The following is a 72089-nucleotide window of genomic DNA, read 5'->3' on the forward strand; positions in this document are numbered from 1 at the left end:
GGTATTTTCAAGCATATATATTACTGTAAAAAATTATTTCTAAGAAACTTTAAATTTCTAAAAAAAAAATCTTTTTTTTTTTTTTTTGCACAGTCATTTTGAAGTCTGAACTATGCCTAATATATCACAAAGTATGTACAACTTTATCTGGTTTGTATTTCAGGAAAAGGTTTTCATGCTTGGAAGATTGCCATCATCTGCATGTCAGTTTTTGTCATTATGTTAACAGTCTTCACAGCTTACATCTTGAAAGGTAATTTTTATTAAGAATTTTCAGGAATAAATTATTAAAAAAAAACATTTTCCATATGAACTGTCTGCATGTGCAGAAAAGATGATGTTGTGCAATGTCATGACTTCTGGGAGACTGTATGCTTTAGCATGATCACACTCAGAAAACTGAACTCCTTGTCAGGTTATTTAGTGCTAAAAATCATCAGTAAATATTTATAATTAATTTCTGTGCTCCTCACTTCCTCTTGTGTGTTAATATGGACCGCGTTCACTCTTTAACTTGTTGATTTTCTAAAATCACATTTTAGTACTTGTTTTAGAGCATCAGGAGGTTGCCAGAACTGGCAAAGTTACATTTCAGTAGTACAATGAAAAATGGTGCTTTACTTACTCAAATTGAAATAATATTTAATAGGTCAAGTGGTTCCAAATTCATAAAATGTATTACATCAACATAATTACCAAAACAGATGAACTGAGAAACTGATTGTGCTGATGTAACATTTTATTCATCCTATTTCATTACAACAATATAGTCCACACACTTTTTATTTTATTCCATTCAGTCATTTAAATCATTAACCATTTTTTTTTTAAGTTTTGAGATGCATGTGTACGATGTAAAATACATAACCGGTTGTAGTTCCCAACAGTGCAGCCACTTTGGTTCTTTCTGGCTTACTTACTTCAAGATTAAGGAAGATTGATCAACCTTTTTGATTAAATGATGAAGTTCGCTGCTAGGTGCCTCTGTGGTCAGAAGCATTCATGCACAACAGGACTAACACAACAGCATATGAGTTTTTTGTGAGTTTAACCTACAAAGAAACAATATATTCTCTGTATATATATACACAATTTTAAGAACAGAAAAAAAATGTTTTTTAGTGGTCCTGATTGTAGTATGTTATAAAGCACACTATACTGGACAATGTTTAGATTACATTATATGTGTGTAGACTGTATTCTATGATGAACCACAACCATTACAAAACCATTTACATGGACAGTCCACAGTAAAATACAGAGAGCCACCTATGAATGCAAGGGCAGTGCAGGATTTGCCTTAATGCAACCATAATTTGCACCCACAATGCACCTGCAATTATCATTCGATTAACTAAGACTGCAGTTTATCACATAAACTGCGCGCAGCCCTGGCCAAGAACCATGCAGGGTTTAAAAGAGGCAGTGAAATCATGGAACCATCACCAAGCTCAAGACAAAAAAGAAACTGAAAGTTCTGTAATTATGAGATGGCAGTCTTAGTAAGTAATTTCCCACCAAAGCATTCTACAATGATGTAATTCAACTCCAGTGACAGAAATCGAGTTTGTATAACACAGACTGTGGCCACATCACTGGATGTGTCGCACCCCATCTTCTTACATATGTGCATCTGGGGGCTGTTTTATGAATTATTCTGTCAAAGGGTCAATAACAGAAACACACATATTATGCATGTTAGTCAAATACTTTAAGGTAAATGTATTCAGATTTGAACTAGTCATAGCACTGCACTTATTAGATATGTTAAGTTATATTTGTCCTTTTTCACAGAAAATAGGATTAATAACATTTGATAACATAAATGGACAAAAAGCCATTTTGAATGGTGCAGCTTAAAAATAACTGTGTGATAGAATTATGGGGATACTGCATAAAAACATAGTTGTAAATAAATAAATAAATGTTGCAATAATAATATCTGTTGACCTATTAAATGTCACAGATGAAATTAAATTGGTTTTCATTAACCTATATGTTTCATATTGGTGCATCCCTAAATTTCAGTCTAACTTACCATTTCATTACTTGCTATATAGAATGAAGTGTTGTTATGCATAAGAATTTCATTTTCAAAAGATTTAACTTTTATTCATTTTATATTTTCTTCAGAGTCAGTTTACAAAGCACTTTGATCAACCAGGTTTGTCAGAAACCTCATGTTAGTAAGGTTAAAATCTGAGTGCAAGTTGACACTCAAAAGCTTCATGCATGAACTGATCAGTCTTTATATTTAAACTGATATTGCTGTCTACAGTGTCTTACTAGACATACCTACATTATAATTAAATAAAGTGTAATGGCACTTCTAGAGAAATGTATTTTACTAAAAGAATCTGATTTTAGACATCGCTGTAGGGCAGTAATCTTTGAACTGGTGCTATAGAGTAGTGTTTTCTAACCTTGGTGTTTGGCTACCTCTGCTCTTCACAAAATATTTATTAAACTCACTAGTTAAGTGTGATGGAATGCATCTGTGCTTAATCTGTAATAATAAAAAGTAAATAAAAAACAGCTAACGGACAAAAAGAAAAAACTAAAAATCTTCACAAATAAATTATTTGGTAAAATAGTAAAATGAAATAAAACAGTGAAAGAATTAAGATCAAATGAAAGAGTTGCAGACTGAGTTGAAGTGGTTGAAAATTTTAAATGGTTGAGTAACATCAGCGAGCAGAGCTTTGAGTTTCCTGTAATGTATTCCAGTTCACTGGTGCACTGTGGCTAAAAACAGATTTTACCAATCCAATAAAAACTCTAGTAATCTGGCAGGTGATCCAGTCACTAGAGTGAGTCTAAGAGATACCATTATGTACAGATAGCATAGATATTACATAAGATGGCATATGACTGGACAGTTCCCTATAAATAAAAACAAACCAGTGATTTTCTGGCTGCATGGCAGAGGGTGAACTTTTTCATGCAGGCTGCAGTGATGAGTGCTGTAAAGGTCTCCAGTAAAGAATCTCAGAGCAGAGTGATGTATTGAATCTAATTGTTTAGGGCTACTGGTAGATGCATGGCTATAGATTACATCATGGTAGTCTAGGATCGATAGTAAAGTTGTCTACAAAATCTTTTTTTCTAGTATGCTTTGGCAAACTCATCTTATTTTTGTACAAGTATCCAAGCATTTGCCTATATTTACTGACTAGCTTATTAATGTGAGTTTATTGTCCAGCCATATGCCAAGGTATTTATATTTGGTGACTCTCCCAATACTAGATCTTGTTAGGGTGTTGATATTCACAGTGTTAAAATCAATTTTAGGGATTGTGGAAAACAGCATGAATGTAATTTTCTTGGTATTTAAACTAGCTTATACTTATATAGAACAATTTGTAAGGCATTGAAGGAGGCACTGAAGTTTTTCTACTGCTGCATGAACAGAGTCAGCTGACATCTGCATTGGTGCAGAGACAGCAAGGTTAATAATATATAAATCAAATAAGACTGGACCAAGGATTGAAATTTGCAGGACTCCTTTGTGACAGGCACTGAATCTGATTTGAAGTTACCCAGTGCAACACAGTTTTGCTTATCTGAGAGGTAGCTTTGGGCCCAGTCTGTTGCATGTTTATTGAAACCAACTTAAAAGTAAGCGAGCAATCAACGGTATCAAAAGCTTTGGTCAGATCAATAAAAAGGGCAGCACAGTGCCTCTTTCTGTCTATGGCTGTAAAAAGATCATTTAAAACAAATGTGGTGGCAAGATGGAGGAAAGGGGTCCAGTTTATCCTCTCCTGTGTGTAAGGACGTTAGCCACTATGTATAGAAAGAAGTATTAAGTATATGACCGGCTGCATGAAAAGATTGACAGAGCTGTTTTTCAGATAATACATTGTCAGCTAGTACAATATGGGTCGGAACAGGGAAGAAGTTTTTGAGAGAGTTTATGGCATTCCAAAATTTTTGAGTATTAGAGGAAGAAAAACTATTGATTAGACAAAGACGATAATCTGACTTGGCTCTTTTAATGGCAGAAGTACATTTCTTCCTCAACTGCTTAAATGATAGCTGATAGTCTCTATGCCCACTGGCAATCACCCATGCTTTATTTCTTGCTTTAAACAATGAAAATTTCAGTAGTGAGCCTGGGAATTCTCATAATTTACTTTTTTGTAGGGAGCATGTTATTTACCACTGCTAAGTTTTACTAAAATGGTCTGGTTCTAAATCAATATCTAGAATTTTGTATGTACATTGAACTTTACTCAAGGCTGAGTAATGAAGGAAAGCTTGTTGTAGCGGAACAAGCAGTTTGTTGATGTTATTCTTGCTTGAACCTCAAATAAGAAGTTAGAGTAACCCAACTTTACCAAAATCCACCAACCATAATAAGGGAGGAAACACGCTCAGACCAAGGAGGCTTCAGTCAAAAGGGAATTGACTAAATATCAAACAATATTCAAATTACTTTTGATGATTGTGGCGATAAAGAAAAACATCTGATTCAGAGAATGGAATACACAAATAAAATGGTATAAGATACTATGGCTTAAGGCACTTTTGGGAAGGCAATTTGAAGCTTAGGCGCAAAAGTTAGAGACCTACAGTGAGTTAGCCTGAGTATGGACATATGCCTGTGGGTATGTCTAGGAGAAGAGGGTTTTAACCTATAAAAAAAATCTTAAAAAGTGAACATTGCCTTACTTTGGAGTCAATGAGAGGGACTTAAACCCTCTATGGAGATGTAGATAGATAGATAGATAGATAGATAGATAGATAGATAGATAGATAGATCATTCATTACATGTCATCACATGTCATTACAGTAATTGTTGTGATGTATTGCACAGTGTGTATTAATCAAAGAGGAGATACAGTGATGTGGTTCAGCACAGTTCAGACAGCAGGAGATCAGTACCATCTCTGCAGTAAGGAGAATTGTTGTAGACCCTTTTAGCAGTTGGTAAGAAAGATCTCACACGTCGCTCTTTAATACAGCGCAGCTGTAACAGATGGCCACTGAATGTGCTTCTCCGTTTATCCAGTGTAGCATGCAGGGGGTGTCAGGTGTTGTCCAAGATGGCTAACAGCTTGTTAAGCATCCTCTGTTCTGCCACAACCTCCAAAGAGTCCAGCTTGACTCCTACAACAGAGCAAGCCTTCCTGATAAGTTTGTTAATTTTGTTCAGAGCACTTTTGTTAATGCTGCTGCCCCAGCAAACAACAGCATAGAATAGAGCACTCGCTACAGCAGACTGGTAGAATGTCCATAGAAGCTTAGTGCACACACCAAAAGACCTCAGCTTCTCAGGAAGTAGAGATGGCTTTGGCCTCTCTTGTACACCATGAGAGTGTTACAGCTCCAGTTCAGCTTGTTGTCTAAGTGCACACCCAGATATTTGTATGTCCCAACCACCTCCACATCAACAGCATCAGTAATGACTGGTGACAAGGCAGGTTTGGATTTCCTAAAGTCCAGCACCATCTACTTAGTCTTACTGATGTTTAGCTGCAGCTGGTTCAGCTTACACCAGTCAACAAAGTCCTTCACCAGCTTCCTGTATTCCTCCTCCTGTCTATTCCTTGTGCACCCCACAATGGCTGTGTCATCCGAGAATTTTTGCAGATGACACGACTCTGTGTTGTACCTGAAGTCAGAGGTGTACAGGTTGAACAGGAATGGAGCTAACACAGTACCCTGAGGTGCTCAACACTGCACATAGCCTTGTCTGAGACACAGCCCTGCAGTCGCACATACTGAGATTGTCCAGTCAGATAGTCCGTTGTCCATGAGATTATGGATTCATCCACCTGCATCAGCTGTAGTTTCTCCCCTAACAGCACAGGCTGTATGGTGTTGAATGCACTGGAGAATTCAAAGAACATGATCCTCACAGTGCTGCCTGATGTGTCCAGGTGAGAGTATGTTCTGTCCAGCAGGTAGATAACTGCATCATCCACTCCAATGCCATCCTGGTATGCAAACTGCAGAGGGTCAAGAGCTGTTTTGACCAGACATCTCAGATGAGCTAGCATCAGTGGATTTATATGCTTCCTTGACATTGGCATACAGCAGGTCCAGAGTCTTGTTCTCTCTCGTCTTGCAGTCCACAAACTGGCTGAAAGTGGGCAGACATGATTGAAGTCTCCAGACACTGCGATCACAAACAGAGAGTTTGTTTTGATGCTGCTTCAGTAGCTGCAGCCTCAGATAGCAGTATTTGTTAGCCAACATCTCTAAAGAACATTTGGCTGTTTTCATACCCAGTTCATTTTCTAAAGACGCACCACATTTTGATTTTGTGATGTTTTATCTTTTTCCTTTGGTTTGGATAGTGGAGTGCAAGGGCTATAGTGGACTAAATTACTCATGAATTCGGGTGGAGTCGCATGTCAAAAGCGACCTAAAGATAAAGTTCAACAGTCTGCACCAACCAAGGCAGGTCTGAAAACACCTCTCAGCTGACATGGAGGTTCTGATTGGCTCTGCCTCTCAGTTTTGCTGTCTGTTTGTGCTTGTCAGTGCTTCATGCAGTTTAGGGAAAGTGGAGGTTTTTATGTGCACGTCCTGAACTCAAAAAGTAGTAGGGCGTTGCAACAGTACTTTGAAAAATGGTGGCGAATGCATATTCCCAACATCTAAAACAAAACATGTAAAAGATACTTATTTTACGGAACCAACTAAGTAACATACAGGTAATATCGCTTACAATGTGAAGCTTCAAATATCAGAGAGAATATAACCAGAATCCACTCATTCAATGGAGAAATGGTTTTGTGACTGTGTGGTGTATCTCATTCTAATCACTGGGTGGTGCTATAGTGGGGCTTGTGTGTGAAATATCAATAAAATCCAGAAATGGCTAATGTCATGATTGTTCCTAGAATCTATCTCATTCTTGATACCTCCAAAATCCTTAGAACAAACCCGGATGAATGATTGCAATTTAGAGTTGATATACACTTTAGAAATTTGATTTTCTGTTGCTTAGAGAGTTTTTGGTCAAGCTATCCAGATAGACTCCAGGCAGAGTGTTTTATTGATGCATTGTTAGTGCATAAAGATAAGCCACAGAGGTCAGGCCTTGTTCTTGACACAAGCTGTAAACCTTAAAATTTGTGTGTTCCTAAGGCAGTTTATGGCCCTGACCCAGACTTTGAGGAGCCAGGGCTCTTAACTCTTGAGTTGGAGGTTTTGAGTCCAGATGGTGTCCACTACATTGTTCAAAAAAAATTCTTCTTGCCATCACCCAGGACATTGACCTTTTTATGTAACTGTTTCTTACGCATTAAATAGGCCAGTGTTTACTGAAACCAAGACCTGAGGCAATAATTGTGTCCATTCTAGTAGATAAAATTAAGTCGACTTGGTAGGATCCTTTAACAAGTAATAAGCAGGATCTAATAAGTTGTGTGAGGGTGAAGTTGCCACAAATTTCCGTTAAGTGATCAGATGCATTAGTCCACTAATTCAGATGTAGTGGGAGAAGGTCACTTACTGTACTTTTTTCCCCACTTACACCATAAACACAACCTACCGTTAGGTTAATCTCAGGTTAGGGTTTTCATGTGGACAGTGATCAATTGATCGGGCTGTTGTAATCATACACACAAATAAATGAGTGATAACTTTAATAAAGGCTCATTTATTGATAAAGGTATATAAGCACTAAGTGGTAGATTAATAAATGTAAAAGATTAACAGGTATGCACAGAGAAACTAGAGGCATGAGATTCACCTGATTAACATAGTGTAATTGGCTGAGGCTCAGAGTTTAAGAGTAACACAGCCAAGAATGAATGATGTAGCTGGAGAAGTGAGGGTGCAAGCCTTAGAGCTTTGAAGTTGAGTATGGGTTGTGTGCATGGGTGGAGAAGGGTCCTGGGGGTCAGGACGAGGCAGTTGGAGAGGTTAACTCAGAGAGCGTTGCAACTAACCAGAACTGGATGGGCGAGGCAGGCTACCTTCTGGCTTGTGTTGGCCTCTGATGAGGAAGGCAGACTCTTCAGTTGGCTTGCAATGGCTGGCTGGTAAAGTGAGTCCACAGTCTTACACCAAACTGCTGAAGCAGACTCCTGGGTTGGCTTGCAGTCAACACTGGTTCTTAAATTCTAACATTTCTAAACAATGTTTAAATGAAAAAAAAGTTACATAGTGTAGAGTAAAATAAAATCCTGAGTATTACTTTTAATTTTCCTGTGGATTATTATGGCAGAACCTCTGTTATGCTTGAAGTATACATAGTCACACAAGTTACAAACTTTACTTACACATTTCTACTTCTAAAGGAAAAAAACAACATGGTGACTCAAAGGAAAAGATAAATGATGTTAAGACATGATTCAAGGGAACATGTGGATTTATTAACATCAAAATATTTCTAGAAAACAATGAAACAGTTATAAATGATCAAAGATCAGTTCAATAATAATCTTAATTAGTTACTTCAAGAATCATAAAATAGCTTTTGTATAAAAAATATCAATTGTAGGGAATCTTAGTATTAATTCACATCTGACAATGCTGCATGGGAAGCCATGGGTGTGTCCCAAAACCTAGTGAGCTCTCTAAGTAGCTGCTTTCTACATAGGCAGCTGTCTAAGTAGGCAGCGTTTCAACCGTCATCTATCCTTATAAGACATTCCCGCCCACTGCACGAGACCGGCGTTTACTTACCTCAGCCGTCAGAATCACATTCTGCCAACATGGATCTGCTCTGACAGTTTATGTAGCAATGTAAATTGTATTTGCTCTAAATGAAACAGCAAAATAGACAACAGTTGTGGTCAAACGCTGAAATTAAAGAATTTGAGCCCTACTTGCAATTTAAAATTTACAAAATGTAAATTTTTCTCTAAGCTCTGGGGGGATCAACTGTAAACCCTTTCTCCACATCATACAATGTTCATTAATCTCCTAAATGCCAGTTTGATATGGTTGTATTTGTTTTGAATATTTTAATAAGACATACACATTAATACATACATGAAATTAAAATCTACACAAACCACACACAACTGCAGATCCAAACAGAACAATGATACACACAACCACACAATTTAACAAATAAATATACAGTCATTCACTAGCAATCAATTTCTACAGCTATATACAATAATACAGTAATCATTTAAGTAATTAATTTACAATGAAATTACATAAATGTTCATATACATACATATGAACCAGCCACTTCATTTAGTCCACCTCTTTCTATCTTCATTCATTGTCCATTTTATCCGCTCCACTGACCATACAGTTTCACTCTGTAGTTCTACAGTTACAGACTGTAGTCCATCTGTTTCTCTACATACTTTGTTACCCTGTTCTTCAATAGTCAGGAGCCCCACAGAGCAGGTGTTATTTGGGAATGATCCTTGGTGATGGTTTGTCAGTCCCACTCCTGGATGGTGGAAACTTCAGTTCCTAAAATAAAGGCAAACATGTTATCTAACCTCAGTTTGCTTTCTTTTGTTTAGCTGAATTATACTCAATCATTTTTAAATATTTAAATTATGTTTAAAATGCACTCTAAGGTTTAAAAGAGATAAAATATTGATTCTGTAAATGCAGTACTAATCTATTATTAATCTTCACCTCTGTCTTGGAACTTACCTTATTTCTTTTTTAGGTTGTCCCACTTTTTTCTGTAGCCCCAGTTCCAAAGGATAGTCCTATTAACAAGCAAACAAAATCAAAATAGGGTTTTTTCCTTTTTTTAGAGAATAGGTAAACAGATTAAAAGACCCAGCATCATTCAACTAAAATTCTAACCAGAATAGGAAAGTGCTCAACCACACAAGCAAATTACTTCTACTTTGTTTTAAGTTATGATTAGCTAATGTTACATTGTGTACTGTAACTAAGCATGCATGACTAACTCATTGGTGTCTGGTCCTATCTACAGAGTATGGCTGCAGGTTTTCAAGATTAATTGTTTTCCTGATTAAGAGAAATCAGGGGAGCTCCTGCTTGTTTCCAATGAAAACCTGCAGCTACAGCCATTGTGAATAAAATTTGAAAACCCCTGATCTAACTGGTGAACCAACACCGTAACATTCTTATTTCCTAGCTGACAAAACAGAGTTTTTTTTCCCCCGGTACACAGCTTCTCTCTCTATACGAGCCTTTATGAATGTTTCGAGTGCTGATCTGGTCCCTGCGCTGATCTGGTCCCTGAAAAAGGGAAAACAACTTGTATATGCAAACACAGACAACTAAAATAGCTAGCCATCCGACCGTTAGCAATTTCCAGAAAAGCACCATTTAACCCTCATTATTCCGCCAAATCACTCAATACATGAACAACCGGATCAACGATTAGATCACGCTGCCTCGTCATTAGTTAATGTTTGACAATACCTATCACTAGTTAAGCTACTTGGTCGTTAGCCAGCAAGTTTGTTAGCCAACTGGCTATTCAAAACATGCCTAAAGCTTCAAAATCTGCTAGCATGCATGCTAATGGACTGGTGTTTTGAAAACTGTAAAATGGTCATTGATGCACCTAAATTACAAACTATAGGCTATTTGTGCACCTTCATGACTAGAAAACAGATAAAATACCACAAAAAATCAGAATAACGTACAGTTGATGATGACTTCGCTGCTTGGCAAAGCGCTTCTGCCTGCCATCTTCAAACAAAAGTTGCACTGCGTTGCATCATGGGATTGCCTCAGCAGCTGAGGAAACTGATGCTCTCTCGATATTCGGCCAAAATGAGATACCTTAGTAGGCAGCATATTTGAGATATCTAAGAATTAGGACAGCCTTCTTGTCGGGAACGTGCATATTGTGACTTAAAATGCTGTCTATGTAGAGAGCTCACTAGGTTTTGAGACACACCCCATGTTTTGAGTTACACATTAATATTAACACAGGTATTTTTCACAGTTTGATTTAAAAAGAGATTTAGAGACAGTCTTGCAAGGGCCCAAATAATGTCTACTGAGGAATGCACTTTGAGTGTTTGCCTACAAGGGTTTAGTTAGAGGGGTGCATTAGGTTGCAATGATTATCTTGTCGGAGTCTGTTCCTTGAGTTAGATGCCTTCACTTGTATGGAGATGGGGTGCAGGGAAAGGAATTTCCATAAGTCATAAACTCAGTTTGTATTCAGAATTTACTTTTGTCCTCCTTACAGTGTTGGACAATGGATTTTATGAGGTGATCCATTAACATTTCAAGCTCAGGGTGATTGGTTGTGGCCTTATCTCTGTTTTGAGACCAGATGAGGAGGGTGTTCAGAAATAATCGGTAGATGCTAAGAGCACTCTAGGGGCCATTAACTTGATTAGTCAGATTTTCTCCAGCCTTCCTGTTGCCTGGGGGATTGTTCTTTGTATCTTAAATCAAAGGTTAAACTTTGTCCAAATGTCCTGATCAGTTTAAGAATTAAAAATAGCCAAGTTCACTACACAGAGTACAATCACTAAGTATCAGCATTTCTGAAGCATATATGTAAGGAAATAAAAGATCAGTTAATTCATCAATTGTAGAAGAAGGAGCAGAAGGAGGTTTGTATATCACCTATTGAAACAAAAGAATTGTTTTTCCCCTAAGCACACCTTCATGACACTAAAACATGCCAAAAGGGAGGAAGATCTAGAACCAGAGAATCAGGGCTGTAGTTCTGCCGCTGTAATAAATAGCAGTATATATTATGTAGTATGTGCAGAAATTCTCATAGACACACTCGAAAATCTTGTGGAAAGCCTTCCCAGAAGAGTGAAGGCTGTTATAGCCACAAAGGGGGACTCTATATTACTACCATATTCTATAGAGCTATACTATTATAACTGTATATTCTTATCTATATTTTTTGAATTGGATGTACAGCAAGCTCCAATGGCTGTAATTTGTAGGTAATTCACATACTTGTAGGTAATTTCACATACTTTTTTATATTGTTGATCTGTCATTAATTCCTTAATATTTCAGGCTTATAACATAAAAAGGCTTATTATTCAGTAACTAGAGGGACTTCATTGCAGACTAAAAGAGCTATTCTTAGGTTATAGAAGTGTGTAGTAATACTTTTGGTCACGGGGCCCAAAGTACTGACAAATACATTAGAACCACAAAGCTAAGTAATATTCTTGAAATCTTCCTACAAAATGACTAACATTCTAACATTGTTCACTTCAGGATCTGTCATTTGTTCAATCAGTTACAATCACTGGATGATGGTGGTTTCTGAAAGATTTCCATTGTATCTCTCTAATTTTAGATAAATTTTCAAAAAAGAAGCTTTCTCCTGCACAATGTTCATTCATAGCCTACATGCGTGTCCAGTCAGAGAATATGAAGGAAGAATTGGATCTGAAGAAATTCAACACATCAGAGGAGGGTTATAGAAGACTCATACCAGCTATCACAAACTGCAGAAAGGCTCAGTGAGTGTTTAATATAACCATTATTAAGTTAATATTAATACTGTGGTGTAATTTATGGGCAAATTGTTAAAAGTCTAGGGGGTCTAAAAAAAGGTTAATGAAAAAGTCTTGTCAAAGTATTGTTTCTTTTATGTTGCATTTTTATGTTGCATAAAAGCATGAGAGATTACATAAAAACATTGCATACGTTGCACATATACATGTGTATGGTAGGAACATATTTCTGTTTGCATACCTGAGAGTTCTTCATCCAGATTATATGCAGTATACACTGCCTCACCTGCTTTGCTAAATGACCTTCCACACTGTTTTTGTGTTTGAATTTTTTTTTGTTTGTTTTGTGTTGAATAAAAAAATGGTTAAAAAAGAACCCATTTACCAATTTAATTCTACTGACTGTAAGAGAATATAGCCTGTTTGATTAATACTGTGTCAATTTGATAAGATTTTTTTCTTATAGGAATTTTAGGTTGCATTTCGATGTGCATACCTGAGGTTTAGGTAATAAAGAAAATTCTCCATTGCCTAAACCAACAAAACTCTGTGAATTAATGCATTCATCATCCCCAATGCTGCAGGATAGTGGTGGTAACTTGGTGTAAAGTTTGTTTTTATAACACACTGAGTTTAGTAAAAGTATGAAAATCACTGCAAGTCCAGTACATCATGACAGCAGTATGTGCACCTCTGAAAAGATTATTTGACAGTATAATGTTCAATATCAAAATAAATAAATGCATTTTTTTAATTTTTTGAGGATTTCTTACTATACACATCTGTAGTTGTATTTTTTACAATCTCATTTCCAAAAGTTGGGACACTAGGTAAAATGTGAATAAAAACTAATTGCAATGATGTGCAAATCATTTAAACCCTATATTAGATTGACAATAGTATAAAGGTAACATATCAAATATTGAAATTGAGAAATTTTATTGTTTTTTGAAAAATATATGCCTATTTTGAATTTGATATCAGCCACATATTTCAAACAAGTTGGGACAGGGGCAACAAAAGACTGGTTAAAAAAAAACACAGTTAATTGACAACAGCAACAGCTCTGTAACATGATTGGGTATGAAAAGAGCATCCCAGTGAGACTGAGTCTTTCAGAAGTAAAGATGGGAGGGGTTCACCACTCTGTGAATGACTGTGTGGGCAAATAGTGCAACAGTGCAAGAATAACATTTCTCAATGTAAAATGGCAAACAATTTTTCATCATCTACAGTACATAATATCATTAAAAGATTCAGAGAATCCAGTGAAATCTCAGTATGCAAGGAACAAAGCTGAAAGCCAATATTGTGTCACAGTGGTCATCGGGCCCTCAGGTGGCACTGCATTAAAAACAGACATGATTTTGTAGTGGGAATCAAGTGGGCTCAAGAAAGTTTCCAAAAGCCATTGTAAACAAAGTTTGTCAATCCATTCAATGTAAATTAAAATTCTACCATGCAAAGAAGAAATCAGGATCCAGAAATCCCAGCTTCTCTGGGCTCAAGCTTATTTAAGATGGGCTGAGTTGAAGTGGAAAAATGTCCCATGTTCTAAAGAATCATAATTTGAAATTCTTATTAAAATCATGGATGCCTCATCATTTGAGCTAAAGAGAAGAGGGTTCATACAGGTGCTTGAAATCCTTGAAATTGCTTGTATTTTAATGTTGTATTTTCCAGGTTTGAAAAGTGCTGGAATTTTGGATAAAGTGCTTGAAAAAGCTCGAAATTGTAACTTTTTTTTCAGATAATTTCAAGTGCAAACACTGAGAATCTTTATATATTTTACTGACTTTCTTCTTTACCTGTAGATTTACTGGCTGTAACCTCACTGAACTGTCCCTTGAAATTTTGAGTACAGCTCTACAAACAGAAAATTCCTCTGTAAAAGAGCTGGACCTCAGTAAAAATGACCTGCAGGATGCAGGAGTGGAAAAGCTCTCTGCTGGACTCAAGAGTTCACACTGTAAATTGGAGATACTCAGGTCAGAATTCCAAAATTTCATAACATTTTGCAATTCTGTACCAGCACTGTGGCAATATGCAACCAATACATATGTATTCTTATTCAATGTACTGTATGCTGCATTTACTCTTCTTTTCCAGACTTGCTGTGTGTAAACTCAGCGCACAGTCCTGTAACACACTGCAGTCAGTTTTACAAACAGAAACCTCCTGCCTGAAAGACATAGACCTCAGTAATAATGACGTGCAGGATTCAGGAGTGGAGAATCTCTCTGCTGGATTGAAAAGTTCACACTGTAAACTGGAGATACTCAGGTCAAAATTCCAAAATTTCATAACATTTTGTAATCCTATACCAGCACTGTGGAAATATGCAACCAATTTATAATTATTTTTAATCTTCTTTTATAGACTTGCTGCGTGTAAACTCAGCGCACAATCCTGTAACACTCTACAGTTAGTTTTACAAACAGAAACCTCCCGCATGAAAGAACTAGACCTCAGCAATAATAACCTGCAGGATGCAGGAGTGGAGAATCTCTCTGCTGGACTGAAGAGTTCACACTGTAAACTGGAGATACTCAGGTCCAAATTCCAAAACTTCATGGCATTTTGCAATTCTACACCAGCATTATGGAAATATGCAATCAATATGTAAGAATTTTTATTTAATGTACTATATGTTGCTTGTATTCTTCTTTTGCAGACTTGTTGTGTGTAAACTCGGCGCACAGTCCTGTAATACACTGCACTCAGTTTTACAAACACAAGCCTACTGCCTCAAAGAACTAGACCTCAGTAACAATGACCTGTATGATTCAGGAGTGGAGAACCTCACTGTTGGATTGAAGAGTTCAAACTGCAAACTGCAAATACTAAGGTCAGTATTCCTATATTTCATAAAAATTGCTAATATAAAAAATTGCTCATAACCTATAATGATGAGAACAGAGAATATGGAGCAAAGTGTCTACTTCTCAATACTGAATGTCTCCAGACCCTCCAGGTTATCAAGTCCTTTCCTTTAGACTCTTCTCTTCAGCTCACCAAAGAATTTTTAAGGGAATTTAGGTCAGGGGACCATGATGGCCATGACAAAAGCTTGATTATGTGGTCATTGAACTATTCATGTGTGGATATGGATGTGTGTTTTGGATCATTGTCCAGCTGGAAGATCCAACCATGACAAAGTTTTAGCTTTTTAGAGGAAACTGACAGATTTTCATTTAAAATCTCCTGGTACTCCTTCGAGTCCATAATGCCATGTATCTATCCTAACAAATGTCCCAAAACAACATAGACTTTCCTCCATACATAATACTGGGGATGGGGTTCCTTTCTGTAAAAGCTTTATTTTGTTCATGCCCACTTTCAGTGTTTGTTGACAAAAAAACTTTTTTTGTCTCATCTAACCACAGAACCAAGTTCCAGTAGTGTGCATTGAACTCCAGGTGCTAACATTTGTGGAAACATGAATAACATTTGTGGAAAAATGAAAGAAATGTTTTGTTCTGCCACTCCTTCCACATATGCATTCCAGATATTCTGTTAGCAGGGAGCTGGTGTCTAATTGTGGTTCTGGAGACTTGATAAATAACTACCAAAAATAACTACAGAAATTGGCCTCTGTTTTCACTAATTAGCTAATTAGAAGCAAATATTTTTACTATTATTTCTTCACATATCCAATTAACTTTGTAGTTCTATAATTAGTGTATATTCCATCTGTTTGATGATCCAATATCCTAATAACACCTGCTCAGTGGTTGTTCTGAACACAGGGTAAATTGATGCTGATGAATTATGGAGAAATACATGGATCTTTAAAACTACAAATGTGTCATTTATATCATGTGTATTTGTTCTCTCTCTGCAGACTAGCTTTGTGTAATCTAAGGGGAAGACTTCTGGAATCAGCTTTAAAATCAGAAAACTGCCCCACATTTACATCAGCAACTTTATTTTAAAGATAATGTCATATTTTAGAACCTTCATTTCTAAGCAGATCACATTCAGCACACAGAAAAAATCATGTACATTACAATAGAAGAAGACCAGGCATGCCCAGCTGTTGTTCAACAACGGGAGTAAAATAAACAAAAAAACTCAAATGTACAGCTAGATAACTGAAAAAATACAGTAATAAATTGATCATTTGCAAACCATTTGCCTGCTTTAGTTACTGGTCTGTCAGAACAGCTCAGCACAGGCCATGGAGTCAGGTGGTAGCATCTATGACCTACCAGACTAAGAATTTCAGTAGCACAGTAATATTTGTAGTACACTGTAGAACATTAGCATTAGAAAAAAAAAATTATCACACACAAAAGTAAATTAACCTTGTTTAATTCTCGGTTATTCAGAGATAAGATCTATGAAAAAATAATGAAATAAAAAAACAGAAGACTTTTAGTCACTTTATGTTATAGCGGCAGGTTTTGGATGAATGATGGAAGCTGACCTTTCAGAAGAACTAAACTGTAGAGTTAACACATTTGCTTTCATAGACAACATAATATAACATTTTATTTGCTATTCTCTTTGCCTGAGTGGATCATAATGGTGTGGTTTTGGAGGAAACATAGATTGATAAAAAGCTAACATTAGTTAAATCATTTGTTTTGTTACAGCTGTGCATGACAAGTGACATAATGTTGACTGAGGAGCAATTCCTTTATTTTTTTCAGAAGGAAGATACTACAATTCGCACTTGTTTCTTACTGTCTCACACTTCCAAGGGTAGCAAGTGCATTGTTCATTGTTTATTGTTCTCTGGGTAAATGTTCCAGCTGCTTTCAAGTTGTCCTGAAACAGTAACTGCTAGCTTCTTTTTCCTTTCTTATTATTGGTCTAAGTGCATTGAGAAATCTTGTGAGATGCACTTGACTGGAGATGATAAGTTGTGGTTACATGAATTTTTTGTTTCCATACTATCAAGCCAGTTGTACTGACTGGGATTTTTACGTTCATTGTCATAGTTCTGTTGTTTTGTCCTTCAAGAACTAGAAATGTACTGCAAGGAAGTGTGGCTGAAAATTTCTGAAACAAGATAAGAAAGACAGCATTTGCAAGCTTTGATATCTACAAAAGGGCTGTTACAAGGTGGTGTCTTAATAGGTCGTCCAAATGTTTGAACATGCCACATCAAATATAAAGCAACTATGCATTCATGTTTGCAGAAAAATGTATTTTTTTAAATTGTGTGCTTTGGGGATTTTTTGGAGAGATTTGCTTCTTTTCACTCAGAAAAAAAAAAATAATAATAAATTTGGCCAGGGATGCCCAGACATTTGTTTTCAGCTGTAAGGTCATCCCTGAGTATTGTTCCAATTAAATATCGTCATTTGAGAACACTTTAAAATTTGTGTGTTTATTCTTTGTTTGCAGACTAGCTTTGTGTAATCTTGGAGAGAATACGTGTGAAAGGCTAGGATCACTTTTAAAACTGGAAAACTCCCTGAAAGCACTGGACCTCAGTAATAATGATCTGCAGGATTCAGGAGTGGAGCTGCTCTCTGCTGGACTGAAGACTGGAGACTGTAAACTGGAAATACTCATGTCAGTGTTTCTTTCACTATATTCCTGAATAATAAATACATATTAAGATAAGATATATATTATAATATCAAGATAAGCAGTGAGGTTCCAAATCTAAACTGGCTTATTTGCTGATACTTTAACACAAGTAAGTGCTATATTTAGTATGTATTTAGGGTAAGAGCTACAGATTATATTATTATGTGTTTTTGCCTGTTTTAATCAGTTCCTGAGAATGAAACACAGAGCATGCAGTAGAGAATAATAGTATAATAAAGTTCTAAAGGTTAATCAAATGGGACATCAAATGGTTTTGTCATGAAAAAGATAAGGTGCAAAAAAGATACCAAAGAATGTGAATGTTGAAAACCACTCTTCATTGCCATAGGGATAGGGAATTAAATCCTAACACTGGATGTTGTTCTTTACATTGAGATCTGCCAATCTTGCCAAAGACATTATGTTTAAATATATGCCTAACTGTATGAAATTGTATGTTTAGAATGTTTCTGTTATGTTTTATATGAATGTGAATAACAATTCTCACTCTATTCTGTCTTCTTTTTCCTTTCTCTGCAGATTATCTGGTTGTATGATCAAAAAGAAAGGCTGTTCTTCTCTGGCTTCAGCTCTGAGTTCAAACCTGTCACACCTGAAAGAACTGGACCTGACCTACAATTACCCAGGAGAGTCAGGAGTGAAGGCACTCTCTACTAGACTGGAGGATCCACAATGCACACTGAGCACTCTCAGGTATGAACAACTGTGTTCAGAAATGTGTGATTGTGTGTGTGTGTGTGTGTGTGTGTGTGTGTCCTGATCCTAGTTTATGTATGCTGTAATATCTATGACTGCTCTTATTCGCCTAAACTGCTTTCACTCACCTAGAATGTAGCTGAGTCACCTAGACTGTTATATTCACATAGAAAACAGAGCAGCTTTTCCATGTTGGGAAACTTCTTAACTACAGGAAATGTGATCACTTTAGTAAAGAATTCTGTTTGAATCTGATTAAAATTTGTGTGTTCTGTCAGTAAGTGCAGGACTGTTTCAGTCTTATTAGCCGTCAATGTTGACACAGTCTTTGCTCTTTAAGCAGACAAGACATCTTATGTCTGTCATTCTGTATGACAAGGCCATAGAGACTGCACTTCATCAGAGTTTATCTCAATTTTAGATCAGAGGGTGATTTTAAATTGATATTCTCATATGTGATATGATTTTGTTTAATGTTTTTGTTTGTGTTTTGTAATTTGTTTCATTGTAATCAGGATTGCTTGTGTGTTCTGATCCTGAATCTGAGTCTGTGTTCATGAACATTGGTGTAGAACTGTGCTTTAGGTCTAGGCGAGTGAGGGGACTGTTTTCTTCTAATTTTTCTTTTATTTTTTATATTTAAGTTGGAACAAATAAAAAAAAGACCAAGGAGATCTTTAGTGCTGAATTTTGAGCAATACCATCATAAAATATGAAAAAAACAATGTATTTTCTTCTTGGTGTCATGTACTTCACTAAGTCTAATTAAACACATCTAATTGTGCTCTCTTTGTAATTAAGTACTTGAAGTACTGACTATATCCACCATATGCTCAGAAAAACATATTATGTTGTAACGTGACATCATTTTTCAGATAAGATAAATATTTAAGATAAATATTGTCACATTGTTAACTCCTGGGAAAGAAACTAAAATACATGGAAACCTAGCTATTCACACCTTTTTATGTTGAACATGTGAGGTGTTCATAACGTGTCTAGAAATGTGTGAATTTCTTGATTGATTATTGCTTTCTGGATCTTCTCTTTTAGATTTTATGTTCATGTGTAGGATTTTCTGTTGTACAGCTTACTGGGCTATGTATGCATTGCTATTAGTGTCTTCTTTTTTGGAATATGACATATGATGATTAATTTAATGAACTTGGTGTGCTTGTAGAACAGTTTTTAGGAAAATCCACTATATATATATATATATATATATATATATATATATATATATATATATATATATATACATATGGGGCTCAGGCTGCAGCCTTGTCTCACTCCTAACTGTACATTTCACTGCACATTTACTGTGAAAATACATTGATTTCCCCCCAAAGCACTTTCAAGTTTATAGGATAATCCATTGTGCCAAATACAGTCAAAAGCTTTTTGAAAGTCTGCAAAACATGCAAAGATTTTGCCTTTATTTTGGTTTACATATTTTTCAAGTCTTCACATTAATGTGTGAAGAGTGAAAATGCGGTCAGATGTTCAATAATTTGGTAGGAAACCAATCTGGTTTTTGCTTAGAACATTATGTTCTTTTAGACAGTGTGTTATTCAAGTGTTGAGGATGCTGCAGAAGACCGTTCCCATGTTACTGTTTGCGTCAAATTTATCTCCAGATTTAAATATGGGGGTGATGAGTCCCTCATTCCAGACTATGGGGAAATGGCCTACATTTAAAATAAGATTGAAAAGTTTTAGAATAACCCATTTCAATTTGCTGTCTGTGTTTTTCACCATTTTGTTTAAGATGGCATCTGTACCACAGGCTTTTCTGGGTTGGAGGCCTCTGAGATTTTCCTCTAATTCTTGTATTGTGATTGGGAAGTCCAGTGGATTTTGATAGTCCTTAATTGTTTTATCAACAATTTCTAGTTTTCCAGATAATTTTTGTTGTTCTATATTTATTGATGGACTTCTGTATAATTGTTCAAAGTGATTTCTCCATATATTTCCATTTTTAACTGATATATCATGTTCTATGATTTATAATGGTCCCAGAATGAATTGGAGTTCTCAAAGTGATTTATTTGATTTTGCATATATTTGTACTTTTTTCTTTTCAGCATATGTTTATAGTCTTTCAGTACCTCACAGTATTTTGTGCGCAGATCCTGATTATGTGGCTTCCTGTGTTTCTGCTTGGATTAATTTTAACCTTCTTTTCTGCTTTTTTTGCAGTCCTGATCAAACCATTTGTTTGACTGAGTGCTCTTTGATTTGTTTTTCTTAACAGTCAGATTAGATATTTGGGTTGCATGATCAAAAATACTGTGTAGGTTTTCCACAGCCACATCAACTCCTTCTTTATTTTGGGAATAGATGTTTGACAGAAAGGTTATGGATTGATTGAAGGATTGTCTAGATTTTTTGGCTGTTGATGGCGTGGAGATGTTGTCCTAAGCCCCATTGAGAGGTTGTCTAAGTTTGTACATTTGGCTGGATTTTTGGGATTTTTGCCAATTCTCATTTGTAACTTTACACCTCAGGTATATAGTAATTTGGCTGTGGACAGATACAGGTGTTAATGGCTTGACTGTGAAGGCTCTCAGGAAAGTCAGGTCCAGATCTGTTATGGCATAGTCTACCATACTGCTGCCTAGAGCTGAGCTGTGGGTGAGCTGACCGGTGGAGTCCCCACGCAGCCGTCCATTTACAATATACAGACCCAGGCTTTGAAAGAGTCTTCGACATTGACTTGTAGGTTCTTCCCATGTGTGTTTATTGATTGTCACAGTTTTCTCTGGGGGAGTCAAAAGGGAATGTAATGTTATTTCCAGTTATAGTAAGTGATCACCTTGAGTGCTGATAAAGTCTGGTTGGTCTCCTGTTCTCGCGTTTAGGTCCCTGCATATAATTTCATGGCCTTGTGTTTGGAAATGGCTAATTTCATTTTCTGATTGGCTCATTCAGAGAGCTCATTTGCATGTAGCTGCCTCGGAATGTTAGAGAGACTTTTCAAATGTCAACTGTCAACTGACGCTTTAGCCTTTAGCTTAGCTTTAGCTTTTATTGTTAAAATCACTTAAAACATTAGTGAAATGTTAATAGATTACAGATCTTTTTCTTTGTCCTCACAGAATTGCTTGTGCTGTTTGTGAATGATGCTGGAAGAGATGAATTTGTGCTGATCTCACTCCTACATTTAGCTGCTCTGCCTGGATTTGTTCCTCTCTCTTGGTTTTGAGTCGCTCTCTTCTATAATGTCTCACAGATACTGTCCTTTTTTGTCTTGTTTTTATTTTATTTATTTTAGTTTTGTTTTTAATGTATCCTTATGTTTCTTCCAAATATTTCAACTTTTCTCTCATTTCAAAAATGAAAAAAACACAAAAATCTGGGAGCTCACACAGACAAGACTGTGACCTCTCTCTCTCTGTCTCTCCCACATATACACACACTGTCTTTCTCTCTCTCTGTCTCTCCCGCATATACACACATTCTCTCTCTCTCTCTCTCCCACATATACACACACTGTCTCTCTCTCTCTCTCTCCCACATATACACACACTGTCTCTCTCTCTCTCTGTCTCTCCCACATATACACACACTGTCTCTCTCTCTCTCTCCCACATATACACACACTGTCTCTCTCTCTCCCACATATACACACACTGTCTCTCTCTCCCACATATACACACACTGTCTCTCTCTCCACCACATAGACACACTGTCTCTCTCTCTCCCACATCAAATCAAATCAAATCAAATATGCTTTATTGGCATGACAGGATATAAGACCTATGTTGCCAAAGTTGTAAATACATCTTAAATTGAATTATTATTAAAATATAAATGAATAGGAAAAAAAATGAATAGAAAATAAATAGGGAAAAAAAAAAAATAAATAAATATGGTAATACATATAAGCATAGAATGAGTATGGACATGCCAAATGTAATAAAATTAAATACAATAAAATAATAATAATAATAATAATAATAATAATAATAATAATAATTAAAAATAAATAAATAAATAAAACAAACAAGGTACATATGAAAAATGTAATACAATTTGAACATCAGGAATTAGAAATATTAATTACATAACTGAAGTGCTATGTTACATTTTCTTCTCTGATCTTATGGCAGTTCTGAATAAACTGTCCTGCTAAACTTACTGTTTCTACATTTTCTCCCAGTAAAATTTTCATTTTCTCTGAGTCGGTCAGTTTGGGGAAGGAGGGGGTTTTATTAGTAAATTTGGGCAGAAAAGTGTCTCTGATGGTTTTATATTTTGAACATGAAAGAAGGAAGTGATTCTCAGTTTCAATCTCTCCTGATGGGCAGTGGGTGCAGATCCTGTTCTCTCTGTCCAGCCTGCTTTTCCTGTGCCTCCCTGTTTCTATGGCCAGTTTATGGTCACTCAGTCTGTGTTTCGTTAGTGTTTGTCTTTGTTTGTTATCTTTGATCCTGATTAGATAATTGGCTAATGAGTATTTCCGATCAAGCATTTTGTAACATGTGAGTTTGTGTTAGTGAGTGATCTGGTTTCTCCAGTAGAGGCTGTGATCTGCTCTGTTATCCTCAGCCTCTCTCAGTGTGGAGTGCTGAGCTGTTAGGTTGGCCTCTAATTTCTTTATCCTGGCAAGCTGGTTTAGTGGGTGATTTGGGTCTGTCTTGTTGCTGATGAAGGCTTTATAGTGAAGGGAGTCTGGATCTGACCGGGTCAGGTGGTACCAGAATTTACAGCATCTTTTCTGGATGTCCAGAATGAGCGGAAACCTGCCCAGCTCTGCTCTGCAGGCCAGATTAGAGACACCTCTGTTCACCTGCAGGACGTCTTTGCAAAATTCAAGATTAAATAGTTCTGTGGGTGTTTTGTCCCAAATTTCATAATTTTGTGTTCTTTCTAGTCCCCAGATTTCACTGCCATATAACATTATTGGTTCAATTACTGATTTAAATAATTTTAACCAGATTGTAACGGGGGGCTGAATTTGGAAATTGTTTTTCTAATCATGTAGTAAGATCTGCGAGCTTTTTCCGTCAGTGCTGTAATTGCTGATTTAAAATTTCCTGCTGAATTTAATATCACACCTAAATAAGAATAGTTGGTGGTGTGTAATATTACTGTGTCTTCAAAAGTAAACTGGTATTTCTTCTCCTGTAATCTGGCTTTATTTTGAAAAATCATTATTTTTGTTTTGTCCATATTTACTGTAAGGGCCCAATCTTTACAGTAAGTCTCTAGTATTGACAGGTTCTGCTGGAGTGCGTCTTTTGTTGGTCCTAATATCACTGGATCATCTGCGTCCATTAGACGTTTTATTTCCTGGTCTTCTAGGATGAGTCCAGGATTGGTCGAATTGTGTAATTTGGTGGCCAATTCATTTATATATACATTAAACAAGGTGGGACTCAAGCTGCAGCCTTGTTTTACTCCCTTGCTTTGTTTAAAATATTCTGTTCTCTTTGTGTCGATCTTTACGCAGCATTGTGTGTTACTGTATATGTTTTTTATTATATCGTATATTTGACCTCCAACACCACTTTGTATTAGTTTGTAAAATAGTCCTTTGTGCCACACAGTCACCTCACATGTTCAACATAAAATTCTGTCTCTCTCTACCACATAGACACACTCTGTCTCTCTCTCCCACATATACACACATTGTCTCTCTCCCTACCACATAGACACACTGTCTCTCTCTCCCACATATACACACATTGTCTCTCTACCACATAGACACACTGTCTCTCTCTCCCACATATACACACATTGTCTCTCTACCACATAGACACACTGTCTCTCTCTCCCACATATACACACATTGTCTCTCTCTCTACCACATAGACACACTGTCTCTCTCCCACATATACACACACTGTCTCTTTCCCTACCACATAGACACATTGTCTCTCTCCCTACCACATAGACACACTGTCTCTCTCTCCCACATATACACACATTGTCTCTCTCTCTACCACATAGACACACTGTCTCTCTCTCTCCCACATATACACACATTGTCTCTCTCCCTATCACATAGACACACTGTCTCTCTCTCTCCCACATATACACATTGTCTCTCTCTACCACATAGACACACTCTGTCTCTCTCTCCTACATATACACATTGTCTCTCTCTCTACCATATAGACACTGTCTCTCTCTCTCCCACATATACACACATTGTCTCTCTCTCTACCACATAGACACACTGTCTCTCTCTCCCACATATACACATTGTCTCTCTCTACCACATAGACACACTCTCTCTCTCCCACATATACACATTGTCTCTCTCTACCACATAGACACACTCTCTCTCTCTCCCACATAGACACATTGTCTCTTTCTCTCCCCCAGATACACACGTTGTATGTCTTTCTCTCTCTCTCTCTCCCCCCCACGTTTTCACAGTTTCTCTGACTCTCTCTCTTCATCTTTTTCTCTAATTCTCTCTCTCACCTGTATGTTCTGCTATCTGCTTTCTGTTGCTGACACCCCTCTCTCTTTCTTCATTACCTACAGCTCTTTCTTGCTGACCCCCTCTCTCTTTCTCAGTTCAGTTCAAAGTTGCTTTATTGGCATGATAAATATTAACACCTGTATTGCCAAAGCTTTTCTAAAGAGTTTAGGAGCAATGTAGAACATTTATATATCCTGAGAGATTGATTTTGTATATGTATTGCAAATTTTTATTCGCCACGCCTATTTCCTATGTTCTACCCCCTACAGTAAGACTTTCAGTAAGACTGTAAAATAATCCTTGGTGCCAAATGGAATCAAAAGCCTTTGTAAAATCTATAAATCATGCAAATATTTTAGTTTTATTTTGGACAGCATATTTTAGGGTGTGTAGGGTGTAAATATGATCAGTGGTGTGGTAATTTGGTAAGAATCCAACTTGACTAGACATCTCAGTAAGACATCTTCCTTACTTGCTCAGTAAGGAAGTTTAAAAACCTACAATTTAAGATGCTACACAGTAGCTTCCCCAGATTACTGTTCACACAGACATCTCAGTAATTATTAGGGTGGAATCTATCTATGTGTTTAAAGATGGGTGTTATTTGTCCATGATATCCAGATTTCAGGGAAGTAACCTACACTCAGAACCAGATGAAATACTTTTACAATAGCAAACTGAAATTTAGAACTTGAACTTTTATCATTTCATTCATTACTATCAGGCCCACATGCTCTTGTAAGCGGGGTGCTGTGTCTCCGCTTAGTAAGGGTTACATGTAATACTTTACCTGGGAAAATTGAATAAGTGACCCCCACACCCAACGCTTTTATTCTCAGTACTTACCTGTGTAAGTATGTTAGCACCTATCTTGCTGCAGATGATGATCAGTGTGTATGTGTGCTGAAGATGTGGCAAGGTGGGCTTCAGGAAATATGTGGATCACAGTAGCAACCTGAAGCTTGGCATGTGTTAGTCAGAGCTGACATTGGAGCCGCCCTCCTGAGATCTAGCAAGACAGGCGAGACTCCCCAACTCCATGATAATTACAACCACATTTCCAAAAAAGTTGGGACGCTGTGCAGAATGTAAATAAAAATAAAATGCAATGATGGGCAAATCATGTAAACCCAATTTTTGAAGGAAAATACTACAAAGACAACAAATTGAATGTTGAAACTGAGAAATTGTATTGTTTTTTGAAAAATATATGTCTATTTTTAATTTGATGCCAGCAATACGTTCCAAAAAAGTTGGGACAGGGACATGTTTACCACAGTGTTTCATCACCTCTTCTTTTATCAACACTCTGTGAGCATTTGGGAACTGAGGAGACACTGCTGTAGTTTTGAAAGTGAAATGTTTCGGATTCTTGTTTGATACAGGATTTCAGCTGCTCATCTGTTTGGGGTCTCCTTTATCATATTTTTCATTTCATAATGCACCAGATGTTATCAGTGGGTGACTGGTGTGGGCTGCAGGCAGGTCATTTTAGCACACAGACTCTTTTAATATGAAGCAGTGCTGTTGTAATACATGCAGTATGTGGTTTGACATCTTCTTGATGAAATAATCAAAGCGTTCCTGAAAAAGACGTCGTCTGGATGGCAACAAATGTTACCAAAACATGTATATAACATTCAGCATTAATGGTGCCTTTATAGATGTGCATGTCACCCATGCCATGTGCACTAACGCACCCCTCTATCATCATGAATACTGGCTTTTAAACTGTGCACTGATAACAAGCTGAGTGGTCTTTAGTCCGGAGGACACAGTGTCCATGATTTCCAAAAAAGACTTTCAAATGTTGATTCGTCAGACGACAGGACACTTTTACACTTCCCCTCAGTCCATTTTAAATGAGCTCAGGCCCAGAGAAGGTGGCGCATTTCTGGATCCTGTTTATATATAAGTTCATATAAGTTTCTTCGTTGCATTTTTGAGTTTTAACTTGCATTTGTGGATGCAGCGACAAACTCTTTTCACAGCCAGTGGTTTTCAGAAGTGTTTCTGAGCCCATGCAGTGATTTCCACTACAGAATCATGTCTGTTTTTAATGCAGTGCTGCCTGAGGGCCAAAAGGTCACGTTCGGCAAATACTGGTTTTGGCCTTGTCCCTTGCATACAGAGATTTCTCCAGATTCTCTGAATCTTTTAATGATATTATGTACCGTAGATGATGAAAAGCAAAAGTTCTTTGCTATTTTATGTTGTGAAATGTTATTCTTGAATTGTTGCACTATTTGATCATGCAGTCTTTCACAGAGTGGTGAACCCCTCCTCATCTTTATTTCTGAAAGACTCAGCCTCTCTGGGATGCTTTTTTGATACGCAATTATGTTACTGACCTGTTGCAAATCATCCACCAGGTGTTTTTTTTAGCATTACACAACTTTAATAGCCTTTTGTTGCCCCGTCCCAACTTTTTTGGAATGTGTTGTTGGCATCAAATTTAAAATGGGCATATATTTTTCAAAAAGTAATACAATTTCTCAGTTTTCAACAATTGATATGTTGACTTTGTACCATTTCAATTGAATACAGGGTTTAAATGATTTGTACATCATTGCATTTTGTTTTTATTTATTGTTTGCACAGCAAATGGGTACATAAGGGTTTAAGGGTAAATAAAAACAAATGAGTATTTATTAAAGGATGAATTACAAGTGTTTTTTTAGCTTCAGCTCAGTTTTCACTTTGAATAAGAAAATGTTTGTGCAATCAATACTAAAATATAAAATAACAAGCAGCAATGACCATGTAAAACTTGTGGGTATAGGATCTTATACAGCAATAATCTCTTTTCTCATGAAAACCGGAAATTCAAATGACAAATAAAGCTGTCAGAATTCACCATAAAGAGCTTTCAATAGTTCTTTCATCCCTTTTAACTTGTACAGCAATTTGAATCAGGACTAAAGAATGTCTGTGATACATTTACAGAAAATGGCACCCGCTGCCCCTTCAGCCCCAAGTAGCCACTCACAGAATGTTGTCGAAACACCAACCCTCTCCAGGTTCCATAGAAGAATGAACAGTCCATTAGAACTTAAAAAAATGCTTCAAAAACACAAAACTTTTAGTAAAACAGTCATGTTTTCCAACCCAGGCTAGTGTGTTCAGACTAATGGTAGATCATCCAGCGCTGCTTTTTCTCCAGTCTCTGTTTTTAAGCTGGTTCCAGTTCTCCATGGTCTCTGTTATTAAGCTGGTTCCAGTTCTAATGGCAGATCATCCAGCGCTGCTTTTTACAGTCTTGCTTCTCTTAAAACTGGATTTTTGAGTCTGCTACAGTCTTTTCTTCAAAATGAAACAAGGGAAAAAAAACTTTCTGTGCTTCTTACTGCACAATAAGATGTACTTCACTTTAAACTTACTGCACTGACTGAAAACGTGCAGCTGTTCTCAGTCCACAGTAACTCCATTACAAAATGTAGGTTTTAAAATAAAATAAATGATTTCAACTGAGATGATGAGCTTAAAACACTCAAAAACAGAGCAGGACTCACCTTCTGCCTGTAGCACATGCGCTCTCTTAGACCTGTCCACCGAAGGCCACTTAAACATTCATGGACAGACCATAATATAAGAGTTTAGCTTCAAATAAAAAAGCATGCATATTTTGTGTCCTCTAGACTTTTTTTGGTTCTGGTTTGTTCATGTTCTCCTTAAGTTCCAGCTCAGTTCTTGAAAAGTCTAAAGGGTTCTGATTGTCCTTTATAGCCAATTCTGGTTCTTCGAGCTGTTTATTTATGTTTTTCTGAAGGATTTTTATTGACTCTACTTTCCTGAAGAGTGTTTGTCCAAATGATTTGTTCAAATATGACCATTTTGTATTGCCAGTTCTACATGGTCTCTGTTTTTAGGCTGGTTCCAGTTTTCATTGGTCTCTGTTTTTAAGCTGGGTCCAGTTCTGCATGGTCTCTGTTTTTAAGCTGGTTCCAGTTCTCCATGGTCTTTGTTTTTAAGCTGGTTCCAGTTCTCCATGGTCTCTGTTTTTAAGCTGGTTCCAGTTCTCCATGCTCTCTGTTTTTAAGCTGGGTCCAGTTCTGCATAGTCTCTGTTTTTAAGCTGGTTCCAGTTCTCCATGATCTCTGTTTTAAAGCTGGGTCCAGTTCTCCATGGTCTCTGTTTTTAAGCTGGTTCTCCCAGAACTGGATTGTTCTGATTGGCTCCTCAGTCAGTTCAGCTGTTTGTGAGTGTACTGAGCCTTTTTGGTTCTGAGTGTACTGATTTAGTGTTTCACAGTAAAGAAGGTGAATGTTATTGTCGTTTGGATCTCTGAGCTTTTGATTTGACAGTTTTCTGAGTTCCTTTTGTATATTTTGTCACTCTTGATCAAACCAATCGTCTTCTTTTTGAAAGTCGGTTTTGATGTTTTCCTAATTTTCAGTTTAGCCTTTTCTGGGCAGTTTTGTCAAAGATCGTATTTAGATTCTTTACTGCCAGATTGACTCCTCTTTACTGTGAGTGTGTATGGTGTCCAGAAAGCTGTCTAAAAGGGTTTTCTTGGTCTCTGATTGCTTTCTGATTGCATTTTCTTCTGTGCTGTTTAGGTTCATCTGTATGATCTCCTGATGCTGTACAGCTCACTGGGCTGTGTGTGTGGAGTGCTGTTAGTCTCTGTCCTTTTAATGAACACAGTGATTTGGCTGTGGTCAGACAGAGGGGTCAGTGTTTAACAGTGAATGTACTGAGACAGAAAGGATCTAAACCTGTCATCATATAGTCTGCTGTGTTTTTCCCAAGAGGTGAGCAAAACGTGTATCTTCCTAAAAAGCCCCTTGTGTCCTACCATTGACAATGTACAGACCCAGACTCTGACAGAGCTGCAGGAGTTCTCTGTTTTTGTCTGTTCTGCTGTCGTGATTCTGTTTCTATGGGGTTAGAGATGATTGTAATTAATAAACTGTTTTCTTTGAAGTAAAATGATCTGTTTGTGTATGTATGAAGTTCAGTTGCGTCCCTGTTTTGGTGTTCAGATCACCGCAGACCAGCACATTTCCCTGAGTCTGGAAATGACATGCCTCTCTCTCCAACTCAGAGAATGTGTTCAGAACAGTGGAGGGGCTCTGAGGGGGGGTGTATATAGCGCAGAGGAATAAGTCCTTATGTAAAGAGACTACAGTGTTCCTGATTTAAAGCTAAATTTGGTCTTTTCCTGTTTTACAGTGTCTATTTATGGATGTAGATTTGATCTGTACCACATTATTAGTCCTCCTGATCATCGGTCTTGACGTACTGTGCTCAGCTTTTGGGACGGTGCTGTAGTTTCTCTGAATCAGCGTTTGGGATGGTGCTGTAGTTTCTCTGTTTTCTCTGGACAGAGTGACAGTGTCAGCTCTGCTCCACATCTCCTGGAGGACGATGAGGTCGTTGTCTTTGAAATAGTTTTGAAAATCATCATTTATGATTTTCAAGACAAACACTGATGAGCTCAAACCTTAGATATTCCACAAACTAACTGAAAATGAGACTGTGTCTCTCTCTTTCTCTCTCTCTCTCTCGCGCTGTTTATTTCCCTACAGCTCTGTCTATTCATTACCTACATCTCTTTCTTCCTGTCTCGCTCTTTTTTCATTACCTACAGTTCTTTCTTCCTGACTCTCTCTCTCCATCTCTTCGTTACCTACAGCTCTCTCTTCCTGACTCTGTCTCTCCTTTTATTCATTACCTATAGCTCACTCTTCCCAGGGCTCCAGACAAAAATAGCTTAAGGAGCCACTCGTTCCTAAAAGAAAAAAAAATCAGGCACCGATCTGCTTTTTAAAGTGCCAAATAATAATAATATGCAGGAAAATAAAGCTTTTCAATGCACCTCAGATCAGCACTGTGATTTAAAGGGGAACTCTTTTTCAATTTTTCAAAATTTCTGCATAATTAAATAGTTAGCATGTCAACAACATCATGCAGAGCGGTTTGGTATGAAACGCTTTGTTCTAGAGAGACTTACAGAGTCAGAATTCTTCATATCGATGATGATAGGAACGTCTGAGGAGTTAAATGTCTCTAAAAGCTCCCTCACAGAAAGGTACTATGTGCAATGGTTATGAATACACTGCCTCGTATCTGAGACATTGTTTTACAGAAACTTTGTGATAAAGTTTTGGTTTAAATGTATTTTAATCAGTTCATTTTAATCTATTCATGGTGGACGGATACATGAAGGGTGTTCTAAGGCAAAATAGTCCCCAAAGAATTTTCAGATTTACCATATTTTCCCATCATCAACGTTACATATAAACTCTGTAGATACGTGTAGGTTCACTGGTGGTTTTGAATAGTAAATAAAATGGCTTCATTTACATTGTAGATATCAGGAGTCCTGATTTCTGTCACCATCACTGCAAAGACACCAGTCTGTAAGTTCTCTGCCAAAGAACCATTTTACATTAAAACGATCTGAATGACTGTCTATATCTCAACCACTGAACTGTACAGAAATTTTGAAAAATCAGTGGAATTCCTGCCTCTCACCACTGGTGAGTTAACTAATTTAATTACTCGCAAATTAATAATTGTGGTCACAACTGCTTCCTGACTGTCTCGAGATGCTAAAGTGCTGGTTGAAGCTGAAATATTCAGAATAAGTGATCTGATCTCAGAGCGGTCAGACTGTTAATCTTTCCCTCGTTCGTGTCTCTATAGAGTTTCTGACTCTGTTTTTCTGACTCGTCTCTCTGCTCCTCCTCAGGACGAGCCCTTTTCAGTCTGGGAGAATATTCTTCAGTCTTCATCTGGACTGAGGGAGTTAAAGAGTTAACATTAATGTTATCCACTCTCATGAGTGGTCGATACTGACCAGCAGCTCTATGTACAGCATGTTGACCACAACAGCTCAGCTGTACTCTAACATTAGCTTAGCTGTGCTGACTAGCCGGGCTCCTTACATGCTCACTAATAACTGATCTGAAAGCTGCGTCTCTGTGATGGACAGAGTTGTGTTAGAAACACAGACAGCCTCATTGGACCCTTTTCACAAAGAGTCGCAAACTCGCTTCCGTTCCATATAACTACTGCAGAAGCGATGACAAAATGCTATAGTAGTGAACTATAATGCTCCAATACTGAGGTACAACAGCTATATTTCAGTTTTCCTGCACTGTCATGACAAACAGTGAGAATAAGAAGTGGATGGAAGCTCTGATTTAACTGTGAACAGAGCTAAAACTCTGTATGTGTGGGACGGCCTTGTTTCTCCTGCAGCTGCTTCACAGCAAGCAGCGTCTGTTTCTTTCTACAACAAGCCAGTGATTTCACTAATATTTCTGTTTTCAAAAGAAAGAAGAGCTTATATATGTAGCATGAATTTTATAGACTCCATTTATATTAAACTAGCTACACTGGCTAGAAGGTATTGCTAACCAAACTAGATTGCCTGGCTAACATAAAGCAGCTTTTTGCTTTTTCAAACGTCACAGCATAACCGCGATGCTAACATACGAGTTAGCTAGGAGTCGCGTTTCTGATTGAGCAGTGAAGGTGGATGTTTTCTGAAATACTTCTTCAAAAATTGCCATGAAACTAAAATAAAGAAGCTGTTTGACAGATCGCTAACATAGCTTAGCCAGCTAGCTTTAAAGTCTGCTACTCATACGAAGCTGGTGTTCCTCAAACTGCTAATGGTAGGTTAGCTAATTAGCGCCTGTAGCCTGCTAGCCTACCATAAGCTAAAAGAGAGTTTAAACCAGGTCTGTCAAACAGGCTTTACATATAAAAGTTCTGGTTTGTGTTTATAATATTAGAGAAATCGCTGCTGTAAATGTGTCACAGAACCTGCTCCACGTTAGCCGGCTGGTGCCAGCAGCTAATGAAAGCTAGCTCCCTTGTTTGGGAATACAGCTACAGTTAGCAGTGGCCTCTAGCGTAGCTAGCTAGCTACAGCTAAACAATGTCTAACAAATCCATACTATATATAAAAGCTCTTTCTTTTGAAAACAGAAATATTACAGAAATCGCTGGCGTGTTATTCAAAGACAGAGAGGCTGCTTGATGTGAGGCAGCTGCAGCAGCAGTAAGCAGGGCTACACCTCACATACAGATACACACAGTTTAGCTCTGTTTACAGTTCAATCAGAGCTTCCATCCACTTTCTGTTCTCACTGTTTGTGGTGACCGTGCAGGAAAACTAAAATATAGCTGTTGTAGCTCAGTGTTTGAGCATTATGGTTCACTACATGAACATTTTGTGATCGCTCCTGCAGTGGTTGTATGGAGCAGTACTTAATAAGCTTTACTTAAGCACAAGACCTTAATTATTGCTGTTACTCTTATTGTAAAGATGAAATCATATCTATATTATTAATGCTTTGATAATGCAATTGAGCTCGTAGTAACATTATTCAGTCACAGTTAAACACTAATTAATGTGCTACACAATTCTTATTGAAAATAATTTAAAAAGTTCATAATAATACTTACAATAATACAAAATAAACAAATGCATGGGAGTTCTTACCCAATGTTACTTAATTAACCTTTGCTCCACCTGTTTTTCCCTGTTTTGTATTCTAATATTTTATACTGATGCTGTTTGCTATCGGTCGACCAGAGGAGGATAGGTTCTCCTTTTGAGTCTTGGTTCCTCTCAAGGTTTCTTCCTCTTGCTCTTAGGGAGTTTTTCCTTGCCACTGTCGCCGTTGGCGACGCTCATGGGGGGTATGGACCTGGATTTTTTTCTGTAAAGCTGCTTTGTGACACCTGTTGTAAAAAGCACTACATAAATAAACTTTGACTTAAGATCAATTCTCATGGTGTCCCTTTCGGAAAAGTTTAAACCATCACTAACTGTGAACATGATACTTCAGTTAAAGACCTTTTATGCTTTTCTGGATTTTCTCTTTTCTTTAGTGTGTTTGTAGCTTCTACAAAGTTATAAAGCTCAAAGTTCACATCAGAGGGAGAAACTCTGTCCCACAGAAACCTCTTTTCTCAGCTGCCTGAAACGCCTTGTTGGAATTCCAGCCCTTTTCTCTGTTACAAGGTGACGTCATCTCGTAAAACAGTCCTCACTGCTTTACTCGCCCTCACAGAGGAGTGTGTTCCGTGTAACCGTGTGGAGACGCTGACCGGACTTTCAGGATCGACTCTGGATCAAACTGATACAGCAGAACTGACACTGTTGGAGAAAGAGCCACAGCGGAGTTTACAGCTGCTCAGGAGAGAAGAGTCTGTCTGCTAGTGATGTTACGGTCACCAATGATCCGGTTCTTTTCAGCATTATTCAGCTCCCTAAAGGCAGAATGAACAGGACGTTGGATACTGTTTAAACACACCACTCAGAATTGTCTGAGAAAGAGAGAGCGACAGCAGTGGTGGTTGAGCGAGCTAGAGACTGAATGAAGAGAGGGAGCAGCGTTAGTGAGAACAAGGCAGTGAATCAGATAAATAAGCTTTATGTTGTGATTGTTTCACGGCGTTTACGCTCCAACACCTCCTCACAGCCCTGAGTGAAGGATTCTGTATGAACGCAGCTGAAGTGCTTCATCCTGTCTGCTGCTGTGGCCTCTCTCTGCTCTGAGTGTTCTAGGCAGGGGTGGAACATGTAGGGGCGGAACTGCTTTGGCAGTTGATCAGTCAGAACAGAGTGGGCGAGCTGACCAATCAGAGCTCACTGGGCTCATCAGGAGGCGGGGCTTAAAGACACAGGAGCTCTAACAGAGTGTTTCAGACAGAGGGTGAATAGAGATGAAGAGGATGAGAAAAATAATGTGTTTTTGGAACATTGAAGCTGTAAATCTGTTCTAGTAGAGCCCAAAAACAAAACTATGAACACTGAAAATGAGCATAATAGCATAATAATGGCCACTTAATGATTTCATTTTAATGTTTCATTCTAATATTGAGCAAATTACTTGTTTATTTTTGTTTGTTTTTTGGTGAATGATAAAGTAACAGTAATTAAAATTACACCTGGCGTTAAGTCAGACTTTACTTGACATGAATATGATTTGTAATATAGGCTTCAATAAATTGTTAACTAAATAAATTTCCCTCAGATGATCTGGTTTTGCAGCTCCTACAGCACAAGCCCTGCAAAAACACTGAACCCTACTAGAAGAATACTGTCAAAATTGAGCATTATACATCAACATCAATCAAACCAAAATTAAGATTTTTCAACAGAAAAAGCCAGATCACACAAATCATAGTTCCACTTTACATTTGGTGGGACCTCTTTACAGCACATTATGGAATATAATTACATAGAGATATTAATCAATGCATTTGGTAACTTTAGCAGGACTATGAATGCATCGGTAGAAAAACCAAGAAAGGAATATTAAAAGATCAGTGAACACATTCAGCCCACCAATTCAAATTCAGCTTAAATGTTTAATTGTGTATTTAAATCCATACTTTTATATGGCAGTGAAATACAGGGACCAATAATTTATCAAAAAGACACCATATGGGACACAAATCCACACTGCTTCTGTAGTTTGAATGTGTTCAGAATATTTGTGCCTGTAATGGAGCTTCAGAGGGCCAACTACACCCACAAGCCTCCAGAAATTAGTGAAATATTTATAGAATCATAACTTATTATTTTACATTTAATACACAGGTTCTAGACAATTCTGGTCATTTCCATTTCTATTTTCACTGGTTAAAAGTACAAACAGCTGCAGGTCGCTACTTCCAAAAACTCCACCACTCTGTTTGGGCTAAATGGGCTGTTTCCATCAACTCATGCAGCACATTTACATCTGATGCATTTAACACCTCCAGCTACTGTTTGTTATCGCATGAAGTACATTTTTTGTTTGAACAACAAAATGAAACTAGTAAAATGTATTTCCTTTTTGTTGCTGAGTGCTAACAAATGGTTACTATGGTATACTTAGTGGTTGGTAACGTGTCACTAGCCATTTGCTGTGGTTTCCCATTTGGTTGCTAGGTGTGTGTGTGTGTGTAATAACTGTGTGGAGTGTGAGGTGTGTTTGGAGTGTGTGATGTATGTAGGGTGGGTGGTGTGTAAAGTGTGTGTTGGGTGTGAAGTGTGTGGAATGTGTGTAGAGTGTGTGGTGTTTAGTGAGTTTCATTCTTGTAAATTTTTACACTACAAATATCAAATTTATGGTAAATGAATATCAGCTCCAAATATCGGTAATTGGTGTCCTTGATTACTAATAATCGGTATCAGCCCTGAAAAAACACATTGGTCAACCCCCCTCTGCCCCACTACAAAGCTTTACAATCCCACTCTCACTGATCACAGCCAGAGTCCCCCTTAGACCCCCCACAGACCCCTCAAAGATAAACATCACCTTCAATCACAGCCCAGTTCGCTCTCTCACCAACACAACTCAGAATGATCCACAAAAACAATACATCAATAACTGGATCAATGAAATTTCCTGAGTTAGTAAATCAGAATGTTACAGATTCCTGAACAGAGAAACACACAGATTTAATCAGATTATCTGATTAAAATAAAAATCCCAAAGAAAGAAACACTTTAAAATGAACAGACTCAGAGATCATAATGTAGAAAAAGGCTCCATAAGAAACACTGGAGGCCCAAATGAAGAACGACTCTGTAATCAGAGCAGCTCAGAACAGAAACAGACACCACTTTCTCTCCTCATGCAGCAAAAATAAAGATCTCAGAGAAGATTATTACAGTTCAGTTTAAACTGAGATCCATCATTAGAAGAGGAAATGATTCAAACTGAAGATGTGATACTGATGTGTTTAGGAGAGACACCAGAATGTGTTAAACTATCAGATACATGTGTTTACAGCTGTTACACACAGAGAACAGACTGAAAAACAACCTTAATCACACATCAGTGTATTTAAGTGTGTTTGAGTATAGATGTGATTTTACACTGGACAAATGTAAAACAGAGAGAGAGACAGAAACTGAGTGAGAGAGAGAGACAGGGAGAGAGAGAGACAGACAGAGACTGAGTGTGAGAGAGAGAAACAGGCAGAGAGAGAGAGAGAGACAGAAAGAGCGACAGAGATAATGATAACATTTAAATGAGTATATTAATGTGTGTGTGTGTGTGTGTGTGTGTGTTTAGAGTGGAACATGGAGGTGAGAACAGAATCAAACCAGGACTGAAGAAATGTAAGTACACACACACACACACACACACACAAACATACACACACACTCACAGACTCACTCACACACACACACACACACACACACACACACACACACACACAAACATACACACACACTCACAGACTCACTCACACACACACACACACACACACACACACACACACTCGCTTAGGAAACCTTTGGGAACAGCACTTTCCTTTAGGTTTAGAGAGAAAATAGGTTGTGATTAGAGTTACAGGTTTTTGTCAAATCAGTTCAGATTTTTGTTAAATCCTTTTTTATACATGTCTGAAAAATGACCTCACCTTTGGGAACATTTTTTAGGTCCACTTTGGGGACAACATTACGCACACACACACAAATTCTGAGAAAAGTGTACTTATAGGACATTCTTTTCAAATTGGGAACCAAATACACCAAACCCCTTATACTGTTCTCCCTAAAGAAGTCACTTGATTATTCTGATTTTAAAATGTGTTTGCTGTGATTCTCGATGCACTGGACTAATCCGTACACCACAGTGTCTCGCATGATGGTATAATAATCTGCAGGGATTCTGTTCTCCAAATATGTAAAAGGTGTGGAAATGGAAATAATTCTTATTGTGAATCAAATCGTAGCAGAAACTATGCAAAATCTGTAACCTTTTCACTTTGTGCTTAGTGTATTTAACCAATCAACATTAGGCTCTAAAATTCCATTCTGAAAATATCACTGCAAAATCCACAGTGGGCAAAATTTGCTAAGACTCTCCTAATGTAACACACTGAATGACAGGAGAGGAAGAAAAAGCTGATGTGGAGTTAAAAACATTTATTTTCTTTAAACTATGAGCTCTAAACACAAATGCTTATTACAAGTAACATTTAACACATTGAAATTTCATTAGCGTAGTGTAGGGTATACTTTACATTTCTTTAGTTTAAAACATCTGAGATAAACATGTTTTAAATTTGTATACAAACTAGAAAAAAAATCACATGAGTTTAGGATTAAAAAATATTCATTAACTAAAAGCTTACAGTCTGTAAGCAAATCACCGCTTAACAGCTGTTTGGTCTAAAGTGTAATTTCTTCATACTCTGTGCTGAAAGGTACTTAAGGAAAATGATTTCAGATTCTCCACTACTTTATCACCAACATTCCATATAAAAACTCGTTTAGCAGAGTAAATAAATGTCTATTTGTGTGTTGTAGTCATGAACCCCTGGTTCCCATCACCACCACTGTAAAGAAATCTGAGTCATAAAGTTTGTTTAGCTTAACAATTGAACAATGTGGAAAACCTAAAAACACATCTGTGGAATTCCACTTTAAGATGTAAACAGAGTCAATCAGAGTGGATTAAATGTTGAATGTGCCGTTCTAAAGATACACACAGACACTGAACTTATTCACAGTTATGATGACAGAAACCAGATTTCTAAAGCATTTAACACCAAAATTCCCCTAGATAAAAAACTGTTACACGAAATGTTAGAAATACAAAGCGTAATGTCTGAAACACTGTTTTACAATTTAAGATCATCAACATTCCATACAAAACTCAACACGTGTAGGTTTACTGGTCGTTTTGGACTGTAAATAAAATGGCTATATTTGTGCCGTAGACACAGCCACCACTGTAAAGACAATCTGCTGACAAGTTTCTCTACAATTCACTTTTTCACACACACCGATCAGGCATAACATTCTGACCACCTCCTTGTTTCTACACTCATTGTCCATTTTATCAGCTCCACTTACTATATAGGTGCACTTTGTAGTTCTACAGTTATGACTGTAGTCCATCTGTTTCTCTGATACTTTGTTAGCCCCCTTTTACCCTGTTCTTCAGTGGTCAGGACCCCCATGGATCCTCACAGAGCAGGTACTATTTGGGTGGTGGATCATTCTCAGCACTGCAGTAACACTGATGTGGTGGTGGTGTGTTAGTGTGTGTTGTGCTGGTACGAGTGGATCAGACACAGCAGTGCTGCTGGAGTTTTTAAACACTGTGTCCACTCACTGTCCACTCTATTAGACACTCCTACCTTGTCAGTCCACCTTGTAGATGTAAAGTCAGAGATGATAGCTCATCTGCTGCTGCACAGTTTGTGTTGGTCATCCTCTAGTCCTTCATCAGTGGTCACAGGACGCTGCCCACAGGACTCTGTTGGCTGGATATTTTTGGTTGGTGGACTATTCTCAGTCCAGCAGTGACACTGATGTGTTTAAAAACTCCAGCAGCACTGCTGTGTCTGATCCACTCAGACCAGCGCAACACACACTAACACACCACCACCATGTCCGTGTTACTGCAGTGCTGAGAATGACCCACCACCCAAATAGTACCTGCTCTGTGAGGGTCCATGGGGGTCCTGACCACTGAAGAACAGGGTAAAAGGGGGCTAACAAAGTATCAGAGAAACAGATGGACTACAGTCTGTAACTGTAGAACTACAAAGTGCACCTATATAGTAAGTGGAGCTGATAAAATGGACAATGAGCATAGAAACAAGGAGGTGGTCATAATGTTTGTGGTTTTGGATAGTAAATAAAATGTCTATATTTGTGTTGTAGTCATGGTGACCCCTGGTTTCTATCACGACCACTATAAAGACTTGAGGAACAGCAAAACTCACTGATTGACTTCATCTGAACAACTGAATAATGCAGGCATTCAGAAAAATCAGCAGAATCCCCCTTTAAGATATAAAAACAAAGTGCTACGTTTAAAAAGCATGGCAGAGGGCTACATGCACAGTGTTGTAACGTACCCCAAAAAAAAACTTTTCAGATTTACCACTGTTCTAACACTGGATACTTGTAAGAGTAAAGAATGCTTGTAATGGCACTGCAGGGTAAGACGTAGTATTTTTAGTATAGTTTTTTTATGTAGTATTTTAAACCGGTCCAGGTTCTGTTTTGTAGCACCTGCGGCTCTTCTTCCAGACACGGACACGCTCCCTCTTACCCGGTACCCTGCACGCCTTCATATATTTCATCATGTGCTTTTCTACAGCTTTCACTTCGTCTTTTTCCCATTTTTTCTTTATCACCAATGTGTGTCCTGTAAATAATAACAAAAAACAACAATTAGTCAAATCTTATACCTGGTAACAGCCTCACAGTCTACTTATATACTACTTACAGTAGACATTGATGTAGTTATTACCATTTATTTATTGTTTCTCTTATCATTAAATGTGACTGATTTTCTTTTAAGTGAACTGTGCCTTTGCTTAGTTAATGTATACCTTGCGTTGACCTTCCTTAGCCATTTAACAGACTGCAGCCCATCTGTTGCATCATAGTAGCATTGTTGCTAGAGTTTTTACACACTTTGTACGCTTTATTAGGTTAATAAACCCTGTAACACTAATGTTGACCCTCCTATAGCCCTTCATCTGGGCCACTTTTGGCTGTGCATGACCACTCTCAACCTAGCAGTGACACTGATGTGTGTAAAAATCCCAGCAACATGGCTGCATCTGATACACTCGCACCAGCACCACTCACACTACCATCTCAATTATAAGTATGCTCTGACTGGATGCAGTCATAGCCAACCACAGTAGCTCTAAACGGTCATGTAGGCTAGAAATACTAATGGCAAGTAATTAATACAGTTAAAAGTAATTCTTACATTTAGTAAGACTCTGAGCAGAACAAGTCCTGTAAGACAGGGGTCTTTAATTCAAATTCATTAAGGTCCAGTTAGAGAAAATTTTCTCAAGCAAAGATCCAAAACATCATAATGTCTAACTTGCAACATGATTCAGTGCCATATACTGTTTACTGAAGTAGCCTAGTAGGTATATCAACATCTTATACAGTCAACAACTGAATATCAAATCAAATAAAGTTCAATTCAGTCATATTTCAACAACATTTATTGTCAGTTTTCTCTTTTTAGAGCACACCCTGTGAAATAACTTCGCTCTGATGCACATACACTAAAAAAATACCTGCCAGTGATTTCCAAAAATTATTGTTCAATACTGAACTGGATACAATTTAAGCCTAACAGTGCACAACAATGTATACAATCACAAGCTTACCTTGGTCCCGAATATCGGGCAATGATGAATGAGAAGCAGGAGAATTCTCAGATGGAAAGCGGTCAGTTCTGTCAGGTTGAAGAAGGTCTGTTGCAGGAGGCTGATCTTCATCAGAGCTTGATGAGTCATCACTTCCTTCCAAGATTTTTTTTAATTACAAAAAGAAAATTTATATTGTACTATACACAAAAATGAATAATCCTATTATTAAAGACAGTATTTAATAGAAGTAATTTACCATCTGGATGAATTTCAATATCATCTAGTTTTTCCCCCTGAAGTCTGATAAAGACTCTCTCTCCATTGCTAGCAGTACTTTGCTGAGCTTTGCCAACTGAAGAGTTCCCTGTGGTAACCGATAATATTCTCGGTGGACCCGTATATCGTGGCCAAGAAAGTTCGCTAGCTGATCTGTCTCATCTTCTTCAAGATTGAGCACTTTTGTCATAGTAGCAATATGTTTTCTGAGCTTAGTAGAAGACAGCGCCTCTGGATGTTTGGCACCACACTCCAGTGTAAACAGTCATGGATGCAGTCCCTTCCTCTGTATGGCGTTGATCACCTGGTTGTGCAAACACATAAGGATTTTCTTTTGACGATTTTCACGTGTGTCAAGGAGAAGCTCAAGAGCTTGTACCATTGTCGGTTTCAAGAGGACTGGTACCTTCCTATCTCATTTACCTTTAATTTCAATTCGAGTAAAGTGCTGGCAAAGTTTCCTTTCAAAGTCAGACATGCAGATGGCAAAGTCCTCATGAAGCTTTGTTTTATCCCTTGACATGAAGGCTGTGATTGGCATCTTTGAAACCTCCCCTTCTCTTCTCCTATTAAATAGCACGATTTGGCTGAGAGTTATCTTGCAAAGCTCACTGTAGGAATCTTTTGAGAGGCAAAAACTGGGGCATGTTCAACTTTGCCTCTTTCAGAGTTATTCTGGCTCATGAAGAGATGTATTCTTTCCACCATGCCTCATGTACAAGTCTGTAATTCTTTGCACATTGTGCCAGACTGTGGTTTCCCTCCATTATGGCTTTGCTCTCAACAATGCTGCATACATCCCTAAGGGAGTGTCCAAGTTTAAGTGCTAGTGAACGGATCTGATATGAATTATTTTCTTCACTGTAGCCAGCTACAGCTTTCACAGCTGATACAACATGCAAAAAGTTTGACGGCACATAAAAGTCTTCCATTCTCTTAAGTGGTGTGGTTTTCCTTGCTTCATGAAGAAGTCTGGCAACCTCTCGCATCTTTTGTCTAATATTGTCATGTTTGTTTACATCAGACCCCATTCTACGGAATAAGCGTTCACCCAACTGCAGGATGTGTTTTTCCTTGTTGACAATTTCTGTGAGCTCATCGTAAGTCATGCGATCAAGAACTTTCTTTAATCCATTGCTGATCTCCAGCCCTCCTATAGCCCTTCATCTGGGCCACTTTTGGCTGTGCATGACCACTCTAAACCTAGCAGTGACACTGATGTGTGTAAAAACCCCAGCAACATGGCTAGTGACACTATGTGAAAAGGCACATAGACAGCGAACACGTTTTCTTCCAACTTGAGATTCATCATTATTAGGTTGCACAGACGTCTCTTCACCTGCTTCCACTGGATTCTTTTTGAATAAAGACCTTGGCAATGAATGCAGTGTATGAAATCTTTGGCCATTTTGAACCTTTTCTAATCACATCCATGTTGTGGGTGTAATTGCCACGTTTTCTCAAAATGTTGAAACATTTTCTCTCTCTGGAATTTCTGGGAAACTGTGCTGCTTTTGCAACTTCAATTTCATTTCGATGTACAGTTTCAAGGTGCTGAGCAATCTTTATAAAAGCTTTTCCACAAAATAAACAGTACCGTCTCTTGTATTTCATGTGATGCTTTTGCTGTGACGAGGGTGTTTTGACTGAACTGTCAAATTCATCTTTTCTTTCAACTACACCAGCTGACTCTCCTGCATGCTGTTTCTTCATTTTTAGAAATCTTGCTGCTGGCAAGCTATTTTTCAGAGAAGTAACAGACTCACTACTGTCAGAGTCGTCTGATGAGCTTCCACTTGTATCAGGAGCGTAATCAGCATCACTGTAGTGACTGTAATCACGATCAGAATCAAGATCTAATTCATCTGGTACCCTTTTTGTGGCCTGCAATGACAAAATATTAATGCGTCACTGATGATTCCCATAAATGTTAGTTCTGTCTAAAATATGGCTTTCAGATATGTGTAAAAATTGTTTCACTACAGTCAGACAAAACAATAAAGAATATAATTTGAACATAAAATTTAATAAGGCATTGAACAGTATTCCCAACTTGCTTAAAGAGGAAAAAAAAAAACAACAACAACAACAAAACAGCTGTCATCCAATAATATAATGAACCCAAAATCAGTGACAAAGTGGAATAAAACAAAACATTCAGTTCTGACCTCAAGTGTTTAGAAAGAGTTTCATCAAAAGGAAATGCACCAAAAAGGGTTCCTGTGTAGTTCTGATCAGCAGCCATAACTGGTTGTGGCTAGTTTGTCATTAGTTTGTCATTTTATAAGTTGTGCACTGTAGATTTAAATATCATAAACTAGGCACCAAAAGGTTTTTGTACATGTCCTATTCAATATTTGTAATTTGCAGCTATTGTAATTATTTAATGTAATTATTTTTCACGTTACTGGACTCGAAATTTGATCACCACTTGAAATACAGGAATTTCTTAATGTTCATTTATTAATTATTAGGGATGCACCAATACCATTTTCCCCTCTTCCGATACCTGACTCTCAATGTATGTGCTGATACAAAGTACTGATACTGACACTAAGCTATGATATGCCTGTAAGTTATGATATTTAAACCATTCCAGTTTTTTTAATTTCCCCCAATTTTCTCCCCAATTTAGTCATCTCCAATTCCACCCACTGGTTAGGACTCCCCCAGTCACACAATACCACCAGTGCTAGGAGGGCGAAGGCTAGCACAGGGTTCCTCAAAGACCTGTGAAGCAAAACCGTATCTTTACAAACCGCTAACACAACGTCATAGTTGAACGTGCTCAGAGGAGAACACCAACTGCCAGTTCTGTTATGTCGGCTAAATATATAGTCGGCTATATATATAGAGGGCCTGCGTTGGTTAGCATTGTGTTTAGTGATGGTGGGAGATGGGGGGGCAACCCTGCCTACCCAGAGTGAGCGAGGACAACTGTGCTTTCTTGGACTCCCAGCCACAGACGGCTGTAGCATCAGTTGAGATGAAAATCGCGATCTCCTGATGGTAGAGCCAACGCTTAGTCGAATATTTTTAGATATTTAATTTGTTAAAGCAGTGCTCTATTGACAAATAAAACATACTGCATTTAATTACTGGAACATAAACTATATTAAAGTTTTTAAAATAAGCATTTTTACTGCTGCTTGTCATCCCATACTGCTGACGTGTTGCTTGCTTTAGTTTCATCTACTGGTGTGCAAATACACATCGCCCAGAAGTGTGTGGACAGAACAAATTGTTTCATGGTATCAGTGCTCTCTATTACTGATTATTAGGGGTGCAGGAAAAACTTGATTCTTAGATGCATCGGACCGATTCTGAATTGATTCATAAATGTCAAAAATCGATTTTCTAAATATTTCATTTATAACGTAATGTTGACGGAACGCAAAGGGCGGAACTTGAAAGTGCGGAAGTGCAGCGCCCGGACAGTCTGTGGCGGCACATAACAAAAACACTCCTGGATGAGTGAGAAATCCGACCGGCTCCCTCTGCATTAAAGCCAGGTTAGGTCAGGAGTCACAACACAAATGATAAGAAGAGCCATTTTGTCCTTTCAACAAAAATCAAACCTGCTTGGGAGCCACAACATTTAATGTCCAGTATGTCTCAGTACGTGTTAATGTCCTAGTATAGACTAAACAATATAAACGAAAACCCAGACTTACTCTGCTCTGCTTTAAGCTTCAGCTACAGCCGCTTTCCTCCCCTTTCCCTCAGGAAACTTTTCCTCAAAAGTAGAAGAGTTTCTTCTAAAATGTCTCTCAACGTTCGACTGTTTTACGAGGCTGAAGTCGCTTCTCATTCTCCAGCTTCTCATTCGAATTTTCCCGTTCCACCTTAAATTCTGCCTGAGGCGACGAATGTAACTGCTGCACCATTTAAGGTGGAACGGGAGAATTCGAAAGAGAAGCAACTTCAGCTTCGCAACATTTTAGTGTTTGAAGGTATGTTGTTGCAAATTTAACGTACCAGGAAACACCACCAACCCCCCACCCCCACTCTCTACAACGAGACCAAAACTGAAGTTATAAAATCACTAAAGAAAACAGGTCGGATGGCTGTAATGTGTTGGGTGGACATCCGTTACCACTGGATCTTATTTCACTGTAACTTTTATTACTGCATTTTATCACAGATGAGTGGGAGCAGCGTCTCATGTGCTACAAACAGTGAATGAGAGCCTTCTAGTTCACTTGCCACATCACTTCCATTTGATTTATTAATAAAAGATATTGGAAGTAAATTCATTATGGATCATTACAAATACTTCACTGTAAAACTACCAAGTCCTCAGATAGTGAGAAAATAGAAATCCTGTATAGAAAAAAAGATGCATCGATAATCGTTTTATAATCGCATTGCAGCCTCTGAATCGTAATCGAATCGTGAGGTGCCTAGAGATTCCCACCCCTACTGATTATGTTATTATACTTATATTAATCCAGTTAACACTCAAACAGCATTTTGGCATCACATTCATTTGTTGTTTGTTTGGGAAATCAAGTGTGAAACACAATCGCCTACTTGCAAGTAAAAGAGAATTTTCACTTGGATTTGCTTTAGTTAAACCCTAAAGAAACAAACTCCATTAAACAGAATGTCAAAATATCAACACAACAGTCTTTTTCTGAGTAATTTTGGTGCTGCCGCTCCACATTCGGACACTTCTGCACTAGACAAACACAACTGTAAATATACACAGTTTGTCTGATCAGGCATGAAAAATATAGAATCCTTATGGCACTGTTGAAAACACAAGAAAACATTAGTACTCAAGCTTGTTACTAGTGCTTTATTATGAAAAAGAATGTGTTCAGAGAAGAGGACATTTCTTTAAAAATGCCTATGAATAATTATTAGAAACAGTCCTTAAAGTATGTTGATTAGCAATTATTTGAGATAAATCACAATTGTTTGAATTGATCGCAATTATTAGACTGACTGCAGTGATTTTCTACAGTCGTTAGATTTTACAATCATATGCTGCAACAAACAGAACGTGTGTGAATTGAGTGTTGGATGAGGAAAATAAATATAAATTAAAGAAAGCAGCAACTAAAACTCAAATAAATGCATTCACTGAGACATCATGGGGCTTATTAAAACTAATTAACATTTTTAGCATGTATGCTGACAGAAGAGTTTTATTTATATGTACTTTATTTTCTCTCTTATGAAAATATTTAGTTATGTTTGACTACACATAATTATGTGTAACTAATTATTTGTGTAAGTATATGTAAGTGCAGCTGCTAAGCAAACATAGCTAGGAAGCAAGATGGCTAAGCAGCCAATTTGGCCCAATTAGGCTTGTACTTTAATAGTTGTGTACAAAGAACAAGAAAAGACATGTCAGTTAGAAATTCATGGTTGTGTCAGCACTAGACGTCTGGCACCTCTGTGTTGCTTGTAATATAGTTTCTTGTCTGTATTACAAGACGGTGCATTAAAGTTACATAAGTCAAATGTGTCAAGTGGTTGTACATGAAATTAAATACCAAAAGAAGCGAACTGAAACAGCGGTTGCTGATTTTATCACTGCGCAACGACGTTTGAATCATCAGGTCACTTTTTTGTGTAAAACACATCACAGAAGCTGTACTGAACATTTTCTTTGAATGCAAATTTCAATAGATAGACTGATTTTTCACTTTCTAAGAACTGTCTGATGTAAAACTAAGTTTACTGGGAAATATTAGTAGTAATGTTTTCACTTTTGACAACAGAAGGCTAAATGTATTTACTTAATTATATACTTATTTATTAGGTTACTGCGTATGAAATGACAAAAGACTTCAATATTTTGAATCAGTAGTGTATATATTGCTGAAAGAGTAGTGTGTGTACCTCACTGATCGCCATCAGTTTGTTAATGTAAACAGCGAATCATTTGTCCCACACTGGCTAAAGCATACAAATTACATAATGCCTCAATAGCATTTCACAGATGGCCTTAAATACTTGGTGTTTCTGAACAAGTAATCTTTCAGTTTATATTTCATAAAAAATCATACTTTTTTATACACAAGGTCTATAGTCTAAGCACATGGATGAACACAGAGAGATGCAGAATATAGACAGTATTACTACCTTGTCATTTTTTGTCGAAGAAGAAGTTCCACCTGAAAGTATTCCAGAATTTAATGCATCACTGCTGGACATCTGGTTGGCCAAAGATGAATGATCTATTGCAGGATGCGCCCTCTCCGTCAACTACAACAGAAAAGCCAAGCTGAAAAATAAATAATATTTTCCTTTAAATCTATAATTTTAAATTAAATCATTTTAACCCGGCACTGTTACATACAAGCAATGTAAATGGAATAATGAAATTATACATGTATGTAAGTGGAACACTCCATATACACAACAAAGACAAAAACATGCCGTTTCAGAAACTAAAAAACTAATATGAACATATCTTAGTTGTTAAGTCTCGTGACTTTTCTGCTGTGGCTGCCATATTTGGGACTGAAGTTCAGGCTTTGCTGGTCTGCACTGATGTAACTAGTAGTGAAAGATGGCTAAACCTACTTAGCTTACTTTGGAAGAGAAAAACGGGACCTCAACACAGTCAATGAAACAGGCTCATATCCTTATACAGTTTCCCCCTGAACTCCTGGTCCCACTTAAACTGGTGGGAAGCTACCAAATTAGTGTGTTCCTGATATATTTGTCTCATACTCAGCCCCTCCCCCTATTCTGGAGGGTCTCAAACCATTTAAAGCACAGAAGCCCACCGGCTCTTCACGTCAGGGTGGGTAAAGGATCCCATGGTGCTGCATAAAGAGGAGAAAACTCTGATCATAGGAGGGAAATGACATCAGCCAATTAACACAGATGTGATCAATGCTGGCCTTTAGATAACTTTAGCTGATGTTAACAGCTGAGAGATGAACAGTCGCCCCCTAACGGAGCTGCAGACAGCCGGGATAACTTCAGTCTCTGTTTCTGGAGATTTCAATGACGTTTGAAGCCTCGACTTCAAAAAACATGAATAGAGGTCTGTGTGTCTCTCGTCTGTCTCTCTGTAGCAGGTCAATCATTCACAAAGCACAGCATATTGAAATCATCGAGCAGCGCAGTAACTCCCTGATTCAGTCCTCAAAATGGCATCAACTATACAGTGTGACATCATGCAAAACACGAGACTAAGAAAAATGACGAAGCATGTAAACATTCTGAGAGAACTCAGTGGAGACTTTAATTATAAATAGTTATACCAAAAATCTAATTGTTTATGTGATCTTCTAAGACACTGTACTGTGCATGACTCAATGACTCAAAGACACTGACTCAGGAAGCTACGTTACTGGCTTTAGCTAAATCAGTTATGTCAACTAAACCATTTCAGATTTTTTGGTTTACAGCAGTCAGACTTCATAGCCCTGTGCTTTATCACTTCACAAAAAGACTGACAGTTACTTCAGAATTTTATGCTGAGATACGTTACTTTTCAGCAGGTGAGCAGTGAATTCAGCTTTAAATCCAGTCAGAGTTTTGGACAGTCGCTCAGGACCAGATCAGTGGAAGGTGATGTGAGAAAAAAAGTGAAAGTGCTGTACAAGTCAAGAGAAACCATGTATGATGGAGGAATGTTATTTTTAGAATGTTTTACGTAACGTATTGCATCTTAGGCTGAGATCAAACTTAACAATAACACTTTTTGAGTGAAAAAAAGTGAAGAAAGAAAAATTATAGAGAAGCTTATGGGCTGTGGACCAGCACCAGTCTGTGGTAACATGCCACATGCTGGTGGTCAGCAGTGCAAAACAAATGAAAGAGACAGTGCATCCTCTGTTTAATTAGTGAAGTTTATGCAACAGAGAATATCCTCTAATTATTTTTATGGCAGAGACTCTCATTTCATTCACTAGGCCCCAACACACTGATTCATGTACAGATTACTTGAGCACACAAGTTCAGCATTTTTGGTCTGCACCCGACCTTAATGCTAGAAGTGAAGATTAAAATATACATGATGAACTGTCTTTGTGTTTCTCATCTGTAAAGCACTTTGAATGACTGTAGTGTAAGAAAAGTGCTATGTAAATAAACTTGCCTTACATTGGATTGCCAGTTCATTACATATACCTACTTCATAGGTTTACAAGTACTGACTTTAGTTTAGCTGTTACTGAACTGTTTCAGGCCCCTTTACGCCACTCACTACTGGAAAGAGACTGCAGGACCATCACTGAGCACATATTTGGGTGGTGGGTCATTCTCAGTACAGCAGAGACATGATCACAGCTTGGTAGTGTTTGTAGTGCTGGTACAAGTGTAGCAAGAGCAGTAACTCTGACAATGTTTTACAAATTCTAGGACCAAAAAGTGGATTCAGGAGCACTGGGTCTGATACACTCAAACCAGTACCACACACCTTATGTTAGCGTCTGAGAATGGACCACCACCCAAAAAATATCTGGTAAAAAGCAGTGCAGTGGTCAGAAACCAATAATGACCACTGATGAATGGGGTAGGGGGGCTGATAAACATTGTGACTATCTACAGTCAGTAATTCATTTTAATATAAATAACTGTGCGAGTTTATTTACAAACATTTCATCGAACATGCGTAAAAAAATAATTTAGGCTGATAAAAATAAAAAAGAAAACATAGCGATAGCGAGTTTCTCACCTTTTTTTCCACTAGGAAGAGCTGCTGTAAAAGTAAAGCTTAATGTCTTTCAAGATCCAAACACAGAATTACTGAAATCTTTGAAAATAAAAAGAATACAAATCTACCGGGCAGTTACACTACAGACAGGTCAGAATGAGAACTTGCACAATCCAAGTAGAAACTAGGAACATCAAGCCTTCCTCTACCCATTCTCTCTGTATTTACTTGATGTACATATGTCCCAATTCTGGATTGACTGATCAAAAATAAAATACATCATTTATTCGACCAAAACTAAGCCATTAAGCATTTTTTAAATATGTACAATTTTACAGAAATATTCTTCCAATTACTCCTCTGTAGAGCTGCGCAATATGGCAATATAACAGTGCAACTCCAAGAAATTTTCACAATACGAAAAGTCACAATATTAATTTTTAAAGACCCCAGATCAGTTGGAACAAAGAAATAAGAACTACTAATGCTACATTTTACATTCATCAAAAACTGAACACAATGATTTTTATATATTCGGCATACTGTGATGCACTAAATCCAGCTGAACAGAACAAATTTTGCTCTCTTTGTACTTAAACACAGAGATCATCACTGTTCTACAAGTACTGAGGATATCCACATATGATCAGAAAAGCACATTTTATTGTACTGTGACATAATTTATCATGATAATGATATATAGGCATATTGCCCAGCCCTACCTGTGCGTCATCAGACGAACTCCCGAGGGTCTCATGCGGAATCTTGCTGTGCTCCTCAGATAGGGTCTGGAAGGCATCATTTAAAAAAATAAATAAATTTTGTTTCGTACGATACAAAGTACAGAAAGCAGGGTTACTGTATACCATATTTCACTGCATTTGGCAGAAACTGTGTCTAATTTTTTTTAAACACCTGCATCACTTTACCACTTCTAAAAAGTCAGGAATGGATGGTCACCCAAAAATGATTACTGCTTTAATGTATGTATAAAATAAACTGAAGAAACAGATTCATAATCTTAATAAACATAACAAAAATAGCAAAAACAATAAATCATCTATGACAGTAATAATGGTGATCTAAAGTAACTAATGTTCAAATGAGGGATAAGAAATATGACAACATCTAAGTTACTGTGATGCATCAAAAAATGCTTTTTGAGCGTACTGTCATTATCGATAGTGCCTAAAGAACACTGATTATGATTCACTACAAAAAGAAAGCATAACTGGTTCGGTTTATATGGACTTTGTGCAGTGCGGTATGTGAAATGCTGATTAAAAATACTGCACTCCCTTATAGACACTGATTTTTAAATGTGTAACTACTGGTGATTAGAAAAAGCATACATATTAATTACTTTGCAAACTTCAGAATTAACAAATACTGTAATATAGATTTGTACATTGGGAAAATATTTCCAACTATCATGATGTTATATTTTTGCAATGTGTCCCACCTCTAGTGGAAACCAAGTCTTAAAAACGTTGAGTGTAACCAAGTATGTTTTCTAAATGACTGTATTGTTAATTTAACGAAATACCTGAGCAGATGATCGTAGCTCAGCACCTGCAGTTACCTTCGCTGTGCTTAGTGGTGGAGACATCACTGAAGACAAGTCGTGGCCTGTTTCATTAGGAGTAGCTTCACCTTGGCAACAATAGAAGCACTTCTACAAAGATCTACATGATCTGCAAGCTTTAAAAGCGCAAAATGGAAAGAAAAACTTAATTACATCTTGCACATATGCTCTGACCCCTAAACCTATTAAATCTACAGAGAAATGAATGGATATAAACAAACTTGGACATCAAAGTAAAGTGTCCTCACAGCAGTGAAACATCCCTGAAAAACACTGTTCTAGTACAAATTCAGTCATAGTTTAATGTGTATATCTCTACAGCCAATAACACCACAAAAACATAGTATACAAATCAACCACAGCACAAAGCCACTACTGCACTCCCTAAAAATGAGAAAGCTACAGGACAGTTACACTACAGACGAGTGTAAGAGGAGCGCTAACTTATTACGCACCTCGGACGGAAACCCATTAAACACACTTGTACTCGGCTGTTAAAGTCACCAGGCAGTATGACCGGGATTATAGGCGACGACCGGTGGACAGTCCAAACATCTCAATACCTTTAAACACTGTTTCCCACGGAGCAGCACAGCTAAGGCACTGCAGTGGAGAGAGAGAGCGGCTCGAGCAGATGCAGCACGCGGCGCAGCTCCTCCGGTGCAGCTCCACCAGCGCAGCGGGAACGGCGTTCATTTATGAACTGAAATCTCTACGACAACCACTGCGAACCTTTACCGAACAATAACGCTATTAACTCAATTACACTAGTGAACTGAACACTAACACAGTCACCTTTAACCAGCAGGAAATACTAACGCCACCAACCGGACAACCGCGCTTAAAACAGCAGAACTGAGGGCTATTTTGGTCCAATTTTAGATTATGTTCTGTAAAAAAGTCTTTCTGTTCCCTGGAGAAAAGTCGAAAGCTCTAAACGATACTGCGCTTCTGTTTATATCCATGGTCGAAAGTCAGCTTTTAGAAACAACCAGCAAAAGATTAATAATAAAAACAGACAAATTTAACATTAACACTAATTAATGTTCACTACGACCTTAATGTGAAAACAGTAGTCGTACCCATAAAACACACCCGTTTCAAATCAGTGTCTAGGTTTACAGATTATTTAACTTATTATTAAACTTATTTAATATGATATGACTCTTACCTGCCGCTCTCTGCTGAATCTTCGCGGGAAAAGGGAATAACGCAGCCCTCGCGCTGGTTTTATCAGGTTTCTTCTGCCGATTTGTAGCAAAATGCCAGAAAACGCACCGATCATGTGCGGCATTGCACAAATCATTACATACAGGTCCAGTCACTGAGCAGATGCTGTGCAGGCCCTGTATGTGTCAGTTTGTGCTACTGAAATGTGCTGTACCAGTGTTTTTATTTAAAATTCTATCAGCTTTAAACGAACAGAACAGCTCTACTCTTAATCCAGAACTTGGGGCACCATAGTCTGCTGTCCTCGTCACATATTTCATATTTTAAAGAGCCGTTTTCTACATTTTCTTTTTGTGTCCGCTTGACGTTTGTGTAGTTTTATATACTAAAGAACTCGATCATTTATTTGGTCATTTTTCAGCTTCTTTGTCTGAAGAGGCTGTTTTTGTTAGGCTGCCTTTGACATAATATATGTAAATTGTGCTGATTGGATGACTGTATTGTGTCTCATTAAAAAAGCAGTCAGTGCTGAAACAGCCCTAATAACTTCCATGTGAAGATGTGGAGCGGCCCCCCATGTGGTCAGAAATGGAATAAAAATTCTACTATTCGTTTGTGCTGGTTTGTGCCGTAGAAATCATCGTTTGTGCTGGCAGCATTTTTAAGAAATTAAACATCACATTTTATTGCCTGTGACGTTACTCAGCCCCCAGTAACGTCCAAATCACGCCAAAAGGGTCTCATTCGTTTGTGCTGCGTTTGTGCCATTAAAATAAATATCTGTTTAAAAAATGCTGTTTTAATTATCACGTTACAGGCTAAAATATTTTTTTTATTAAGTGACGTTACCCAGCCCCCCATCAGCATCCAAATCACACCAAAAGGGTCTCATTCGTTTGAGCTTTGGCTTTGGCGGATACACTAATATTTCACTGTGAAACTCTTTTTAAAGAAATTGTTAAATAAACAATGAACATCTCCTAAATGTGGAGCATCCTTAACCTTAGGCCTTAACGACGTTCCCAGCCGCACTGAAAACTCGCTCTTTTTCACTGCGTTGTTTCACTCATTGCTCGTGTTCCACTGGGCGTTTGTGTCATTGCTCCTGTTCCGCTGGGCGTTTGTGTCGTAAGAGCAGAAACACTAACACAGTCACCTTTAACCAGCAGCAAATACTAACGCCACCAACCGGACAACCGCGCTTAAAACAGCAGAACTGAGGGCTATTTTGGTCCAATTTTAGATTATGTTCTGTAAAAAAGTCTTTCTGTTCCCTGGAGAAAAGTCGAAAGCTCTAAACGATACTGCGCTTCTGTTTATATCCATGGTCGAAAGTCAGCTTTTAGAAACAACCAGCAAAAGATTAATAATAAAAACAGACAAATTTAACATTAACACTAATTAATGTTCACTACGACCTTAATGTGAAAACAGTAGTCGTACCCATAAAACACACCCGTTTCAAATCAGTGTCTAGGTTTACAGATTATTTAACTTATTATTAAACTTATTTAATATGATATGACTCTTACCTGCCGCTCTCTGCTGAATCTTCGCGGGAAAAGGGAATAACGCAGCCCTCGCGCTGGTTTTATCAGGTTTCTTCTGCCGATTTGTAGCAAAATGCCAGAAAACGCACCGATCATGTGCGGCATTACACAAATCATTACATACAGGTCCAGTCACTGAGCAGATGCTGTGCAGGCCCTGTATGTGTCAGTTTGTGCTACTGAAATGTGCTGTACCAGTGTTTTTATTTAAAATTCTATCAGCTTTAAACGAACAGAACAGCTCTACTCTTAATCCAGAACTTGGGGCACCATAGTCTGCTGTCCTCGTCACATATTTCATATTTTAAAGAGCCGTTTTCTACATTTTCTTTTTGTGTCCGCTTGACGTTTGTGTAGTTTTATATACTAAAGAACTCGATCATTTATTTGGTCATTTTTCAGCTTCTTTGTCTGAAGAGGCTGTTTTTGTTAGGCTGCCTTTGACATAATATATGTAAATTGTGCTGATTGGATGACTGTATTGTGTCTCATTAAAAAAGCAGTCAGTGCTGAAACAGCCCTAATAACTTCCATGTGAAGATGTGGAGCGGCCCCCCATGTGGTCAGAAATGGAATAAAAATTCTACTATTCGTTTGTGCTGGTTTGTGCCGTAGAAATCATCGTTTGTGCTGGCAGCATTTTTAAGAAATTAAACATCACATTTTATTGCCTGTGACGTTACTCAGCCCCCAGTAACGTCCAAATCACGCCAAAAGGGTCTCATTCGTTTGTGCTGCGTTTGTGCCATTAAAATAAATATCTGTTTAAAAAATGCTGTTTTAATTATCACGTTATAGGCTAAAATATTTTTTTTATTAAGTGACGTTACCCAGCCCCCCATCAGCATCCAAATCACACCAAAAGGGTCTCATTCGTTTGAGCTTTGGCTTTGGCGGATACACTAATATTTCACTGTGAAACTCTTTTTAAAGAAATTGTTAAATAAACAATGAACATCTCCTAAATGTGGAGCATCCTTAACCTTAGGCCTTAACGACGTTCCCAGCCGCACTGAAAACTCGCTCTTTTTCACTGCGTTGTTTCACTCATTGCTCGTGTTCCACTGGGCGTTTGTGTCATTGCTCCTGTTCCGCTGGGCGTTTGTGTCGTAAGAGCAGAAACACTAACACAGTCACCTTTAACCAGCAGGAAATACTAACGCCACCAACCGGACAACCGCGCTTAAAACAGCAGAACTGAGGGCTATTTTGGTCCAATTTTAGATTATGTTCTGTAAAAAAGTCTTTCTGTTCCCTGGAGAAAAGTCGAAAGCTCTAAACGATACTGCGCTTCTGTTTATATCCATGGTCGAAAGTCAGCTTTTAGAAACAACCAGCAAAAGATTAATAATAAAAACAGACAAATTTAACATTAACACTAATTAATGTTCACTACGACCTTAATGTGAAAACAGTAGTCGTACCCATAAAACACACCCGTTTCAAATCAGTGTCTAGGTTTACAGATTATTTAACTTATTATTAAACTTATTTAATATGATATGACTCTTACCTGCCGCTCTCTGCTGAATCTTCGCGGGAAAAGGGAATAACGCAGCCCTCGCGCTGGTTTTATCAGGTTTCTTCTGCCGATTTGTAGCAAAATGCCAGAAAACGCACCGATCATGTGCGGCATTACACAAATCATTACATACAGGTCCAGTCACTGAGCAGATGCTGTGCAGGCCCTGTATGTGTCAGTTTGTGCTACTGAAATGTGCTGTACCAGTGTTTTTATTTAAAATTCTATCAGCTTTAAACGAACAGAACAGCTCTACTCTTAATCCAGAACTTGGGGCACCATAGTCTGCTGTCCTCGTCACATATTTCATATTTTAAAGAGCCGTTTTCTACATTTTCTTTTTGTGTCCGCTTGACGTTTGTGTAGTTTTATATACTAAAGAACTCGATCATTTATTTGGTCATTTTTCAGCTTCTTTGTCTGAAGAGGCTGTTTTTGTTAGGCTGCCTTTGACATAATATATGTAAATTGTGCTGATTGGATGACTGTATTGTGTCTCATTAAAAAAGCAGTCAGTGCTGAAACAGCCCTAATAACTTCCATGTGAAGATGTGGAGCTGGCCCCCCATGTGGTCAGAAATGGAATAAAAATTCTACTATTCGTTTGTGCTGGTTTGTGCCGTAGAAATCATCGTTTGTGCTGGCAGCATTTTTAAGAAATTAAACATCACATTTTATTGCCTGTGACGTTACTCAGCCCCCAGTAACGTCCAAATCACGCCAAAAGGGTCTCATTCGTTTGTGCTGCGTTTGTGCCATTAAAATAAATATCTGTTTAAAAAATGCTGTTTTAATTATCACGTTATAGGCTAAAATATTTTTTTTATTAAGTGACGTTACCCAGCCCCCCATCAGCATCCAAATCACACCAAAAGGGTCTCATTCGTTTGAGCTTTGGCTTTGGCGGATACACTAATATTTCACTGTGAAACTCTTTTTAAAGAAATTGTTAAATAAACAATGAACATCTCCTAAATGTGGAGCATCCTTAACCTTAGGCCTTAACGACGTTCCCAGCCGCACTGAAAACTCGCTCTTTTTCACTGCGTTGTTTCACTCATTGCTCCTGTTCCGCTGGGCGTTTGTGTCGTAAGAGCAGAAACAGGTTCGTCGTACTGCTACATTTGGTTGCAACTGTATTTCGACACAACTTACACTTTACATGAGTTTGTTCAACATCTGACTTTTCAAATCCAGACCAGTTCCACACTGAACTGGTGTCTCCACCTCTCTCTGGTACGAGCTCACTCCTCTGAAGCGCCGCCTCCATCTTGGAGTGTTTGTGTGTTTTTCTACCGCGTGCGGCTGAGCTCAGCGCACAGACCTGTGAGAGGCGGAGTTTTTTTATTTAAGATGCGTTTTTCGTGTGTCTTGAAAATTTGAATAGTTTTTGTTGGTATTTTAATTAAAGTACAAACAATGTAAACATGTACAAACTGTCACATTTCCAACATCGTGTGAAAACGTTAATTCAAACAGACCGAATTAATCATGAAAATCGTCCAGCACTACTACATAGGTGCACTCTGTAGTATATGGTAAGACTAATTACAGACTTTTCTAGAATTAGCCAGTTCTTCAATGGTCAGAACCTCCACAGGACCACCACAGAGCAGGTATTATTTGGGTATTTAGAAACTGGTACCTCAGCCGGTTAACAAAGTATTCATGCACATATCATTATCATATATAAAAATTTAGACCAGTTGACTGTTTGCCAAACATTGAGTGAGATGACATTCAACCAAACACTGCCCAATAAACTTCTCTAAGCACTAATTTCTCAGACAAGCACAGAACTAGTTAATACTGAGTACTAGTTAAATATTAACTAGTTATTAACTAAACGTGTTACCTTTACTTTGCTATCATGGAGGTTTGCTAAAAGGCCCTGTGTACAAAATGACGAGTCCTCAACACATAATGCTGCACTGTCTGACTCCAGTGTTGGCTCATCTAGTGCTTCACAGAGTTTTTGTCCTTTAAATTGTTTTACACTTATATTTTCTATATCTTACACCTCATGTACACTGACTGACCACTTCATTAAGCCCTCCTCCTTGTATCTACACTCACTGTCCATTTTATCAGCTCATCTTACCATATAGGTGCACTCTGTAGAATATGGTAAGACTGATTATAGACTTTTCTAGAATTAGCCAGTTCTTCAATGGTCAGGACCCCCACAGGACCACCGTGGTGTGATAGTGTGTGTTGTGCTGGTACGAGTGGATCAGACACAGCAGTGCTGCTGGAGTTTTTAAACACTGTGTCCACTCACTGTCCACTCTATTAGACACTCCTACCTTGTCGGTCCACCTTGTAGATGTAAAGTCAGAGACAATAGCTCATCTGCTGCTGCACAGTTTGTGTTGGTCATCCTCTGGTCCTTCATCAGTGGTCACAGGACGCTGCCCACAGGACGCTGTTGGCTGGATATTTTTGGTTGGTGGACTATTCTCAGTCCAGCAGCGACACTGAGGTGTTTAAAAACTCCAGGAGCACTGCTGTGTCTGATCCACTCAGACCAGCACAACACACACTAACACACCACCACCACATCAGTGTTACTGCAGTGCTGAGAATGAGCCACCACCCAAATAGTACCTGCTCTGTGAGGGTCCATGGAGGTGCTGACCACTGACGAAGGGTAACAGAGTATGCAGAGAAACAGATGGACTACAGTCTGTAACTGTAGAACTACAGAGTGAAACTATGTGGTCAGTGGAGCTGAGAAAATGGACAGAGAGTGTAGAAACATGTAAGTGGACTTAATGAACTGTCTGGTGTGTGAACGTCTACAGTTAATATTTTGTAAAGCCAGTTTATTTTTGAATAATTTTGTTCTCCTTTTGTGCTTCTAAAGTTTCTTTAGTTCTACTTAAATGTTTAGCCTGTTAGCACAAACACTACAAAGGCTACCAGGTGACTCCATGGCCTGCACAGCATTAACTAAGGAGCTGAGACAAAATAACCCATCCTAAGAATGACCACCTGCTCAATATACAGTAACTCCCATAATGTGCTGGAATACGCAGATCAGTGAGTTACAAGTATCAACCAAACTATATATATATACATTTCTAAAACAACACAACATTCAGACGTTTAATCCAAGACCTTTATGCACCATTTCTTTAGCTCCTGTAAGAGTTAATGCTAATGTTATGATGCTACAGCTGTAAAATCTTAAAATACTCTATAAATTCTATAAACTGTTGTGTGGCTAAACATTTCCATTAACTTAATCATATTATATAAACATATCACTTAATCTGTAACACTGCAGATTACATTCATGACTTAAAGCTCAAAAACGCCTCTGACAGTAATTTGAGGATAAATACCTTTATTTTACAAACCTGAGTTCTCCAGATCCACTTTCTCCATAGTCTCACATCATCTCATCACCTGGTTGACTGTCATGAATCACAAACACAGGTGTGGTGAATCATCTGCACATATTTATTCCTTTGTATGGTCATCATTGACCAGTCTTCCTAAAGACCCATCCTGCTTTGCAGCATCAATTCTAGACACCATTAAAGTAAACAAAGAAGACAGAATCAGAGTTTTTCACGTTCAGTCTGGTGATCTGTGTGTAAAGTGTTGTTCAGCTCCAGGTGAAAACAGCCAAACTCACCGTTCATCCTGGTTGGATGAGTGACTAGAGAGAAGACATCCTTGCTGCTGACTGGTCAGCTGTGATGACATATCGTGCTCTTAAACGTGCAGACTGATAATGTGAAGCTTATTGTTCAGACTAGAGGAAGAGTTTTCAGTCACAGTTCTTCACAGACAACAGTGAAACGTGTGTTTGAGAGAGTTTAAAAGGCGTCTGACGCTCCTTTATACAGCAGAATAACATCTACACAGCTTATGAGCCGAGACAGGTTTGGTGTCTGAAGTTTACTTCTTTAGGTTTAAAACTGGAGCCACAAAGCTAATGTAGCTAACAAGTAAAATTAGCCTCGTAGCTCCAGTGCTAAAGCTAAAGAAGCAAACTTCAGACACCAAACAGGTTTTGGCTCATGAGGCTTGTGAGGGGAAAACTGGATGAATTTGATTTTTCAGTGAACTGTTCCTTTAGTTTCACAACATTTTAAAGTAAAAACACACAAAGTTGCTCCTGCAGAGTGAAACACTTTACGAGTGTAAAAGCAGGATGGTCAGTACTGACAGTCTCACAGTCCCAACTGTGTTTGTATGTGTAGTCACAGCATTTAGCAGCTTGTCTGTTTTTGTCACCCAACTGAAACCAGGACCACATTGCTGCGCTAAGTCAGACTGTATTCTGACTGTCTGACAGCTTAAATTATATTTTTACTGGAGCTCCTGCCAGTGAAGACCCCTCCATGTCGTTTAACACATCATATAGATTCTAACTCCAATCATACAGTCCTAATTTAACTGTGTGAATATAGAGTCTGATGAATATGGAAAACATGCCACTGTTCACTGCCATAACATTATTAACCCCATTTGGAAACATAAACCTTTATGAAGAATGAAGAACTCTGACTCCAGTTCCTCTGTTTAGTCTGTGGATGTTGTGATACGCTGCAGGGCATCACTTATCGGGGTGATTCTCTGCCGCATCATCAAACTGCATGAACATGTTGTTGGTTATTGACATGCTTAGCCAGCAACAGTCAAATGAATAATTTCAGTGTTCCACACTTTAACATGTGTTTATTAAGGTAACGTTAGGCAGGATAACAGACAACTGGGACATTATTTTTCCAAAAATTCAACAGTGTTTTTATTTAAACATAAATAAGAAGCTGCAGTCATTTCAAAAGTAATGTTGGTGTTTGTGCTTTAAGGGCCGGTAAACTGTTCTGTTGAGATCAGAACATCTTTAAAGTCTCCTTAGGCTACAACCATATCGCCTGGTGTGACATTCACACATATTCTCAACCTGGGAAGCACTGTACAGTTTCAGGCACTCCTGAAGAGAACAGCCCTGATCCAGCTCATTAACTGATTATGGAGCCCTTCATTAGCTGGATCAGCTGCTCTGGGGAGCAGGATTAAGAGACACAGCCTTCTACAAATTAACCTCTGTACCGTCATGTTTAGAGCATCAACTCCTTCCTGCTGTGTTGCTTGAATGTTTGCTGCTGTTACCATTAGCCAGCTGCACTGGACTCAACAGCAGCACTGTATTTATTCACTTTATACCTGAACACGGAGACAAACAACAGATAATCATTTACACCAGAGAAATACATAAAGAACGCAAGAACAATCAGCTGAATTTGGCTTCTTGTCCAGATTTTCCGATCCACCTTAAATGATGCACATTTGCAGAGGCGTCAGAATGTAACTGTGGTGTCGTTTAAGGTGGAACGGAAAATTTGAAGGAGAAGCTGGTGAATAAGAACCCAACTTCAGCTTCATGTTTGCACTATTACATGTTCACAGACTGCACCAGAATATAAACTACAGCGATATATTATTGAGCCAACTACTATTTGTAGATTAATCATTTTGTAAAGAGTCCAACAAAGTAATGTAAACTAGCTGGCATTGTCGCTAAGAGTATTAGCATTTATGCTAACCGCTACAGGTGTTTATTGTTCATATTTCGACTTTGGCCCAATCAGAAATACACAGTTACACTTATATATTAAAACCTCTGACTGAATACAAACGATGGTGACCAGAAACGAGACTAACTAAATGAATTGTATGATAAAAAATCACTGGCTAACTATTTTAATTAGCTGGTGTTAACGACCTGTTTTTAGCGACTAATTCGACGTTACTGGTCTGTTACAGCAATATATATTTGGGCAAATCACAAATATAGATTATTATAGTTCAAATGGTTTAATTAGATTAATTTAAGTGAGATTATTCCTGCTGTTCTCTGCTGCTCCGGTCAGTCTTGTCTGAGCTTTTGGTGTGAAGGGTCTGGAAAATAGAGCAGTGAAGCTCACAGATCACTGGTGTGCAGTTAGAACCAGTTAGAAGTTCCAGTGCATTAACAGGTAGTTTATCAGGGGAGAAAACAGGGAAAAAAACAGAGGCATTGTGGAAAAATGCATCAGGCACCACATAAATAATAATACATAAATAAATAAAATCCTTTTGTGCACATACCATTATACGCAATGCAATTTCTTTTTTTGTTTTTTTTGCCTGCCACCACTCCCCCTCAACGGAGGACTATTAAAATTTTATTTTTATTTGTGATGCATTCATGAGGGAGGATATATAAGCAAAAACAAACAGACAGATTAATAATAATAATAGTAAGAATAGTAAGAATAATGGACTTGATGAAAAGCAAACATTAACAACACCAGAAGTGTCGTAAGAATTAGATTTGTTGTATAATGATAGAATTCTGTGTGTGTGTTTGCGTGTGGGTGTGTGTGTGTTTGCGTGTGGGTGTGTGTGTGTGAGGTGTGTGTGTTTGCGTGTGTGTGTATGTGTGTGAGGTGTGTGTGTTTGCGTGTGGGTGTGTGTGTGAATGTGTGTGTGTGTATGTGTGTTTGTGTGTATGTTTGTGTGTGTATGTGTTTGTTTGTGTGTGTGTTTGTGGGTGTGTGTATGTGTGTGTGTGTGTGCGGGTGTGTTTGTGTGTGGGTGTGTTTGCGGGTGTGCATATGTGTGTGTGTGTGTGTATGTGTGTGTGTGTGTGTGTGTGTGTTTGTGGGTGTGTGTGTGTTTGTGTGTGTGTGTATGTGTTTGCGGGTGTGTGTGTGTTTGCGTGTGTGTGTTTGTGGGTGTTTGCGGTGTGAGTGTGTGTGTGTGTGTGTTTGCAGTGTGTGTGTGTTCTCTGTATGTGTGTGTTTGTGGGTGTGTGTGTGTGTGTGTGTGTGTGTGTGTTCTGTGTGTGTGTGTGTGTGTGTTCTGTGTGTTCTGTGTGTGTGTTTGTGTGTGTGTGTGTGTGTGTGGGTGTGGTATTAAAGGGGGGAGTGTTTATGATTGTGTGGGGTAGTTTGAACTGGGTATTGGATCTCAGTATATCAGCTTCTCCAGTAAAGTTGGTTTAGTGGAAGATTCCTGTAAGAAGTTGGTAACTCTAACATGATTCACATTTAATTAGGGTGTTTTAAAGCCATCATTAAAATGGAAATGACTACAAATACACAGATTTTAGCCAGGTATAGATCATCTTGGTACACTATGGATCAACTGAGATATTTATTGATTATTGATTATTTCATTTATTTTTATGTAGTCAGTGCTGCTGATGGAATTGAATGTGCAGTGGTGCAACATCTGCGTTTTGCATAATTTGAAAACTCCAGTTACTCTTTTGTGTCACATTGCTGTGACAATATTTGCTCCTCACTCTATTTCTTCTATTTTTGCTAATTTGTCACATTCAAATGTTTCAGATAATCCAACTAGCCTCCCTGCCATCCCGTAACATGAGTACTGTAACATTCACTGTACTGGTGCAAAGGTCAACAAAGTATCCTGAAGTACAGTCGTCACAAACCAAACCCTGTTCTTATAAAGCAGCCCTGAGTCACCTGTACAAAAACATCCCTCACAACAGCCTCAGTCAAGAACACAGCAGGACACAACACTGAGCTTTATCTAATTAGGAACAGACTTCAAAGGATCAGATATTATGTACTGGGATGTCGGTCTCCAGATGGTCATGACGTGTGACGTTTCTTGAAGTAAATGTAGTTCTCGTTTGATTCACGTCATCATTTATCTGGAGCGATAAAAGAAAAAAATCAGTGTATAGAGAACATCAACATTAGTCTTGTGGTAAATATTAAGTAGAAGTCTTAAACTCAACCATGCAAAAGGTCAGCTAAGCTAGCAGATCACTGACTGACTACAAATAAAGTCTAAACAGTGTCACATTCAGCTCTTATAAACCCAGTAATGATCTCATAAACTAGACATCAGTCTCATCTACTCACACATCAATCACTCCTAAATCAGAACAAACACAGAAAACCTTAAACACCATCAGCAACTCTCAGCTTAGTAGCTGAACTGCTAGTTGGCTCTGTTGTGCTGTTACCTGTGAACATGGATCAAAGATCTTTTCAGTGGATGATGTTACAGTAACTTTGTCTTTTAACGTCTACAGAGATGAACAAAACACATTTTTACATAATACAACATTGACATCACTGTGCAGTCGGAATGAGCACTGATTTGATAGAAAATGTTTAAGGTTTAAAACACAGAAAGAACAATGAGGGATTAAATAAAGCCTCCAGGCTATTAGATCAATATACACTTGATATAATATTGACTATTAGATTAATATAATATCAATATTAGAGCACTTTACACATGTTCTCACCTTGAGTAGAGTGGTGCACCATGTAAGATTATCTCCTCCATAATCAGACTTTATCTTCTCATCTCTCTTAATATCTCTTATTGTGAACAAACACAGGTGTGTTCTACCATTTACTACAATTTATTCATTACTTTTTAATTGGGATCAGCACTGTCGTTGACCAAGCGCCCAAAGGACCCTTCATCATCAGTGGCATCAATGTTGTTTAGAAAAAGAATCTGTAGTAAATTTTCTTTTAGTAAAAAGTAAAAAAAAATATATAAAAAACATACATAAAAATATACAGATGGTCTCAGTTTCACACTTACAGTGAAAGCAAAAAACAGAATCTTTATTAATCTACATTATAAATCTGAGAGCTGAACAGTTTCCCCATTGTGTTTGAAATCTCGCTCTCCAAAACAGTCAGAATCTTCTCCTGTGATTTGCTGTCCTTTGTACTCCAGAATAAAACTTAGTTTCTCGATATTCACTTTTGCAAATTCACCACGACCTAAAAGACGTCAGAGAAAAAGATAATAAATAAATGAAAATAAGGTGACATTTTCTCAAACAGATTTTCTGAACATTATTCTTCCCTCATTCTATTGTTGGTTAATCAACACCAACCTTCTTCATCTTAATTACTGAACCATTTAAAAACCCTTTTGAAATCAACTGGCTGAATATCATTCAAAGCAAAAGGTGCTACACACTGTTACTTAACACTGTTACAGTTCAATTAAACATTTAGAAAGACATATTCAGACATATTCTCACCTTTGTACTCATCTGTGTGTCTCTTCTATTGTACTGTTCAGTTACACTACATACAGGGTTCTTTGGGTTGAGTCTCCTCTGTATTTCAGTTGTGCTGCTGTAACAGGAAAAAATATGTCAGAATAAATGAGACAAATCAAGCATGCAAATCAGTTTTACACATTCATAGTATAACAATGATAATGTTCTACTCATCTGAGGCCTTTAATAAAAAAGAAACAATGTTTTGCTGACATATAAACACTGAGTTAAGGTGCTCCTTAAACACCTCAGTGGTGTTTATCTGAACAAACCAATGACAGAATGAAGCTGGTGTTCATATTAAAATCTACAAGGTGTGTAAAACGTCACACGAGTAAAACAATCATAAAACATGTTTTACATCCAAAAATTCATTTCCATGGTATAAACGTTACTGTATGTAATTAAAAACATTAATTTATTAAAACGTCAGTATAGACCTCACATAGATCATACTTTTTTTTGTTAATAACTTTTTTTAATTTTGATAGCAAATACACAAAAAACACTCATGCATATCAACACCTTAGAAGGATGGGGGGGGGGCATCCACATACATACATACATACATACATACATACATGTACAAACATACATACACGTACATCATACATTAATACACATTCTACAAAAGCAACTATGATTACAGAGTCTTAACATAATTAATGGCCTCAGTCCAAAAGCGAATCGTTGCTGCCTTGGCATTGTGGAATCTGGTAGTTGCCCGTTCTAAAATAAGAATATCCAGAAAATATCTACACCATAACTGAGATAAAGAAAGGTTAGGTTCAAACCATCCTTTCAAGATTGATTTCTTGGCCGCAGTCAGGGCTGCCATCATGACTTTCTTTTGTTGTACAGTAAGCATTAAAGTAGAATCATCAAGAAGTAAAAGTAAGGCTGGAGACGAGGGAATATTCACAGACAAATAACCAGACAAGATTTCTATGACATACAGCCATAAAGCCTTCACAACTGAACATGACCAAAACATATGAACATAATCTCCAACTAAACCCAGCTGACATCTGTTACAGTTTTTGTCATTTGAAAGCTTCATCAAAAAAGCACGGCAGGGAGTGATGTACATCCTGTGAGCTGAGTTAAAGTGAATTAACTGATGAGACAAATTTGTTGAAGACAGAAAGATGTTACGCCACACCACGTCCCAATTTGCAGAAAGTCTGAATGTACACAGGTCTCTATTCCAGAGCTCTACTGCACCTAAAGAAGAATTCTTAAATCAAATAAACAAATCATACAAATGTGAGACTAAGCCTCGGGAAGATTCATGATTACACAGATGATCCAGTAAGAAATGGTTCTTCAACTGAGTATTCCATGGAACCCCGTATGCACGTAGTGCAGAGCGTAGTCTCAGGTATAGAAAATAGGAAGTACCAGGAATAGAGAAAAGGTTACATAACTCTTGAAAAGAGTAAAGCCCATGGGTGCCAAAGATATCATTCAAAATACGGATGTTGTTATTAGACCAAGTGGGAAAAGCAAATGGCTTGGAACCTGTCAGAAGAAAATTATTAAACCATATGGGAGAGGATTTGTGCAGTTTCACATTGTACTGAAGACTTAGAAACAGAGTTCCATATCTCAAGTGAGCAAGTGATAATAGTGCCATATCTTAGAAGTGAGGTCCGATGTTTAACACCAGCAAAGGGTAAGTCTTGGAGCCTGATGGGAAAAATAAGTTGCTGTTCTATTGCTCGCCACGATACTTTAGAAGTGGAATCAAACCATGACCTTATGGATCTTAACTGAAAAGCCCAAAAATAATATTTAAAATTAGGAATAGCTGGACCACCAGATGAATTTGGACGTTGAAGTGATTTTAGGCAGATTTTAGCTCTTTTGTTGTTCCATATGAAATTTTTGGATAACTTCTCAATATCATTAAAGAAGTTGTGTGGGGGGTAGAGGGGAAGCATTGCAAACAGAAAATTTATACGAGGGAGGATATTCGTTTTAAGTATGGAAATCCTGACAGACATGGAAATTTGAAGTAAAGACCATTTTTCCATATTCTTAGTAAGTTTATTAAGGAGATGAGCATAGTTGTGCTTCTGAATGAGGGCAAGATTTGGATATATTTTAACACCTAAATATGTAAAGTCAGATGTTTGAACCTGTATCTCCGGATGACCACGAAGGTTTAAATTACCATTATATCGACCGATGGGCATCAGAATTGACTTGTCCCGATTTATCTTATATCCTGAAAATAAGCCAAATCTATTGAATAACGAGAGCGCCTGTGGCACTGAGTTACTGGCATCTTCAAGAAACAAGATAATATCGTCAACATATAGGGAAATATGATGTGATGAACTGTTTATGTGAATAGGAGTGATTAATGGGTTTTGTCTAACAGCTTCCGCTAAAGGTTCGAGAGATAAAATAAATAGGCTTGAACTAAGGGGGCAACCTTGTCTTGTCCCTCTCTCAAGAGCAAAGGGAGAAGAAATAATGTGTCCTGTAGAAACACACACTGTTGGAAAAGAGTATAGAGTTTGAATCATCTTGATAAACGAGGGCCTAAAACCAAACTTCTTGAGCACTGCCCGCAGATATTGCCACTCAAGTCTGTCAAAAGCCTTCATAGCGTCCAAGCTGAAAAGTGCTTGAGAATTATTCGCATCCCTGTCGCGTCAGTTACATGTAAGACACGCCTAATGTTATCTGCAGCAAATCTACCTTCAATAAATCCAGTTTGATCTTGATGTATGAGATCTGATAGGCAGCCTTCAAGTCTTTTAGAGAGAACTTTGGCATATATTTTATTATCGGCATTTAGTAACGATAGGGGTCTGTAGTTCGTACAGTCTAAAGGATCTTTGGCGGGCTTGAGTAGCAGTGAGATCAACGGGGTAGTTTGATCCTTATGAAAATGACCTATTTGTAAAGAATAATGAATGGAGTCCAATAACAATGGGCCCACTGTGTCCCACAGCTCAAGAAGAAGCTCAGGAGGTATGCCATCAAGACCTGGAGATTTGCGTTTCTTCATTGAAGCTGCAGCAGATTTCAATTCACTTAGTGTAATTGGGGAATCTAATTGCTCTGCCTGGACAGTGGATACAGATGGGAGGTTTAAATGATCTAAAAAAGAATGCATGCCTGTTGGGTCATCAGGGGCTTGGGATTTGTAAAGAGTAGAATAAAAATCATAAAAAAACTTTGTTTACCTGAGAAGGGTTTGTAAACACCTTATCAGAGGAACCTTTGATAGCATCTATGTAAGCTAATCTCTCAGATTGTTTAAGTTTAATAGCAAGAAGCTTACTGGGCCTATCAGCTTGTTGGTAATATAGCTGTCTAGTTCTGAGTGATGAAAACTCAGCCCTTGTAGTAGACAAGTCACTGAATTCAGCTTTTAAAGAACGTATGATGACAATCCTGTGAGGATCAAATTTGTATTTTTGCATGGTCTCTAATTGAGCAATTTTTGTTTCTAATGAAATAATTTTATTCTTCCACATGGTGGCAAGTCTAGTAGAATAAGATATACAGCTTCCTCTGATTGCGCATTTTGTAACTTCCCACATTGTGTGAGGGTTTGTATCCGGGAACTTATTTAAATCAATGAATTGCTTGGTCTCGTTTCTGAGACATGCCAAAAACTCCTTATCTTGAAGATGATGTATGTTAAAACACCAACGTTTTGCACTGCCATTACTTAGATTATTACATATCACCAGATGAACTGGAGCATGGTCAGATATAAGTATGGGTAGTATGCTAGCATGAGTGATAAATGGCAGCAAGTTGGGGGACATAAAGATATAATCAATTCTAGAATAAGAGTTATGACGACATGAATAAAAAATGAAATCTCTTGTACTGGGATTTTTTAAACGCCAGGGATCTGAAATGTTTAGGTCGGTCATGAAGGTTTTGAAATAGCTGGCAGATGCGTTCTGGTGTAATAAGAGGGGAGTCCTAACAGATCTATCCAGATCTGAAATGGTAAGATGGAGATCAGCTCCTAATATTAATGGATAATTACTTAAAGCTAGTAGTTTGATTTTATTATCATCAAAAAAGGAAGGTTCAAATAAGTTTGGTGCATAGATGGAAGCTAAGCAGTATGTTATCGTGCCTAATTTGACTACTGCATAACAGAATCTACCCTCGTAATCACTTCCTGAGCTAATAATTTGTAAGTTCAGTTTCCTATCGACTACAACCAAGACACCTTTAGTTTTGTTAGGAGCACAGGATTTCGTTATTATTTTGTAATATTTGTCTTGAAATCTGTGCACATCACATGCTTTCAAATGAGACTCCTGTATGAAGACTATATGTGCTTTTTTCCTATGTAAAAAATCCAAGCACTTAGTTCTTTTGATAGGTTCGTTGGCACCACGAATATTCCATGATAAAATATTGTAGCTATCCATAGAATTTGTACAGAAAAGAGATGCCATTCAGCAAATGCAATATAATCATTATATAGATCATACAATTTAAAGAGTATGGACTGAAGCAATGAATGGCAATCAGGTAAATTAAACACATCAAAATAATTGTCACATAAATTATTTGCCCCCCCAGGCAAAGTATCATAATGCAGAGTATAAACAAGAACGTTGAAAAGACAGAGAAAAAAGGAAATAACAGTAAACGAAGATTTGCTAGTCCGCCAGGAATAGAGTGTAAAGCTCCTGCAAGGGCTAGCCAAAAAACAAAAAGGGAGCACATTGCTTGGAGTCCACCCAAGATGGGGTTACATAGCCACAGTCATTAACACTCTATAGATTATCATCTGTGAACAAACATTTAGGAACTGTTTCTGATCAGCACCATGAATAGTGAACTAGTAACGTTTGACGAAAAAGAAAACATTACAGGGTAAATGAAAAAGGCTGTGTGTTAGCTGCCGGAGTGTAGTTAAATGCTCTGTATAAAAGGTTGAGCGTCGTCGGGAGTGAGGAAAATGCGTCGCTCCGAGTTAAAGGTTACCTTAAGCGTAGCAGGGTAGATGAGGAAGCACTGGATGCCCTTCTGTTTGAGAGAAGCAAGGCAGGGAGAAAAAGCCTTACGTTTCTGAGCAGTGGCTCCGGAGAAGTCAGCGAAGAGAAAGAGGCGGGACTGACCGTGGAGAAAGCTGGCAGGTGACTGCCTGTAGGCCTTCATGACTGCCATCCGATCGTTGTATCTTAGGAGCTTAAAAATGAGAGCTCTCGGTTTGGAAGAAGAGCCGCCTTTAGCTTCGTAAATGCGGTGCGCCCTCTCTATTTCGATGGTACTTGCGTTGTTGGCTGCAAGTGAGGGAGACCAGATTGGAAGTTGGCGCTGAAGAAAGGAGATCGCATTGGAACCCTCCACTCCTTCAGGAAGGCCAACTAACCTTAAGTTGTTCCGACGGTTGCGGTCTTCCAGCTCCGCGAGTTGATTCTGCAGTTTGGCGAGTGCCGAAGTAGCCATCTTGATGTCTTGTCTATCCTGGCGCTGCGCTGCCTGTACGTTGTCTGCGCGGTTGGTTAGAAGTGGAACTGAGGAGGTCAGGGCGCTTAGCTCTGTCTCAACACTCGTTATTCTTTCTCGAAAACAGTCCATATCCGCACGCATTGCTTTACCCTCAGTGCAGAGGTCTCGTAAGGCTTCCTTCATTTGGTAAATCACCTCAGTCAGTGCCGAGAGGTCATCTTTGCTCACGTTAGCGGAGGCATCGCATGGAAGAGCAGAGGCGTCGTCAGCCTCGAAAAGTTGTTTCTTCGCCCTTTTCTTTGCCACCTTAGATTGAGGGGAAGGGGTAGATGGAGTCATCTCCTCGACGGCCCTTTTCTCTGGAAGTTCCATCATCAGCTCAATGTAGATTATTCAATGAAACAAAAGTTTGTTCACAGTTCTTAAAAAAAAAGGGAAAGTGGCTATGCAGAGCAAAACTTAGGGAGCCATCTTGGCCGGAGCCCAACCGAAAGTCCGTATAAACACCTCAGTCTTAATCTATAATCAGAATGTATTCAATCTGATTGGCAAAAATCTTTGCCTGTAAACACAGACGCTGAGTGAGATGACATTCAACCAAACATTGCTGAATAAGCTTCTCTAAGCACTAATTTCTCAGACAAGCACAGAACTAGTTAATACTGAGTACTAGTTAAATATTAACTAGTTATTAACTAAACACGTCACCCTTTACTTTGCTATCATGGAGGTTTGCTAAAAGACCCTGTGTACAAAATGACGAGTCCTCAACACATAATGCTGCACTGTCTGACTCCAGTGTTGGCTCATCTAGTGCTTCACAGAGTTTTTGTCCTTTAAATTGTCTTAAACTTATATTTTCTTATGTCTTACACCACATGTACACTGACTGACCACTTCATTAAACGCTTCTCCTTGTTTCTACACTCACTGTCCATTTTATCAGCTCATCTGACCATATAGGTGCACTCTGTAGTATATGGTAAGACTGATTACAGACTTTTGTAGAATTAGACAGTTCTTCAACGGTCAGGACCCCCACAGGACCACCACAGAGCAGGTATTATTTGGGTGGTGGGTCAGTAACACTGACGGGGTGGTGGCATGTTAGTGTGTGTTGTGCTGGTACGAGTGGATCAGACACAGCAGTGCTGCAGCTGTTTTTAAACACTGTGTCCACTCACTGTCCACTCTATTAGACACTCCTACCTTGTCAGTCCACCTTGTAGATGTAAAGTCAGAGACGATAGCTCATCTGCTGCTGCACAGTTTGTGTTGGTCATCCTCTAGTCCTTCATCAGTGGTCACAGGACGCTGCCCACAGGACGCTGTTGGCTGGATATTTTTGTTGGTGGACTATTCTCAGTCCAGCAGTAACTGAGGTGTTTAAAAACTCCAGCAGCACTGCTGTGTCTGATCCACTCAGAACAGCACAACACACACTAACACAACACCACCCCATCAGTGTTACTGCAGTGCTGAGAATGATCCACCACCCAAATAGTACCTGCTCTGTGAGGGTCCATGGGAGTCCTGACCACTGAAGAACGGGGTAACAAAGTATGCAGAGAAACAGATGGACTACAGTCTGTAACTGTAGAACTACAGAGTGAGACTATGTGGTCAGTGGAGCTGAGAAAATGGACAGAGTGTAGAAACAAGTAAGTGGACTTAATGA

General features: G+C 38.1%; 2 protein-coding genes across 2 annotated transcripts in view; both read left to right on the top strand.

The window, feature by feature from the left end:
* LOC118801712 (butyrophilin-like protein 2) overlaps positions 1–2289 on the top strand; it is a 24347-nt gene extending 22058 nt beyond the window's left edge. Inside the window, exon 7 of the mRNA XM_036562076.1 lies at positions 2279–2289. Within this exon, the coding sequence (XP_036417969.1) occupies positions 2279–2289 (11 nt within the window). The remainder of the gene's footprint in view (positions 1–2278) is intronic.
* Positions 2290–12253: 9964 nt separating this feature from the next.
* Positions 12254–34241, top strand: LOC118801713 (ribonuclease inhibitor-like). The gene is made up of 7 exons (XM_036562077.1): positions 12254–12366; positions 14175–14348; positions 14470–14643; positions 15035–15208; positions 17716–17886; positions 18445–18618; positions 34025–34241. Exons 1-7 carry the CDS (start codon positions 12254–12256, stop codon positions 34239–34241), a joined length of 1197 nt encoding a protein of 398 aa, XP_036417970.1.
* Positions 34242–72089: the final 37848 nt, after the last annotated feature.

Source organism: Colossoma macropomum, unplaced genomic scaffold (assembly GCF_904425465.1).
Source record: "Colossoma macropomum unplaced genomic scaffold, Colossoma_macropomum, whole genome shotgun sequence".
Classification (NCBI taxonomy): domain Eukaryota; kingdom Metazoa; phylum Chordata; class Actinopteri; order Characiformes; family Serrasalmidae; genus Colossoma; species Colossoma macropomum.

Coding starts and splice junctions, on each gene's coding strand:
- LOC118801713 (XM_036562077.1), top strand. CDS start 12,254: ATGCGTGTCCAGTCAGAGAATATGAAGGAAGAATTGGATCTGAAGAAA. Junction 14,349..14,469: donor TGTAAATTGGAGATACTCAG/GTCAGAATTCCA, acceptor CTTCTTTTCCAG/ACTTGCTGTGTGTAAACTCA. Junction 17,887..18,444: donor TGTAAACTGGAAATACTCAT/GTCAGTGTTTCT, acceptor CTTTCTCTGCAG/ATTATCTGGTTGTATGATCA.